This window comes from Lissotriton vulgaris, chromosome 7 (genome assembly GCF_964263255.1).
Source record: "Lissotriton vulgaris chromosome 7, aLisVul1.2, whole genome shotgun sequence".
Lineage (NCBI taxonomy): Eukaryota > Metazoa > Chordata > Amphibia > Caudata > Salamandridae > Lissotriton > Lissotriton vulgaris.
Genome location: NC_141695.1, coordinates 229,245,977 through 229,318,065, shown reverse-complemented (window position 1 = coordinate 229,318,065; position 72,089 = coordinate 229,245,977).

Here is a 72,089-nt window from a genome sequence, read left to right as displayed (position 1 = left end):
AATGCATGTGTTAGCGACTGATACAGACATTCACACAGTTTAGGTTGTCAGATAGTGTGTAAGCGGTTGCACGGTTTGGTTAGCAGCTAAATGAGGATCTATTTAGGCTATTGATTCCTTGTCTGAGTATGTGCATGGGTGCCTCAGTGTCTGTGTGGGTATGACTGTGCATAAATATGGCGAAAAACCTATGACACTATGAGTAAAGCCAAGTATAAAAATGAATTAGCAATTTACAAAAACATGATTCATGAGGAAAAAAAAAGATATTTTGAGCAACAAATCGAAAAGTCGAAAAATTCAAGTCGACAGCTATTTGAAGTAGTCAAGACATTGTCAGGAAGAGCGCCTGACCTGAGTCCCCCCCAAACACAGGAATTTTGCAACAATCTGGCAAGTTTCTTTTACTCAAAAGTTAACGACATCTACTCCGAATTCTCGGTGATTGCTCCTAACACCATGCAACTAAAACAACCAAAAAAAATCCCGGATTGTTCATTTGCTAAATTCAGGGACGTAACGAAGGAAGAGATAACGGATATAATGAGACAGGTAAAAACCGGCTCTTCCTTAGATCCTTGCCCCCCAAAAATTTTTACTCCAGTTACAGACCTGATAAGTGAAGTTATCACTCCAATATGTAACGCTATGTTCCATGCAGGCATCTTCCCAGATAAGCTAAAAAATACTTTACTGAAACCCCTCCTTAAAAAAATTGGATTAGAGAAAACAACTCTCAAAAACTATAGACCCATCGCTAGCTTGCCTTTTTTGGCCAAAGTTGTGGAAAGAGCCATGAACAGCCAATTGGCTGAGTATATAGAACAGAATAATCTCCTGGACGAGTCCCAGTTCGGATTTCGTAAACTCCATGGAACCGAGACCGCTCTTATAAAAGCTGCCGATGATATAAGAACCATCAGGGACCAGGGAGGAACAGCGATCCTGATCCTACTGGATCTCTCGGCAGCCTTCGACACGGTCAATCATACAGTTCTGATTGACCGTGTCGAGGAGATGGGCATTTGCTCACTGGCCAAAGAGCTTTTAGCCTCTTTCCTCTCGAATAGGACGCAGGCAGTGACTTTGGGCGTATTTCAATCCACCGAACTCGCCCTCCCATGCGGCGTTCCGCAAGGCTCATCCCTAAGTCCGACACTTTTTAACATCTATGTGTCGGACTTAGCTAGGGTAATTAAGAACTACCGGATGAGCCTTACATCTTACGCCGACGACACCCAATTGGTGATCGCGATCAAGAACGACGGCGAAGAAGTATCTGCCAGCTTCCAGGAAGGTATGATAGCCATTAAGGATTGGATGGCCGAGAACTGTTTGCGCCTCAATTCCGATAAAACGGAGGTTATGATCTTCGGAAAATTATCCCCACACTGGTCTAATAAGTGGTGGCCAACCTCGCTTGGAGCCCCCCCAGAACCGGTACATAAACTCAGAAATCTGGGAGTTGTCTTTGACGACAACCTCAGTTTCATTAACCATGCCAACCAGGTAGCCTCCTCTGCTTTTTACAAGCTTAAGATCATCAGGAAAATATTGCCATTTTTACCCGAGAGTACAAGGAAAACAGTGGTGACTTCTTTAGTACTCTCGTCCCTCGACTATTGTAATGGACTCTTTGTAAATGCGCAGGCAAAGGTGGTAGCCAAACTGCAGCTCATTCAAAATGCTGCGGCAAGGCTGCTAGCACGCATCCCCAGATTCCAGTCGACCAAACAGGCAATAAGAAACTTGCATTGGTTAACTGTGAGGAATCGCATCAGATTCAAGACCTTGTGTCTCACGTATAAAGCCCTCAAAGGTCAAGGCCCAGCGTTTCTTAAACAGAAACTATGTCACTATCTCCCGAAAAGAGCGCTTCGATCGGAACAGAGACTTCTCCAGTATTAGGGGTGTCTTTCATAGATTCACATGCCTGAATCATTCCCCGTCGTCGGAGTGGGAGTCCCACGGACTCCCACTCCGACGACGGGGAATGATTCAGGCATGTGAATCTATGAAAGACACCAATACTGGAGAACCACAGATTACAGGTAAGTAACTATTGTTCTTCTCCAGTATTAGGGGTGTCTTTCATAGATTCACATGCCTGAATCATTCCCCGTCGTCGGAGTGGGAGTCCGTGGGACTCCCACTCCGACGACGGGGAATGATTCAGGCATGTGAATCTATGAAAGACACCAATACTGGAGAACCACAGATTACAGGTAAGTAACTATTGTTCTTCTTCTGGTGGTGCCTCGCACCAGGACTGTTAAATGGGGCGATCGATGCTTCATAAACTCCGCAGCTAAACTCTGGAACACGCTTCCAATGGAACTAAAATTGGCACCTTCACTGATCCAATTCAGAAAACTTGTAAAAACATGGTTATTTGACCAATAACTGTCCAATATCTCTCTTTATAAGATAGACTGCTTGATTAACTGAGATTGCCAGCTTAAGTCGCAGCGCCGAGACACCCACGGGTATTTGTTGCGCTTTAGAAATGTTTAAAATAAATAATAAATAAATAAATATGTGAATGGATAATTCACTGCGTATATGTGTTCAAGTCTGTGTCTGTGAAGGGCTGTATGTCTGGGTGAGTTTGTGTATGGGTTACTTAGTGAGAGAATGGATGCCTCAGAGGTACATGTGTTAGTAACTGCATATGTGAAAGGCGGTATATGTGTTGGACTGTATAAATGACTATATGTGAGAGTGAGTGATTGTGAGACTGCCTGTATGGATCAGTGTGTGCTTGGATTAGTTATTGTATTAGAGTGAAAGTATATGTTAGTATATGTTTAAATAAGTGAGGTGGTATGTGTATAACTGTACAGGTGAGAAATAAAAGTGTGATTCATTCTTTCCATTACTGCCTAGGTGTGTGAATAACTCTATGAATGAGAGGCAGTGTCTGAGTGTCTGTATAGATATGTGACTGGATATGATAATGCTATATTGATGGCTGACTGTATGTATAAGTGACTGTATGGGTGAAGGAATTGATGTGGGTATAGACCTAGGAATTAGTCAGTGGATATGTACTAATTGGTATTGGTGTGTTCATGGTTTTGAAAAATATAGTCTGTTTTTTAGAGTGGGCGTATCAAGTGTTCTCTTCCAGGGGATCCTCATCAATAGTCATAAGCACTGAATATTCCCGCCCATGTGCGGGACCCCGGAAACAATATAAAAATATATATGTATAAAACACATATATCTCGCTCCACATATATGTATGTACATATATCATTTTTCTCACATCAATGCAGCCCCAAAACTGAGGCTAAACAATGCAAACACATATACATGAACTGCAATTAGTAAGGAATCAAAAAACACATTAGGTCAAAAAACCCTTGAACTTTGTGTTTTAATGAGTCAAACCACTCATAAATCCTGAAAATTGCTTATAAATAGACATTGTTAGCCCTCAGGCTGCATTGCAAAACAATATCATAGAAAATTAAACCATTTTCACAATAACTGGCACTGTGCCTTTAAGGCAGCCCTGACCCCAGGCTTCCCATCATGCCTCAGGGGTGACAGTTAGGTCAGTTGTTCTTTCCGGCTCCTTCAGTCAGGACCCTGGTGAAACAGCTCCCTTTCTTTTTGACTTTCTGTCAAGAAAATACTTAGCTTTTACTAGATTTTTTGGCTTCACTCGACGTCTTTTAGACATAGAGTGCTGTTTGAACACTTTTTGTGCTTAAAAAAGGTATTTTTCCTGTAAAAAATGCCTTCTCTCTTCAACAACTGTCCTTCATGTGGAAGGAAAAAGGCAAAGACTGACTCTCATTCAGTCTGTATCCTGTGTCTACCAGACTCTCATTCCTCTAAAACCTGTGAACACTGCCAGGTTTTATCTTCCAGGACTCTGAAGGATCGAGAGAGGATTAGAGCTTATGGACCTTCTGAGAGAGGAAGATCTCCCAAGAAGCAGAAAAGTCGGAGGACGCGGTCGACGTCGAGAGGAGCCCCGACTGGTTCGCATTCGACGTCGGGATCGGCGTTGGAGAAGCAGTCGACGGCGACGAAGAAGATGTCTTCAGCGTCTACATCGAAGGTACCTCCGCTTCAGTCAGCGTCGAGGGACAGGTCGCCGTCGCAGCGGAAGAGCTCGACGGCGAGCCGTATGACGTCGAAACAGCATCGTCATGCTGTGACGTCGAGGCATTCTTCGTCGACGTCGGTCCATCGACGTTCGGCGTCGAGCCATCCTCCGTCGACGACTAGCCATGGTCGTTCGACGTCGAGGGAGCCTCTGTCGACACATCATCGGTCGACGTCGATGCAACCGACGTCGACGCCTGGAAGAGAGCGTTCGACGTCGGAGCGGCATTCGGAGTCGAGGCACGCCCAGTCGCCGTCAAATCAACGACGATCGGCGTCGAAACAGCCTCCATCGACGTCGAGCAGACAGCCTTCAACGTCGAAGGACAGCCATCGCCACCCGAGGTCGACGGGGAAATCACGGTCGACGTCGAGGGAGCGGCTTCCTGCTCGGCGCTCGGCGTCGATACAACCACCGCCGAGGGATCAGCAAAGATCTAGGGAGAGAAGTTCTTCGCAAACAAAGAACGTTACTCCTACAAAATCAAAGGAGGTGGTTCGAGACAAGGAAAGTGACTCATGCCATGTACAGACTCAGGCCCTGGAGCCACAGTTGGGTTCTCCAGGTTCAGCATCGGCTGCGGAGGTGGGAAAATCTCCAGTGCAGGATCCCCCCACCAAGAGACGGAGACTTGCAGAAGAAAGATCTCGCTCAAGATCTCCTTCTGGATCTCTGGTGAGCCTTTCCTCATCATCCTCATCATCTCGGAGATCCTCGAATGGATGGAGCGGCGCATCTAACAGGGGGAGGTCCGAATCACCTGCAAGATCGCAACAGGATCGAACGGAACGACCTCTACGGTCGCGTACACCTGAGAGGGATACCGTCCACAAATCTCCTTCGGTTCATCTTTCCCCAAGGTGGAATAGACCTCTTCACCACTGGGCAAAGGACAAGGAGACAGCAGAGCGCCTAAAACGATATCGAGACCAACCTCTTCCCCGCAGAGAAAGGTCTCGTTCTAGACACTCAAGCAGGAGGCATTCTCGTCACAGAGAAAGATCTCGTTCCAAGACGCGTTCTAGCAGAAGAACTAGGTCCAGGAGGGCAAGTAGTTCTTCAAGTTCGTCGAGAACACGATCGCACAGGGATTACTCCCCGACTCTTACAAACAGTCCACGCTCAAGAGTGTCTCCAACTGAGGATATTTTCTCATTCCAAGATATCTTGGGCAGGGGAGCCCTGAAACTGGGAGTGCCGATGACAGCTCCACAAGTCAAGACGACTGTCATATTCGAAACCCTGCAACACAGATCAGCACCCAAACCGTTGTTGCCCCTGGTTCCGGGTATAATGGATCATGCGAATGAAGTCTTCCTCACTCCGGCAACGGTGAAGTCCGTTCCAGCGAGGATTCTCAAAAAGTATCGTCCTCCGGAAGAGGATCCTCTGTTCCTCAAAGCTGATCCCCCGCCAGATTCAGTGATCATTACGGCGGCAAGGAAATCCAATGCGGTGGCTTCCTCATCCACGGTTCCTCCGAATAAGGACAGCAAGGTGCAGGACTCATGGGGGAGAAGGGTGTGTAACACCTCAGCCTCCTTCCTCAAGGTTTCTAACGCGGAGGCCCTGCTCGGCAGGTATGACAGGTCTCTGTGGGACTCTCTTCAGAAATTTACCGCAAAGCTCCCTGAAGAAGACAGAAAGGACTTTGAGGAGGTTCTGATGGAGGGCAGTCAAGTCTCCAACCAGATTATAGGTTCAGCAGCAGATGGGGCAACTCTGGCGGCACATGGCTATGTGCATGGAGTAACAGCAAGAAGAACATCTTGGTTACGCCTCACAGCATTAAAACCGGAGGCTCAAGCAAGAATCCTGAACATTCCTTTTTCGGGCACATCTCTCTTTGGAGCGAGTGCGGATGAAGAAATGCAGCGGATAAAGACCGAGTTAGACACCCTCAAAGCGGTGGGACTCGAGAAGAAAAAGGAATTTAAGAAGAAATTCCGTTCGAACACCAAGGGTTATTCGAAGCAGAGGGTTCAAACCCCTCAATGGCAGAAAGGCCAGAACCAACAAGGCCAACAAAAGACACAGTACAAAGGCAAGGGCAATTCCAAGGGAAATGGAAACCAGCGCCAAGGCAACAACTTCAATAAAGTGCAGCAGAAGCAATGAGTTTTCACTTCCCCCAGCGCCGTTACCCACTCCAGTGGGGGGAAGCATTGCGCATCACAGAAAAGAGTGGCAGTCCATCACCAAAGATCAATGGGTGTTGTCTACGCTGCAGAATGGATACTGTCTTCGTTTCCATCGTCTACCTCCTCACGTCTCCCCGATGTCAACATCAAGTCACCAGCTACAAAGGTTAAAAGCAGAAGTAGCTACACTCCTCGAGAAAGAAGCCATCGAGAGAGTTCCGGTGTCACAGAGGGGGAAAGGAGTGTACTCGAGGTATTTTCTGGTCAGAAAAAAGGGCCAGAAGGAAGAATACAGGCCCATTCTGGATTTGAGAACACTCAATCTGCATGTACGAAAGGAAAAGTTTCGCATGTTGGCGCTTCATCAGATATATCCACATCTCAGGCAGGGGGATTGGATGTGTTCGATGGACCTTCAAGATGCGTACTTCCATATTCCAATACGGCAAGATCACAGAAGATTCCTTCGGTTCCGGGTGGGGACCTCTCACTACCAGTTCAAAGTCCTCCCGTTTGGGTTGAAGTCGGCTCCCAGAGTGTTCACCAAGTGTGTCGCAGTGGTAGCGGCAGCTCTACGCCGCAGGGGAGTCTTCGTATACCCATACTTAGACGATTGGCTGTTGAAAGGTCCAACCCCAGACAATGTAAGGAATCAATTCAAGACATGCATAGAACTTTGTCAACGTCTAGGCCTGCATGTCAATTTCAACAAGTCTGTCTCACAACCAACTCAAAGGATCCACTTCCTAGGAGCTCTGCTAGACTCCGAAGTAGGAAAAGTGTTTCCTTCGGAGGAGAGACAGTTTTCGATAGCTCTCAAGTGCCAGCAAGTTCTTCTCCACAGGACCCAGAAGGTGCGGAAGATAGCCTCGCTCTTGGGGTCGATGGCTTCCTGCATCTTCCTAGTACCGAACGCCAGACTTCGGATGCGTCCTCTTCAGCAGGATCTGCAGGACAAATGGGACCAACACTCGATGGGACGATCGGATCACTTTGTCGGAGGTAGCTCAATCTTCCCTCCAGTGGTGGACAAAGAGACAGAACATGCAGGTGGGAGTTCTCTTCCATCAACCTCCTCCAACACAAACGATCATCACAGATGCATCATTACAAGGATGGGGAGCGCACGTGGGACCCCTACAAGTGCAGGGTCTATGGTCTCCCAAGGAAAGCTCTTATCATATCAACTTGCTGGAGTTGAGAGCGGTTCACCTGGCTCTCAAAGCGTTCCTTCCCTCGCTTCAAGAGAAAATAATTCTAGTACAGACGGACAACACCACCACGATGTACTATTTAAACAAGCAGGGAGGGACACGCTCAAGGACTCTGTCTCTGGAAGCTCAGCGCATCTGGCATTGGCTTCTAGCTCGCAAGTTGTCTGTTCAGGCAGTCCACCTCCCAGGAGAGCAGAACGTGAGGGCGGACGCTCTAAGTCGGCACTTCGAAGACAGAGAAGACTGGGTTCTCAACGACGAAGTGCTAGACGACATTTTCCAGTCTTGGGGTCGTCCTTCAATAGATCTCTTCACAGACGACGAAAACACCAAATGCCCAAGCTTCGCCTCCAGGTTCTATCGACCAGGAACGAGAGGGAATGCTCTGTTAATGGACTGGTCGGGGCAGTTTGTGTACGCCTTCCCACCCCTTCCGCTGATCCCGAAGGTGGTGAGCAAGCTGAACCACTCGTGCACAACGATGATCCTGATTGCACCCGACTGGCCGAGACAATGGTGGTACACAGACCTACTTCACCTATCAGTGTCTCCTCGCAAGAGGCTTCCATGCAGGCAGGACCTGTTGTCGAAGATGAACGGGAGGATTCACCATCCCAACCTTCCGTCACTGAACTTGGCAGCTTGGCTCCTGAGGTCATACAGTACGGACACCTAGGGCTGCCACAGGACTGCATGGCCATTCTGAAAGAAGCACAACGCCCTTCCACTAGACATTCGTATGCATGCAAGTGGAAGAGATTCTATATGTGGTGCATGCAGAATGGTCACAATCCGATAAAAAGTCAGGAAGAAGCAGTTCTCCCATACTTGTTGTACCTGACTAAAGCAGGTTTGAAGTTTAACTCCATTAAGGTGCATTTAGCCGCTATTACAGCTTATAGGCGATCACCTTCACAAACTTCTTTTTTTCAGCTTCCTGCAGTAAAAGATTTCCTGCAGGGTCTAAAGAAAGTGTACCCTCCTGTTCGGCCTCCTGCTCCGCCTTGGGAGCTGAACCTAGTCCTATCAAAATTGATGGGTTCACCTTTTGAGCCTATTCATAAAGCTTCTTTACAGCATATTTCCTGGAAAGCGGCTTTTTTGATAGCGATTACGTCAGCCCGTAGGGTGAGCGAAATTCAGGCCCTATGTACTAAAGAACCGTATACGGTTTTTCATCTGAACAGAGTGGTGCTTAGAACGCATCCTTCTTTCCTGTCTAAAGTGGTGTCTGATTTTCATGTCAATCAGTCTATCTCTTTACCCACTTTCTTTCCTAATCCCTCTACTCCAGCTGAGAGGGCGTTACACTCTCTGGACCTGAAAAGGGTTTTAAAGTTCTATCTGGACAGGTCCAAGTCTATTCGACAGTCTGATCAATTGTTTGTTAACTACGGTTCGATCAGGACTGGTCATGCAGCTTCGAAACGTTCTATCTCCAGGTGGATCGTTTCGTGTATCAAGCTTGCTTACCAATTAGCACGGAAGACTTTAGGGGGTTCCCCTAAGGCGCATTCTACTAGAGGTAGAGCAGCCACGGCGGCTTACCTGCAGGATGTGCCCATGTCTGAGATTTGTAAAGCGGCGACCTGGAGGTCTGTCCATACATTTACCAGACATTACTGTCTAGATTCTGACACGAGAGCAGATACCCAGGTGGGCCAGGCCTCCCTGAGGAATCTGTTTAACAGCTAGAGTTTCCTTTGGCTGTTATGATTGGTTGGGTCATGTACTTCTCATTTACCTGCAGGTGGTTGATGGGCTTGCTATTCTATTCAGTGCTTATGACTATTGATGAGGATCCCCTGGAAGAGAAGGATAAGTTACTTACCTGTAATCCTAGTTCTCTTCCAGGGGTATCCTCATCAAAGTCATAAGCAACCCACCCGCCTCCCCAGGTAAATGAGATTTGGTACTGTTTTGTTTTCAATCTTGTGGTGAGCCCTGTCTTCAGGGTTATGCAAAGAACAACTGACCTAACTGTCACCCCTGAGGCATGATGGGAAGCCTGGGGTCAGGGCTGCCTTAAAGGCACAGTGCCAGTTATTGTGAAAATGGTTTCATTTTCTATGATATTGTTTTGCAATGCAGCCTGAGGGCTAACAATGTCTATTTATAAGCAATTTTCAGGATTTATGAGTGGTTTGACTCATTAAAACACAAAGTTCAAGGGTTTTTTGACCTAATGTGTTTTTTGATTCCTTACTAATTGCAGTTCATGTATATGTGTTTGCATTGTTAAGCCTCAGTTTTGGGGCTGCATTGATGTGAGAAAAATGATATATGTACATACATATATGTGGAGCGAGATATATGTGTTTTATACATATATATTTTTATATTGTTTCCGGGGTCCCGCACATGGGCGGGAATATTCAGTGCTTATGACTTTGATGAGGATACCCCTGGAAGGGAACTAGGATTACAGGTAAGTAACTTATCCTTATATTAAGGTCTGATGTGGTGCATCAGATTGTCACGTGGATGATGTAACCAGTGATGTCATTTGAGATGTCATCAGTGATGTCACTGACCATGTCATGAATGATCTAATATGTGACATCACCAGCAGTGCATTGCAGGGGCGCAAGTTATAGTTAGCTCAACTACCCAAACAGCGGAATTTCTATCGTTTTGTATGAGTGAAATGTCAAACTTACTATAACGTCCCTGAAACCTATGGTTTATTCTGTGAATGTCTAACGTTTTTTTAAATGCTAATTCCTAACTATAACATCTGTAAAACCTATGTTTTTTTCTGTGAATTTCAAAGGTTTTTTAAATACTATATTCTAATTATAGTGTCATTAACATTATTTTTGTCTATGTTTTTTAATTTTCATCCCATTCTCAACCTTGTGAAAACTGCAAATCCCACCACTCTTCCATCGATACCTTCCTCCAACAAAATCGCTACAAACGAGAGCCACAACTAATGCTAATGATATGCAAAATAGGCATTCCCGTGCAAAAAAAAACATGAAAACACCCTTCCCCTTATTTTCAACAACCAGCCAAATCTGTAATGCGATCCAAAAAGCAGACGATAAGCCGACTTACCAGTAACAAATTAACATCAACCTTTAACTGGTGGAAGATGGTCGACTATCTACTGCGTGAATTAAACCCAACTCACAGCAGCATCTAAAGACCAACACGTGATAGAGCTACTGATCATGCAGCTCCGACACCCAACAAGGACACAACACCCAGCGCCACCACCACCACCACCCGAACCTTACCCCGACCCCCCCGCTACTACCACAGAGGCATCGCAAAACAGGACAATGGACCTTCCAAAAATACCATGGCTCCTAAGCCACACAATAGCTGAATGTTGGGAGATGTGGCAACCGACTATATATGAAGAAGGCAAGTCACCCATCAATAATAATGCACACAATGCCAAGTGTAACGCTGATGTGCTGCACAGATCTCACTATGCAAACCACAAACCTCTCCATGTGGAGATATACTATTGATACTTGTACTGTAGTGCACAGTGGACGCAACCATGTTACCTCAGGCAGTGGGGAAGATCTCGGTCATGTAGCTGGGTTGTCCCCCCCTAGAAGCGGAAGCGGAGTGGGCTGGTCCAACGTACGACACTCCAGCATAGGAGTATGAATAAATAGGCCATGCCCTGGGCGTGGTTCACTTTTGGGAAGACCAACAGGTCTGCAGAGCAGCGGCACTCACCCTGGCATGTGGCTGCCGCCATGGCTGTGGGCCTCCTCCTCACAAGCCCCTGCGAACCTAGCGGCACAGCAACGCAGACTTATGTCTGTACCGACTACTGCCTTCGATCTACACTGCAGACAGCAGGGTTAACAACTTGAATTCAGCCTTGATTTATTAATCGCACAGAGAATTTTACTCTATGTCCGCGGATTTTGTCAAGAAGAAGTGACAAAAAGCATTCCTCAATGTCTATGCTAAGTACTGCCTTTGATCTACACTGAAGACAGCAAGGCTCACAATTCAGGTACAGTGGCGATTGCAGATGACGCAGTCCAGTACGCAAGACACGTTGCTCCCATTGCGGCCCGCCTGGACCACGTATCATTGCAGGGTGCTCAAACGTTGAGTGCTCCAGGTGCCACTAACTGTGTAGCTCAACTCAACGCCATGTGGCTTTGCGCCCATCCTGACCGCTGCCTCCGCCCTACACTGATGTTACACGGTCCACAATTCAAGATTCGTAGCGACGCAAATTGTGTAACAGACTGTAATGGGTTAGGAAGACCAAATGCTCCCAATCTGTGCAGCTCAAGTCAACGTCACCTACCCGTGAGCCTTTGCTGACCGCTGCCTCTGGTCTACACTGTGGAAGACCAGCGACACGTGGTGCCAACTAACCTTGTTCAACGCAAGCCGATCCCACATGTGTACTTGGTTCCTGAGTCCTGAATGACAGCGCCCCCAACTTCGTGGCAGCGACCACAACACCAGACTCCCTTTAATCAGTGAAGGATATTTGCATATGGAAGGCCAGCGACACGTGGTGCCACTGAACCTGTGCTACGCAGGCCGGTGGGGCCACCAACGTATGCACATGGCTATGGGCCCTTGGTCACCGCTACCTCTGACCTACACTGTGGAAGACCGGCGACAAATGGTGCCAATAACGGTCTTCAACACAAGCCAATCCCACATGTGTAACTATGTCCTGAGTCCTGAATAGCAGTGACTCCAACTCTGTGAGACAACTACAGCAGCAGACTCCCTTCAATCAGTGAGGTATATTGACACATGCAACGGCGTCAACACGTGATACCACTAACCTTATTCAACACAAGCCGATCCCACATGCGTAACTGTATCCTGAGTCCTGAATCACACTGACTCCAAGTCCATGGCAGCGACCACAGCACCACACTCCTTTCGATCAGCGAGGTATATTTCGATATGCAAGTCCGGGGACACGTAGTCCCACTAACCCTCACTAACACAAGTCGATCCCACATGTGTAACTGTGTCCTGAGTTTGAATTACAGCAACCCCAACTTCGTGGCAGCGACCACAGCACCTCACTACCTTCAATTAGCGAGGGGTATTTACAGATTTAAGTCTGCCGACAAGTGGTGCCACTGAACCAGCGTTACAGAAGCCCGTGGGGCCACCAATGTATGCACATGTCTCTGGGCCCTTCCTTTTCGCTACCTCTGGCCTACACTACAGTCAGCAGGCCTCACAATTCAGATACAGTCCCAATTCCACATGAAACAGTCCAGTAGGCAAGACAGTGCAGCCCATCCACATCAACTATCATCACAGGCTCATACAGTCTCAGTGTTTCTGGTACCACTAACCCTATTTAACACAAACCAATCCCACATGTGTAACTGTGTCCTGAGTCCTGAACGGCAGTGGCCCCAACTTCGTGGCAGCGACCACAGCACCAGACTCCCTTTAGTCTTATTTGTTGTTCTTTTCTCTAAATAATTTTTTTATATGTAAATCTATACATGACTAAGATTCTTCTTTCTCCATCCGCACAGGGACACTTCTTGGCCCAAGAAGTTTTTTGGGGGTATCTTGGTAATGTGGGGAGAGGGTATGTTACCTGCTAATGTGGGGCGAGGGAGCAACAAAGGGGTATCACTCACAGAAATAACTCTGACATGTTTTCACAAATGCTTCGGACAGATGCCAGCTGACGTACTGAATCACAAAATGTTTTTTCAATACTTATATAGACAGAGTTATGAACAGTTCGGACCCAGGCTCACAATGGGACAGCTGCGGCCCGTCCGCTCGACTCCCAGACGCAGTACTACGATCCGTCCACGTCATTGTGTCTATCCATGCCCGTCGTACGCCACGCCACTCCGATTACGTTCTGACGTTGGCCCCACATAGCTACCTGTCGCAGGCGTACTCGCTGTTGCTTTGCAGATCAGTGGTCTAGTTCTTAACATCTCAGGCCACTCCCTGAGGGCAGGTTTGCACTCACACCACACCCATCCGGCACATGCCGAACAGGCCATGTGACCATGCAAATATAATAGATCGACAACGTCACATCCTTTATTGCTGGTGCTGACTGGCTGGCGAACGCTCCACGGGTCTTAACCATAAAAAGTCCATGGTTAGTCGCATCCTCAGCTGTATGGCGTCAGCGGCCTACCATTCACTTGGCGCATACTTCATATGCATAGGGTTAGTGCAACCCCAAACTCATGTGGCCATCAGGAGCCTACCACCACGTGGCACGAACTTGAGTTCCAAAGGCTTAGCGGCACAAAACCCAAAGGTCGTCTCTGCCATTGATGACTCCGGACTCAGCGACATGTGTGATATCTGCCGGGCCGCGGAGAAGCTGTAGTGGTCTCCACCATTCAGGACTCAGCGAGATCTAGGAGATCTGCGAAGAAGCTGATGTGGTCTCCGCCATTCAGGACTCAGTGACATCTGTAGGATCCGCACAGAATCTGATGTGGTCCCCGCCTTTCATGACTCAGGACTCAGCAACACATCTGAGATCGGCGGAGTATCTGATGTGGTCTCCGCCATTCAGGATTCAGGACTCAGCAACACATCTGAGATCGGCGGGGTTTTGACAGGTATGTGGAGTCCGCCCACTGCTGCACACTCTGCTGGCACTAGGTAATTATTTGCTCATGGATGCGCAGAGGCGACAGACTCTCTATCTTTCTCTCTTGCTCTCTCTCACTTCCTTCGCTTCTCTCTCTCTCTCTCTCTCTCTCTCATACTCTCTTCATTCATTTCCTTCTATCTCTCTCTCCCTTCTCCCTTTCTCACTCCCTTTCTTTCCTTCCCTCTCTTTTTCTTTCTGGCTTGTTTTTCCTTCTGTTTCTCTCTCTCAGTCCTTTGCTATGCGCATTACACACATCCTTATTTTGTGGTTTATTTTCCAGGCTCTGTCTTTTCTATTATCTTTGTTAAATTTTTTTGATGGTTAAATTTTTTATAGATATATATTAATAAAAAAATGTTTTAAATTGTTTATGGTTTATAAAAAAATAAAGTTTGACAAAAAAAATTATTAACCTTTTCGGTTGTTTTCCTAACTGCTTTGTGACTCTTTCTTGTTCTTATTACTGTTATTCGCTGGTATCAACCAGGGTGTTAAATTTTGGAGCACTTTTCACAGGAATACTGGTGATCTCTGCAGTTTACACCAACTTATGAATACTGTGTTAGATTTATCTCAACTTTAGTTGCAATAAAGTGCTGATAATGAAATGCAGAATAGCCATCCTGTGCAAAAAGACATGAGGTGCACCTTTGCGATTTATTCAAAATACTAAAGTCCTGTATTGAATTGCACATAGGTAGTGCGTCCACTTACAGTGGACACACAAAATAAATGAAGAAATCTCATTGTATTTATATTGATTAGGAATAGTACGTCAGGTGCTGCATCTTGACGGGATACACTGCCCAGTCCGTATATTGTTCTGCACACAAATAAATTACATCACAACTTTCACAACTGCAATGCGAAATTAATTCCGGCGATAACCCACGTTACCACCAGGAATTTTACACCTGCTTTCTGCTGGTGTTAAGCAGGATGCCTACCTACAGCATGAAACAAAACACAGCCAAGAGCCACACCAGAACACCCACAGGTGCCATAGAGTCAATGATCAAGAAACAGGAATACCCATGAGGGCCACAAGACTCATTGCAACAACACCAGGACCACCAATGCCCCCAAACCCTCATCTGAGCAAGTGTGTCCATGTGGTCATTGTGTTAGCATGATAGGCACAGGCCTTGCAACATCACAGTGTGCTCTCTTCAGCAGACGTTACCATGTCACCTCAGCGTTAGCAGTGACCCTGGATATGTAGCTATGCATGCATCCTCCTTCAAGCACAACACACGTGTGCTGGTCCGGCGTACACAGTGCAGGGGTGTGCCTATCCGGCAAGGGAAACGAGGTGTCTCGGACATGTCTGTGTGCTGATAGTGCGGTAGGTGTGTCTCTGTGTTCTGGTGTGGCCTGCCACAAGGACTGCAGCAGACTATGTTGTAAAGTGGGATACACCACCACCAAACGGCACTCTCATGGTGTAGTTCGAATGCTGCAGGACATGCCGAAATAGACATTACATTGCTGTGTCGTGCGAGTGCACGAAATACAACAAGTCAAGTCAGATGGTCTTTATTTGGATATAAAAACATCCATGAAAGTACAGGTTATCACAACAATAAAACATAAGTTTGAAATCACATAAAAACACCAAGAAAGAAAACGGGTTTGGAAATTGCAATAAAACAAATGTGCAAAGAGAATGCAATACTAACGATTTATCTAGCATTAGATAGCAAAAATCTGACACTAGTACTGTGCGATAAATAACATCAGACTTTACAATATAATCAGACACTGTATATAGTCATCGGTGCCAAAGTATCAATGTGCAAATATGCGTTGTGTAAACTTTAGAACCATGTGCAAAAAACCGCAAAGTGATGTGCAGATAATTCACTTTTATCTAAGGCATATTCATAGAGACTCATGAGAGTATCGCAGATTGGAGGAAAGAGCTGGCTCTGAGGATTATTTCATCGTAGCCTAACAGCTGTATTACCTGGAGTGCCAAATTATAGTCAACAATACCATGGGTTTTAAAATAAGGGATTAGATACTGTTTGGTATATTTAACATAGAATCCACAGAAAAACAGAAAGTGTAGCAGTGTTTGTTTACATCCGGTGCCACACGGGCAAGAGAGGTTCTCCAAATTTTTGTTGAAACCCAACGGGAAACAGAGTGAGTATCTAATACTCCCATCCCTAAGTCGGAAAAGCAAACTCCTGTTCCATCTTCCCAGGTTTTTTCTAAGATATACCTGTGGCATATTGTTAATCCTACCAGGTGGCACCAAGAGAGGGGTATATCTAATGATTGCCGATTTCTGGAGCTCCGTCATTTCTCTTTCTTTCTGGTACAAGTTATACAATGCCCCTCTCACGGAATTGTGTGTTATACCTTCAATGGTTAGAGGGGAGAAGAATGTATGCTCCAACTCCACACTTGCTAGACTTTTCTTTACTGCCTCAAGCCAAGGTATGCAATTAGCCCTGTCATACTTTAGGCAGTCTGTAATTATTTCTTGTGTTAGGGAGGCTGCGGGATTCCGCCATATCTTTAACCAAAATAGTGCCGGCCTTCACCTAATAATATCCTCCACATAAAAAAGGTTCAATTCCTTATGACATATATAGGTGGGTGCCAAAATAAACGCCCCTAATACCTTCCTACAGAATCTATTTTCTTCAATTTGTATACTACTGCAGTTTGTGTACCCCAACATCTCTGTACCATAAGTTGCCATTGGTAGGCATTGGGTTCTATAGATCTGTAGTAATGGTATTACGATCTCAGCACGTTTCGGCTGTCGAAGGCTGACTATAGAATTTATGGCCTTACAGAGTTTATTTTTCCCATGGGCTACATGAGGCTGCCACGATCCTGAGTCTGCGTAAATCAGGCCAAGGTAGGGAAAAGTGCTAGTGCATTTTAAAAGTTCTTTCCCTGACACAATTTGATGGATACAATACTTTTTAGGCCCACAAGACATTATATATGATTTATTAAAATTAGTGCACAAATCAAGATCAGCCATAAAAGAAACAAAACCCGTTATTAAAGTGCGGAGTGCTTTTGGCGTGCGGCCCATAAGGACGCATCATCCGCATATAAAAGTGCGGGAAGTAATTTGCCATTAATGCTAGGAACGTCGCTAGTTAATTTAGACAGGGAGTTGCTCAATTCATTTATTTACAAGATTAAAAGTAGGGGAGCTAAGACACAGCCTTGTCTAACGCCCATACCAATTAAAATATCCCCAGAGACCTCGCCTTCATTATTTATCCTGACCTGCGCTTTCAAGTTTCTGTGCAGATGAGCCAAAAAGTGTACAAGTGCTTTGTCCAACCCATAGTTTAAAAGAATCTCCCATAATCGTGAACGGTTAACAAAATCAAAGGCCGAACTCAAATCCATAAAACCCAGATACAGCGGGACCTTTTTGGCGATGGTGTATTTGCCCAGATTGAGATTTAAGTTCAGACACTGTTCCACAGTTCCCACATTACTCCTGAATCCCAGCTGACAAGAGTGTAAAATCTGGTTGTCCTCTGCCCAAACCCTGATCTTATTAAAAATCACTCTTCCTAAAATCTTCAGAGTATTATCAATTAAAGATATAGGGCGATAGCAACTAGGATTAAGTCTATCACCCTTCTTAAAGATAGGAACGATGATACTGTTTGACCAGGTTTGTGGAATGGTGGTATGGGACAGATTATTAAAAACATTACATAATAATGGGGACCAGAAATCTGGCCCTGATTTAATTTGATCAATAGATAATCCATCAGGGCCAGGTGCTTTATTACCCGCACTCTGATTTATGGCATCTTCCACTTCAGTTATGGAGATATTAACCGCCATAGATGAGTAAGTGATGTCAGCGGTCTTTTGTGGTGCTGCATATATGCTTGAGAAGTGATCTTCCCATGTTTTACCAGCTATATTACAATTATTTGGGGTGATATTTGAGCCCAAAGACCTCATGGATTTGACCTCACCCCAAAACCCGGTGACATCTTTGAGTGCGGCAGAGCGAGCAAGGAAATCCCACCGCTCCTTTAGTAACTCCTCTGCGTGTGTTTTTGTTGCGTGCTTGTAACGTGTTCTCAAGATTCTAACCAGGGACAAGTTCTGCTACAAAGGCTTCCCGAAGTTCACGATTTGCTCGTGAACAGGTGCCATTATACCAACTAGGATTTTTGTTTGAGTGACTAACAGGTTTGGAAATCTCTTTTTTGATACACTCACATAACCCTGAAAAGGCCCACATGATCTCTGGGCCTGGGCATTCACTAGACAAGCACGTTTCCACAAGTAAGGGATACATATTTATGATACGTGCTAAGAGGGCCTTATTATCAATGCCCTTCCAGATTACTCTGAGTTTGTCTGTTGATGCAACCAGGTTCCTTTGCCCAATTTCCTTCCGCTTTTCCAGTTTTTTAGAAAATTTAATTACAGTCAGGATTGGGTTTTGGTCACTGTGGACAGTGCTTAGGACATCGGCCTTTGCTAGACAGTTCACAAGGGAGGAAGATATAAAAATGTAATTGATTGTGGAGGAACAGCCACGCCCTCTAGAAGTAGGGAGTGGACCTTTGGCCGTCAAACAGCCAACTTTCTCCATAACATTGACTAAGTCCCGAGTGGCTAAGTGGTTGAGTAATTCTTCCCCTCTTTTACAGGGTAATACAGGACCAGATGTAGCCACTGTGTTTACATTTCCCTTATGCAAATGCGCATTGAAATCGCCTCCCAGGCAGATTCCATCCAGTTTACCATATGTATGACCATCCACAATTTTATCAATAAAATCAAACAATTTTATAAAATTCTTATTCGGTTGTGAAATAAAATCATTATTATAAAAGTTTATTAAACATAACTTCAACCTATTGGAATAGATTACAGCCTGGAACGTGCTATCATTAGTATCCAGGGGTTTATTTTTACAGCCTGCTGTGATCTTTACCTATGTAGATAGACCCCCACTAGGTCTACCCGCTGCAGGACTCGGTACAGTGCTATTATGGCAAACAAAGCCCTCATAAAGCAGACCACTTGTGCACCATGTTTCCTGAAACATTAGAATGTCAAAATTGCTAATCCAGTCAGTCCAATCAACCAATTCCAATTTTGCCTTTAGACCAGCAATGTTCCAGCTGAGTATATTCAAGCTACGATCAGCGGTAACAAGATCATTAGTGTTAGAACCGGTTGGCAATACTTCCTCCGTGCAAGCCTTGGAAGGGGTATTAATGGGTCTAGGTTTAGTCATGCCCCGGAGATCCTTTTCAATATACTGAGGTTTTTCTACAGTATCCAGGAGACCTTTTAATGGTCAGCCCTGACTCTCCAGATCAGATAAGGCACTGAACCGGTTATATAATGGGTATGTTGGTGTGGCTAAGTTGAGTAGTCTGTGGGTTGGTCTATACAAAAATCCCAGGGGTAACGAGGTTATGGCCGTTGAGGGGCTAAAATTGGTGTTGTTACTTCTTAATATGTATTTCTCAAGGGATGGGTGCCTAAAATTCAGGACTATACAGTCTCCATGGATGTTCTTAACCGAGGGGCCAACCCATCCCACCCATCGTACCATTAGGATGTCGTTGGAGATCTCCATCCCCACCTCTTTATACCTAGACAGCCAATCAATACACTTACTTCTCAGCTGAACCCAGGACTCACTTTGCTCCTCTTTCAAGGGGGGTACTCCTGCCAGAATTAAAACATATGGGCAGGCTTCGGGGGGCAAATGAAGGATGGGCTCAGACAGTTTTTTTGATCGTGTAACAACAGTTGGCCTATTATCTATGTCACGATTAGCTGGTTTTGCATTAGCCGGTGGGGATCTTCCAGATGGAGCTCCCACCGGCAGACTCAGGGGACCAGAAGGCCTGTTTCCCACAGGCAGCACAGTCTGCGACGATGTGCCCATAGCAGAACCCGATGAAACCTAAGGAATAGGCTGGTTGGTTCCTATGTCACTTTTTCCGCTTACGTTCTTAGTGCCCAGTGTGCTGCAGTTGTCCCTTCCCCCAACAATGTCCCTATTGGCTGCCTCCATGTCTTTCAGAAACCTGTCTCCCCTTATCTGATCAATGATGATAGCACCTTTCCTTTTGGCATCTTCTTTTTTTACCAGGTTTTCTAACCTATCAAGACGTTTAAAAATAAGATTAAACTGTTTATCCATTAGACTTTTCAATTGTTTAAAAGTTGAATCCACTATAGTATCAATTAGATTCTCGTTTATCTTATTGTTTATACCATTTTCAACAGTTGACTCAGTCTGTGTACAAATGGAGTTTGGCCCTGCTCCTATTGTAATTGGGTCTATGATGCTGTTGTCTAGTTGTACAGTCTCACTGTCTGGTGCCCCACTTGATGCAGTTTTTTCTCGGGACCACATACTCTGTGGAGTTGGTTGGCCTTTATTACGAGGGGGTTGTTTCCTCTTGTTGACAGACGATTTTAAAGGGCCTCTCTTCCTTTTCTCCCCAGCAGTCTTGGCATTGGGCATAAGTGAGATTTTTTTGATGAAAGGGGATCTTCGTGGCTCTTAGCTTTCCTAAATCTGATAGAACGCCTTTCTCAAAGAGATCTATTGCCTCGCATTGTACATTGGGGAGAATGGTCGATTTGGGCTTAAACTTACTCCCTGGATTGACATCAGTCTCAATCCCCCACTCATTCCAATCAGGGTTATCACTAGTATCCTGGGTGTCTTTAAGCATAATGTACATAGCTATATCCTCAACATTGAAGTTACTTACATTGTCCAGTGCTTTATCCATAGTGTCTTTTCATGGTTTGGTGTTGAACCATCTCTTTAATTTCAACTTTCTTGAAAAGAAAAACAAATCGATTCTAGTACGTGCAAAGTTCATGTTACTGGTTGGGCAAAAGGACAAGCCTAGAGAAAGAACATCTAGCTCTTCTCTAGACAGTTGGCGCTGAGAAAGATTGACTGCAGTCATACTGTTTTCTGTTGCTTGCTGCCCCGTGTTTCCACTCCCATAGGGGCGCTCTCTTCGTTTCTTCCTCCTTGTTTTTGCCTTCCGGTTCCTCTTGTTTTTCCTCTGTTTCCTCGTCCTTTGCCCCGTTGGGCTCCCTGGTCTTGGCTTTCTGTCCTTGTTTGGTTTATCATTTGGAACTGTAGCAAAAAATTCTTCTTAATTCTCTGTGGATCCGGTGTTAATTCCTGATTAAGTGCAGATGTTGAGACATCGGATAAATTATCATCAGATATATCGCTTTCACTAATTTCCACCACAGGCATAGAAGATGTTACTTTGGTTTTAGCTCCTTCTTGATTTTTATCAAAGAAGTGATCATATTTCTTGTGAAATGTCAGTGTGCGTCCCGACTGGTAGTCTTTAAAGTCTCTTAAGAATTTTCTTGGTTACTAGTTGGCTGAGCTCTTCAGTTATTTTTTCTATTTCCAACAATAGTTTGGCTCTGTCCTTGACAGCATATTTAACCAAGATGCGCATCATGGTTAATGAGCATGACAACGAATTGTTGGACCATTCCTCTAGCATTTCAAAGTCAGGATCTTCATAGGTCGGGATAGTAAATATCCGCAGGCCTCTCGGGACTCTTTTGACGTCGATATATCTTTGGAAGGACTCTGCCTCCCACCATTTGTTTAATTCTTTCTTGTACAGTTTCTCAAGATTATTGAACAGGGCTTGGGTTTTAATTTCTTCAGTTATGCACGTAGTGTTATTTGCAGTCACTTTGCCAGTTGTATCTTGGGCAAAAAATAGTTTGTCAGCAGTCTGTTTTCTACGAGACTCTAAAGCATTTGCCAACATGTTTTTCGTTGAAAAAGTTTTCGTTGCACAAGAAATGCTAGAATATGAGCGCGCCCGCTCGAGGTAAATGCCAGCTCCCTGCCCCTTACTTAGTGCGTTCTTTACCTGACCGTCGCGAGGTGTGCTAGCCCCAAACACAGCCATGGACCGGTAGTCAACCGCAGTGTACGGGCTTGATAGAATACACGGCAGTGCAACGGTCACCTCAAACGGCTGATCAAGTTCACGCTGGACGTTACGTCTCTTTCGGTTTTTTACGATGCCTTCTGGTTCCTGTAGTATTGTGTGTATTCTCAAGGGAGTACGTGAAGTTACACAAATAAAAGCAAATGTTACCCATGTGGGTTGATGCCAAAGTCTCTCAATGTTGCCTGCTCCGCTTTACACATGTTGCCTTTGAAATTCTGCCGCCCGCAATGCCGACATCATCTGGCGCCAACACGGGCCGCTCACGAGCGGTGTGCCTGCTTCCGCTGCCGGACTTAGCCGCCAAATATTCCAACGTAAGGTAGCCCCCAAAGGAAGGATGTCAACCGGCAGGTTGGTAATTGCTTCAATTGTTTACTGGCAGCATCTTGCACACAAGCAACATGAAAAATGCAGGCATCCATATTCCAACTTAAGCCAAAGCCAGACGCGTTTCGGGAACAGCGTTCCATTCTTCAATGGCTGTTGCTTCGTTAATAACATAATAAATGCACGGTACTATTTATCTGTTCAAAGTTCCTGCCTTAGTGGGCGTGGCAATTCGCATTGCCTTCTGGTTCCTGTAGTATCTTGTGTATTCTCAAGTGAGTTTGTTAAGTAAAACAAATAAAAGCAAATGTTACCCATGTAGGTTGATGCCAAAGTCTCTCAATGTTGCCTGCTCCGCTTTACACATGTTGCCTTGGAAATTCTGCCGCCCGTAATGCTGACACCATCTGGCGCCAACACGGGCCTGCTCACGAGCGGTGTGCCTCCTTCGGCGGCCGGACTTAGCCGCCAAATATTCCAACGTAAGGTAGCTCCCAAAGGAATGATGTCAACCGGCAGGTAGGTAATTGCTTTAATTGTTTACTCGCAGCAGCAACATGAAAAATGCAGGCATCCATATTCCAACTTAACCCCTTCCATGCTGATGACGAACCCCAGCCGTCATGCACTACGGTGCTCGTGTGCTGATGACGGCTGGGGTTCGTCACGGCCCGCCCCTGTTCGTGTTGTTTACAGCACACCAGGGGAATCGCGGCCGCATGGTAGGGGTTAAGCCAAAGCCAGACGCGTTTCGGGAACAGCGTTCCCTTCTTCAATGGCTGTTGCTTCGTTAATAACATAAAAATGCACGGTACTATTTATCTGTTCAAAGTTCCTGCCTTAGTTGGCGTGGCAATTTGCATTGCCTCCTGGTTCCTGGAGTATCGTGTGTATTCTCAAGTGAGTTTGTTAAGTAAAACAAATAAAAGCAAATGTTACCAATGTGGATTGATGCCAAAGTTGATTGCCGAAAATCCATAGAAATCCTCAAAAACCTCCCTTCAGACCCATCATGTCGACCAGGGAGAGTATCCATGAGAATGTCCGGAAGTTCATTGACAGACACTTGCAACCATTCGTGATCACCACCCAGTCTTGCATCAGACACACCTCCGACTTCTTGAATAAACTCAAAACCGACGAACTCTGGCTATGTACAGTGGACGTGAAGTCCTTATATACATTGATTCCTCACAACCTCGGAATAGAAGCCATTGAGCAAACCTTACTCAATTCTTCAATGGATTCAGACCTTCAGATTTTCCGTATGGAACTATTAATGTTTACATTATACCACAGCTATTTCAAGTGAAAGGAAAAATGGCACCTGGCAAATGGCAATTGGTACATCCATGGGCAATTGCGCAGCTCCTGTGTACGCGAATCTGTTCATGAAACGCTATGAAGAACAACACATATTGAATCAACCTATTTGGCAAGAACATGGTAAAATCTTCCTCAGATTTATAGATGACATTTTCATCCTATGGGCAGGCACAGCGAACACTCTGGAAGACTTTCTACAACACATTAACACCATTGATAAACGTATCCAATTTACGTGGGAACCCAACCAACGGCTAATCCATTTCCTGGATGTTGAAATCCAACTTAACGACGGCAAACTTTCAACCAACCTTTTCCGCAAAAGTACTGATCGCAATAGCATTCTGCATTACAATAGCTTCCACAAACCGGGTCTTAAAAACTCCTCAGAGTTGAACGAATAGTCTCTTCTCCCATGCAGTATGACCAACAAATTGACGCGATGCTGACAAGATTCAGAGACCGTGGTTATCCTGAAGAGATCCTGAGAAACGCCAAAACAAGATGTGAATCCCTCAGTAGACAAGATCTGTTAACAGTAAAAACGAAGGATCCCAACAAACGGATAGTAGTGGTTTCCAAATACTCCATCTTAAGCCACAGGTTTCCCAACATGATCATCAAACACTGGCCTCTACTGAGCAGCGAACCAGACTTCATGGTACTATTTGACAGTAAACCTTTTTTTGCAAACACTCGAGGAAGCAACCTCAAAGATCTACTCTCCAAACCATCAGAACATAAGTCTTCCATTCAACACACCGGATTGTTACCATGCTACAACTGTAGCTATTGTCACAACATCATTAAAGGCAATTATTTTAACCATCCCATGAAAGGTACTAAAATCAAATTAAGATTGAACGCCACATACAATACCTTCAAAGTAATTTATATGTTGAAGTGTCCCTGTGGGTCATGCTATGTGGGACACACGGAAAAGAAAATCCACACTCTTATATTGGAACATAAAAGCAATATCCGAACCAAAAATTTGAGATCAACAGTCGCCACCTATTTCTTGGAAAAGAGATACAATGTTGCTCAATTGAAATTCAAGATGATCAAACCCAACGATGGTACACAAAACAAAAATAGACTACTGCAAAGAGAGAACTACTGGATCCGGTATTTATGCACGATGCAGCCGCACGGGCTGAACGACAGGATTGAATACCTGTGTTACCTCACCTGTGTTAACTCTAATATTTATAGTACTGAACACTACTGCATATGACACTTGTATTATTATGCACCTTTGTTGTTGAATCTGATCATTGTTACCCTTATCTCAGGCAACTCCTTCAGTTATTTACCATTTTCTCACCCATTTTTCTGCATTTATCTTTCTTCTATTACCATTTTTGATACGTATTCTTTACATGTTCACACTTTTGAGTGTTTCTTACTCATCGCATTTTTTGGCCCCGAGCACCAACTTCTCCTACTTCCGACACATTTTTTACCCTATCCAAGATGGCATCCAGGCAATGATCGACCGATATTGAAGCATTCATCAGTTCAATTTGTCAACATAAGATGTGAATGACTTATGCGTACAAGAAATTGACGTCTAGCGTCATAAAATTGTAAGTCTACAGGTGTCTACAATTGATCACAAAAATGACCATAATGTCCGTGACACCTGCTAAGTTTAAACAAGTAGAAGTTCTATGGAAGAAAACTTCAGAATAAAGTTACAGTTTTTTAGTCACTTAGCTTTAGAAAAGAAGTTTCTCGAGTTGAAGTATATAGCTATTGCAATATAAAATATTAGCTGCTGTTCAATATTGAAGGACAAAGATATGAGCCTCCTGTATGTCAACCTCTAGCGCAATCACCTGTCCGTCGGTACGTCACACCCCTACTGAGCCGAGGGTAAGGTAACTAGACGGACAGGGAGGCCCGCGTAAACACAGGCCTAGCGGACCCAAGAGGAAACATTAATTAAGCAATGACAGCCTTCAGCGTGTGTCTGCCGTCATGCTGGGCTCCCGTCGTTCGATACAAGCGGACCAGCGAGAGAGAGACACATGATTAGTACGTCACTCACGGAAAAACCTTAGGCGTCTTCAGGAACCTCAAAATGCCTAAAAGGTAGGCTCGCTATCTCACTGAGAAAAGAAGGCATAACAAAGTGGGGGCAACTCATAGAAGGAAATGCTCTAATTGGATGGAACCAACTCACAACCACGACTAAAGGCTCAGTATGAAAATTCAAGTATTACCAGCTAGTGAGCTGGGTCAAGACCCTTGGGAAAGACAAGACAGAAAGTAGAGATATTGAGAAGAAAATACAAGGAAATTAGGTACTAAAGAAGGAGGTATCAAGTTGGTACTGGGCATTTATATTGGCCGGCAAGGAGCAGTTTACCTACCTGGCGTGATTGGGGGGAAGGAGCTGCCGATGCTGGATGTACAAGATACATGACAAGTATCTATGTCTACATGTTGGTATATTGTCAAATCTGCCTCTTTAAGAAAAAAACATTTGTTCACTATACATAGAACCTACTGGTCGCCCTAAGAGGTTGTCCAAACTAAACAAACAGAAGGCGAACATTTGCTCTAAATCTGGAGAAGAGACAGCTGATGACATAAACATGTTTCGGCAGTGCCCCAGCTCCAGAAATCTTTAAATGAAGTTGGTAAGGTCCTTAAAGAATTGCTGGGCCAACAAATATTGGTAAGCATAGATCTTGTTATATTTTGGTTTCAATCTCACATCAAAGTTTCCCCCAAATTAAGTAAACTACAAGAGAACCTCCCTTTTGTCTTAATCTTACTAGCTGGATGTGAAGTATGTATTAAGTGGATATTACACTATCCACCAACCCAGTGGGAATGGTTAGCATTGGTCCAGAGGGTTAATAAGTTAGATCGAAGTGGGAGGCAAAGAAGAGATTTGGATTCTGGGACATCTGGGAGCAGAAACAAATTGCACACAGCAGGCAGGTTAAAGGGTCTGTGGATGTCCAATGATTATGCAATAGCAACAACTTGCAAGCAAGATGCTTGTGTGGGTAGATACAAAAGGCTATCTCCCCCATGAAAGGAATGGAATGGGAAAAAGGGGGTCCGGTCGGATGGCAAAAAATCTCCTGTACTCTTTCGTGTTCATAGTAGTCTGATCTAAGACAGAATAGTTACAACCAGGACCTCCCAAAACCTCCAACTGTAATTTATTGCACAATGAGGACTAAAGAATTTTTTTTTTTAACTGCATCAGGGCCCCTTGAGCCACCACCATGCTGAGGTATGCTCTCATATTTCTGTTTTCAACCCCCTTCGGCAGCCCCAGTATTTCGATGTTGTACTGCCGGCTACGGCCCTCCCCATCTTCCACTCTGCGCTTCAAGTTCCAGCACTTGTCAGTAGGTCCTGCCACTTGCTGAGTCATGCCCTTCTGCGCTGGGGTTAACACTTCAGGACCTGATTTCACTACCTTCACCCTTTCATTCAACTTCTGGTGTTCTGCACAAAGGAGCCCCAGGCCCACCGACACTGTGCTAAAGTCTTCGTGCACCGTTGCCTTGGTGTCCGAAATGACCTCTAGGATCTTGGATAGTTGCTGTTGGATGGGATCCGCCTTTGATTGTGCCTACAGGCTGCCTGTGCTTGCTCTTGTGGATCTTCATCCTGTTCTGGGGCAGCCACTGTTTGTTTCTCCCTAGTTTTGCCATTGTTGTGGATTAAGGAAAGCACAACCTGTGGAAATCCATGGGGGCCCTTTAGTAGCACCGTCCAGGTGTATGAAGTTAGGTCTTTGTTTGAACTCTGCCGGTGCTTGGCTTCAGTGTGAGCTTCCTGGGGGGCAGGCACCTGCCAGGAACCAATAAGGGGTAAACAGGCCCTGCAATGTTCTCAGGCCCAGGAGTCTGCAGCACCAGTGAGTGCACCCCTATAACCAAAGCTTGGTGATTAGCAAAGCAGAGTCATCTCTGGCTTCCACATGCAGCAAGGTTTCTCAGGTCCAGTCCATTCTTCCATGCCTACACCCCTTCTTCTCCTTTTGCTGCCTCTTCTGCCCTAGGGGTGGGGCCTCTCAAGGTGCAACCTGCTAGGCTGCAGCTACCAATCGGGATGCCCCGGGGGTCAGCCCCCGATGGAGCCACTCAGTGAGCCTTTGGTTCAGCCTGCATCCTGGGGGCTTCCCACTCCCACAGCGCCCACGGCCTCCCTCACAGTGCAGCCCCATAGGGGCGATGATATATGTGGGTTCAGAAACTTCTCACTGTTTCTCAGGGCTGTTGCTGGGCCCCGACTTGTGATGGGAGCTGCCCTTTTCCCTGTTGTGGTAGTTCTTCGCTAACCAGAGTCTGGTCAAGGCCCGTGCCACAAGCCCAGCTATCTCACAAGCCTCATACAGGTCTTGCCGTGGCAGCTCCTCTGTGGAGCACGTTCTCCTGCCAATCCTGGCCCTTCACCACTCCCGTCCCGGCCTGCTGCTGGGATGGCTCGCTGATCTGATGGGGTTCCACCACTGCGGTGCAGCACTCCAAAGACCCTGCCACTCAGGGTCACCCCCCAGGGACTCAGCTCCCACACAATTCAAGCAAGCCGGGCTGAAGACGGCTGGAACGCCAGAAACCGGTCCTCGGAAGCTTGTTTCCGGTCCAGGGAAGACATGGCTTGGCAGTTCGGGCTGGACTGTTCCCATGAGGCACAGGGTCAGACTGATTTGCGGATAGCCATGTCTGAACTGGGGTGGCAGAGTGGGCTAAAGAACGGTGATGGATTAAACCCAGATCTGTTAACTGGGTGTGAGTGTTTGATTGATTCAGATGCTCCGTCCATCACCACCCCCTTTTGTACCGCTTTTGGCCACCATAAGTGTGGCAGGGTATGCTCAGACGTGAGTCCCTTGCTCACTTTGCCACTGGATTCAAGCAAGCCGGGCTGAAGACGGCTGGAATGCCAGAAACTGGTCCTCTGAAGCTTGTTTCCGGTCCAGGGAAGACATGGCTTGGCAGTTCGGGCTGGACTGTTCCCATGAGTCACAGGGTCAGGCTGATTTGCAGATAGCCATGTCTGAACTGGGGTGGCAGAGTGGGCTAAAGAACGGTGATGGATTAAACCCAGATCTGTTGACTGGGTGTGAGTGTTTGATTGATTCAGATGCTCCTTCCATCACCACCCCCTTTTCTACCTACCCGGAATAAACGTCTCTACCCCTCCAACAATAATACTTTATCTATTTTAGAATTAAAGAAGCTACTAAAAATCTCCAACCGAGGTTGGAAAGGGTTTTTAAGTAATGTTAGATCCCTGCCAAAACATGCTGTTGAGGTATGGGAACTACTTACTCCGAGAACCTGGATTTAGGATTCTTGACGGAAACATGGCTCATGCCGAACTCCACCCCCACCATCACAATGGCATTGCCAGAAGGCTACAGGAGCCAAAGATTGGATAGACAGCCCAAGGTGGGGGGTGGGATAGCCATAGTCCATAAAGACAGTATTGAGGTTTCCATACTTGGGCAACGGTGTAATGATAACATTGAAATTGTAGTCTTTTGTTTAAACCTTCTCTCACAAATTAGCTGGAAGAGTGCCTTAGTTTACCGGCCTCCAGTTCCCCCTACAGACTTCTCTCTTCAGCTCACAGGTAGCCCCCCACGTAATCTATACCAAGAACTTCTTATTGCTGGGAGATTTCAATGTACACAGTGAGTCTACCGCTTTATATGACTCGTCAATGCTTCTAGCAGACCTTGCTTTTTTAGCCTTAGTTAAGATCAATGATGGACCAACACACACAGTTGGTCACACACTAGATAATATTTTTACGAACTCACCCAGTATTTCATGTGAATCCCCCCGGCCTCTGACTTGGTCTGAGAACGCATTTATTAAGTTCTATATCCAGCGCCCCAGGATGTACAGTGCACCCCAACCTGCTTCTCACTGTGTTCGTAGACAATGGCATAAAATCTTCCTGGGTCGCTTTCAAGCTGCTTTTTCTGCACCTTGGAATGTAGAACCTAATAACATAGAGGACGGTTTAGGCCTTTATAACTCCGCTGTTAAATTAGCCATTTATCAGCTTGCGCCTCTGAAATCACTCACCAGTTCAGCTAGGCACCCTCAGGCAGCTTGGTTTTCTCCCGAGCTCCGTGCCGAAAATCGACAGTGTAAAAATCTGGAGAGACGTTGTTGCCGAACCCATGATGAGATTGACAAAGACAGATTTAAGACAGCTCTCTCCCATTATCATAAAAATATAAAGGCTGCACGGAAATCTTTTATAACTTTACAGTTGGCCCTGGCAAGGAACACCCCAAAAAGCCCTATTCCTGATCCTCGAGTCTTTTACCAACCCCAAGGCATGTGACATTGTAGAGGCCCCTTACCAAGTCCTCTGCGATGACATTGCTTAGCACGTTACACAGAAAATTGAGCTTATTTATGATAAGATTACTTCTGCAGGGAGCCAGCAGCAGGGTGCTACATTGTATAACCCACCCACATCTGCAAAGACACAGTTGTTGGAGAGCTTCCCCACTCTGACCTGTGAAGATGTGGAACCATTACTATGGACAGTGAAATCTGTCTCTCCCCTTGACATTATCCCGGCCAAAATGTCTTTGAGAGAGGGTTATCTTCCCGTGGAATGAAAGACGGCACAGGTCATCCCTATCTGTAAGAATACCAAGGTCCCTATGGAAGACCTTTCCAATCTCCGACCCATCTCTTTACTACCTCTCCTTAGCAAGTGACTGGAAAAGTATATCAATAAACATCTGTCCGACCATGTCGAATCCACTGGTAGGCTGGATTCCTCTCAATTTGGTTTTAGTCCCAAATATAGCACAGAGTCTGCCCTGGTGGGTGTCACGGATAATATCAAGATGACCTTGGATAGCGGCCAATCCACGCTTCTTGTGCTGTTGGACCTCTCTGATGCATTCAACACGGTCTCTCACCAGATCCTTCTCAGGAGATTGGAGGAAATTAGACTCAGAGGACCAGCCCTTCAGTGGATGACAAGCTTCCTCTCCTCCCGCTCTCAGACTATTAACCTAGGTCCATTCCAGATCAAAGACTATGGAGCTCACCAAGGGAGTACCTCAGGGCTCATATCTGAGCCCTACCTTGTTCAACCTATATGTTGCTCCCCTGGCCAACCTCCTTAGGACTTGTGACTTCACTCCCATGCCATACGCTGACGACACTCAGCTTCTCTTCTCATTTAATAAATCCACTCTCTCTGTTCAGTCTACCTTCTCTTCTATAATGATAGCCATCGCCAATTAAATGAGAAGTAATTTTCTTCAATTCAATGTAGGGAAGATCGAGATTATGCTCTTCAAAGAGGCACCTCTGTTGTGCATACCAGATTGGTGGCCGGCGGACCTTGGTATTCCTCCTGCTCCCAAAACCCTTGTTAAGAATCTGGGCATACGCTAGATCAGGCACTGACCATGAAGGAGCATGCAGCTTATACCACTGGCTTCTGCTTCCATGTGCTGGGTCTGTTACAGTGAATTTTTCCTTTTCTCCCAGAATCTACACGTAAAACCCTTATTCAGACAATGGTATTAGGCCGCTTAGACTACTACAACGCTCTCCTGGTCTCAGCTAAATGAGTCCGCGCTATGCAAACTGCAGGTGCTTCAGAACACCAGGGCTTGCCTTGTCTTGAACGCTCTTCCCCAGAACTGCCTTCCTTCCTCTCCTCCAACAGCTTCATTGGTTCCTGGTGCGAAAGCGGATTACGTTTAAAACCTGTTGCTCCATTCACAAGGCCTTGCATTACAACGGCCCCTTCTATCTCGCTGAGAAATATAATCACTATGTCCATTCCAGGACTCTGCGCTCTGGAACCAAATCCCTTCTCCTGGTCCCCCGGGTCAGGAAAGCAAGGTTGGGCTGGGTTGGGCTCCCCTTTATTGGAACAAGCTCCCTATCCATCTGAGACAATGTTCTGAATATCGCCAATTTAGAAAGCTTCTCAAGAGCGTTCTGTTCTAAAACTGTTCAGCCAGTCTTCCCGTAGCATGGCCATAGGGCAGAGATACCCCTTTGGGGGTGATTCAGGCACTCTACAAAACCTATAAATAAATAAACTGAAGACTCGGACTCCTCCAGCAAGGTAAGCCTTGACTTGCCCTTGGTGATGCCGAAAACCGCAGATTAGATAATTTAGCTAAGCCTTATGCCTAGAACTATCATAACTCTGGGAACTATGCAAGGGCCAATACTGCCTTGAACCATGGGGACATTGACAGGGCTGGAGGACCATTGAGGCCGGCGCATGAGGCACTGCACTGCAAAATGCCACACCATGCAACACTATCTCGCACACCTCAGTGCGCCAATTTGTGGGGCCACGATCCCCCATAGGCTGTTGTCGTGGTGGCTTGGACCTTTTACTGAACTTGAAAGATGCATTTATGGTTTGGGCAGATGGCTGTTGCCAGTATGCTGTGGGACTGGGGAGTTGTTCACTGTTTGGGTTTTTTGGGTTTAATTTGTTCTGTTTGTAAGTCAAGTGGAGGCATGCTATTTCACTTCTCCGGGGCTGGGGCGGGATGGGGATCACGAGAGGGGGGGGCCTGAATCACTTAGAATATCCACATCACAGCACAAGCTGAAATCCCTGACCTTGAACAATAGGGGGATGGGGGCAATGTCCAAATAACATAGCATTCACAACTATCTGAAAAGACGGGGTGTGCTGATAGCCCTCTTGCAAGACACACACCTCCTCCAAAGGAAAGTAGATAGACAGCGCATGTGATGGAGAGGGTAGATACTTGCCACCACATTCTCAGCGTATGCCTGTGGGTTGTTGATGTGGGTCAGTCCAGGGGTCGCTTTTGAAGCAACACGTACCATAATGGACAGAGAGGGCAGGTATGTCCTACTAGCCGGATGACTCGTGACGGGAAATTACATTGGGCAGCCTTTACGCACCGAATCATGATCAGCTGGCCTACATGGTCCGTCTATCGGCCCACTTAGCTGACATCAAGGTGGGGCAGGTGATCCTGGTTGTAGACTTTAAACACTTCACTGCGGGGCTGTTTCCCTTGCTGTGCTGGGGGGCGCACACAGCGCCCCGGTGCTCATGACGAGCTCAGCTCGTCGTGAGTCACGACGCTTCAGTGCTCATGACGAGCTGAGCTCGTCATGGCCACACCCGTTCCCATGGAACGCTCAGCACAGCAGGGGAATCAGCCCAGTGTGCGAGCGTTCCATTTAACGGCGTGGTCATGACGAGCTGAGCTCGTGATGAACACCGGAGCGCCGTGGCTCATGACGAGCTGAGCTCGTCATGAGCACAGGAGGGGTTAACTGTGTGGCCAATGTGGTGCTTGACCGCTTCCACCCCCCCTGTCGGGGCGCAGGCCCATCGAACAGCAGCAGGGCTGCGAGTATGGATGGCTCATTGGAAACTGCAGAACATCTGGAGGCTTCAACATATAGGGAGCAGGGAATACTCCTTGTACTCCCCCATACACCAACTCTGCAAGACTGGATGCCTTCTGGTGTTCCCGGGGGATTAGCGGCGCCATCAAGTACAAGGAACACTTAGGTCAGACATTCTCATACCATAGTACCCTATTACTGTCATACGAACCCTACATGCATAGGCCTCTGATTCCCACGTGGAGGCTTAACCCCCTGTCATTGGAAGACCACCATTTAGCGAATCCTTGTAAGCACTGGTGGGTATGTACTTTGCGGACAATGCACATACAACCTCACTGGGACTAATGGAATGGAAGGCATTCAAGGTGGTGATGAGGGGACACTGTATGAGGCAAACAATCGGCATACAAAGGGAACTACACTGGGAGCTCCAGACAATTGAGGCAGTGCTGCGCACACTTGCCACCACGCAGGGAACAGGGGCACAAGCACATTCATGCCTGCTTGCCGCATGCAAACAGTACAATGAGGCCCTAGAGAGACTTCACTCATAGGACTACAGGACATATATGGACAGAGTGCAGGGAGAAGAGGAAACCTATGTGGTGCTCTACTCTCTGGTCACCCTGAAAATACCGGGCCACCAAATTAAAGGTTTTACAAATTGCTACTTGAGGCTTCCTTGACCCCATTGTCACGCTGAGGGGCAGATGGGAGATGCTCCTAGATATAAATGACACTTACAGAGTGGAGTAGGGTGTTAGAGACTCCCAAGAAAATCTCACGTAATACTCGACAAAAATATACTCAATTTAACTTCCAACACATTTCTTACATGACTGCTCACCGTCTCATTGTTGCCTATGTGGGGGAGCCGAGAGGCTGCCCAAGATATGGCCATTGGGATTCAGACTTCCTGCACATGACCTGGATTTGTGAAAAACTGCACGTCTTCTGGCAGGCAGTGCTGTCCAAGATCAACACTGTGCTGGGCGTGCTCTAGAATTAACAGCAAAGGTGTGGCAGCTTGGACTGTGTCCTCACCCACCCAAAAGCAAATTGGGAAATCAATATATGGACCTGGCCTGGGCGCTAGCCAGGAGACGAATAGCAGTGACATGGAAACAGACTATGGGGCCACAGATTAACATCTGGACCGAAGAAGTGACTAAATGACTGGTTCCGAGGGTAGAGCACTGCATAGAGAAGAATTAAAGGCCTGGGCCAACATCCGATTGCAGATCTCTGGAAGGATGCCTTATTTATTACGGAAGCATCCGAGCCACCCTAATAGTACCGACGAGGATAGTGAAACTTCCATTAACTAACTCATTGGGCCAACAGAGACGGACTGGGATAGACTTCCAATGGGCTGGTAAGCATAAGTGACCCCCCTCAAATACCCCCCTCTTCCGGATCTCCCCCTCCCTTGAGTCCCCCCTTCCCCAGGAGATACATTATGGAACTACACGATCATACTAGGCACATCTATTAGTTGGGCCTGCCTGGATACACTATACACTGCCCACTACCCACCAACACCCACTACCCCCTTTTGATACCCTCAACCTGTGCTAAGTTAGTTTTCATGGTTTACGTACTGTCGGTTCTCAGTACATCACAATTTTTATATACGATCATTAAATGGCAGTATAACACTTCCCACCCGGTTGCAATGACCCTGGAAGGGGAAGACACATCACTTCATATGGGGGCACATCACCAAGGGCCTATATTCTGTTATAACTATGAATGTCACCAAACTTAGGGGTCAATTATGATGGCGGACGGATCGCCACCGCCATGCAGGCGGTGGCGATCCATCCGCCATCCTTGCCCGTCTGCCACCTATTTCCCCCTGCCATATTACAATGGCGGGGAGACCGTGGCGGACGGGAAGACCGTCCGCCGCTTTTCCGCCGCGGTCGCCTTGCGACCGCGGCGGAAAAGCTCTAATATGGTGGCGGTATCTATCAGACACAGCCAGCCATATTAGCATGTGCTGGGGGCTATGCTTTTCCGTGTCGGCTATGCCGCCACGAAAAGGCATACAATCCTTTCATTCGGGGCCCGTTGCGGGCCCCCAGGCTGAAGGGGGTGGTGGGGGTGCACATGGGGGGTGCCTACAGTACCCCCTGCAGTTGCATGCACAATGCGGCAGGCACCGCGTTGTGCCTGCCGCTTTGTGCATGTAAATGCACAGCATGCACTTTTAACTTAGGGCCTCATTTATGAAAAGTGTTGCATCGTTGTGGTAAAACAGCGATGCAACACTTTTCAGTGCGCCCTCCTTGGGACACAATGGATGCCCTGTATTTACTGTATGGCGCTCCATATCGCAAGGATTGACAGATATGTCAGGAATCCTGATGTATCTGTCAGGGCAAAAATGGCACATTGTTGGAGTGTGTCCGGAAACAGACACAACTCCAGCAATGGGTATTTTCACATGGGTCAAGCTCCAGGTGAAAAGGCCTGTGTCACCCCTTATGCCTCCTTCAATCAGACATAAGGATTCGACACAGTGAGGCGGTAGAAGTGTTCCAGGGAAATCTCATAGATTTCACTGTTACACTTCTATAAGCCTTTTCTGTGCTGGAACGCCCACCCTGCATACATTATACCTCTTGCAGGGATAATGTAGCGCAGGGGTTTACAAAGTGACGCATCTGCTTAGATGCGTCACTTTGTAAGTATAGCACAGTGTGCCGCATTTTTTGTTACGCTACTGCAGTGCCACAAAAGTGATGCAACTGCGGTATAAGGGCTTCATAAATAAGGCTCTAGATGCATACGTGTTCTGGTGTGCTTTTTTGGCACACACCACACTACATAAAATAATAAAATCTATTACAAATAAAACATGAAATAAACATTTGAGTTAAATGAGGTCTTTACAATTCGCCTGGAATTACCTGAACGTTTCAAGTGTTGAGTGTAAGATGGCGTCTCTCTTTTTGCTTGTAACTGTTCCTAAATAGTAGTGGTCTCCAAAAATGGGTTTGCACACAGGAATGTCTGTAGGCTTCTGAGACTCTGACAAGGCACGATAGTTCTTTACCTACTTTCCAGGAGACAAAAAATATGGTGTTTTTAAAATGTAATTGTTAAAATATGTTTTTTAAAGGCAAAGCAGAATATCATCGCAATCTTTATATATCGAAATATAATTTAGGAATATTAAAGAGGATGTTAAGCCTCAGTAATGACAAAGATGTCATGGTCTCTTACAGGCCACTCCTGAACTCATGCCCTTCCTGAAAGGTTTAGCAGGTTCATTTGCAGTGTTTTACATTTACTATCCCTAATTTTTTTTTTTAAATATATTTTTATTGCAGATATTCATTCACAGATATACATCGGTCAACAACTGTACAATCGTCGTTGGTAGCGACGAGTCTATGGTATTCTAGTTACACAGCCATTTAGCCCACAACCCAAAGGTCGGGCGGCAAGTATCAATCCTGTATTGTGCATGTGTACTGTGCATGGCTAGCCACGACCGGCTATTAAAACGGCTTGTATCTGCTTTTCTTTTACAACCTGTACCCCAACCAACCCAACTTAACTGCCCCTGAGGTCTATCAGCAAGCCATCAATCTCGGGACTTATAAAAGTTTTTATGAAGCTTGAAAGCCCCCCCCCCCGCTTTCCACACCGCCATCGGTGCATTGTGGTAGAACAGACAGTATAAAGCAGGAGTCTCGCAGTCAGCAGTTGGGGAATCATACAGTGTACCTGTCGTGCTACGGGGATATAATCAGATCATTGCCTTTGACGTCTAAGTCACTTTGTGTGTCGTTGTCGCGTAAAGCCTGCACCAAAGCCTCCCATGCATGCGCAGATTCCAGTGCCCTGTCATTCTGCTGTCGCCGCGCTAGCTGGTATCTCAAGGTACTTTCTCCCTCAGCCCATTTAAGGAACTCGCTGCGCCATCTAGCACCTGTTTGACCCACTCGTGCCTTCCAGTGTCACGTAATTTCCCGTTTTGCTAGGAGTAATCCCATATCTATAAATTTGCTGGTGATTTTCGTTTTAGGGGTATGCGGAAACCAATGTAGGATCCCCACCGCCATGTCGTACTGCAGTGTTCGTTCTGTCACCTCATTAAGAGTATCCCCTACCATTCTCCAGAAAGAGGTCAGACCAGGGCAAGTCCATAGCATATGGCCCAGTTGCCCGACATCTTGGGCGGGGCGCGGTATCTGAAGCAAAATATTTTTTTATCTTTCCTGGGGTCAGATACGCCCGGTGTAGGATGTAGAAGTGGACCAATTGGAACCGCGCATTGTGCGTGCTCTTCCAAGCCCGGCGCATCAGCTGAGCCCATGTGGATTCCGGAATTTCCCTCTCTATGTCCGCTTCCCATTTGGCCCTGAGCGCCTCTAGTGGAAGTAGTCCCTCATTAATCATCCTGGAATATAGACATGTCACTGCCTTGACCGTTCCTTCTGCCATCATGACATATTGGCATGCCATTGTCGTCTGAGGTTCCTCAAGTCCCCCCTTCCAGTGTACCTGTATTGCCCTCGTGATCGCCGCATGTAGTAAAAAATCGCCTCTGGGTATGTCGAAACGGTCCGAAATTGCCTGGAAGGGCAGCAACGCCCCGTCCTCGTATAGATCGCCTAATATTTGTATCCCTGCCTCCTCCCAATTCTGCAATTGCGACCAATCCCCACCATGTGGTAATGCTTTGAGTATTCCCAGCGGTATTTCAGGGGCATAGGTGAGGTTTACTCCTGCTCTACGCTGTGCGCGGTTCCAACACAACCTAATTGTACGTTCTTCTTGTGTGAGGTCACGCAGGGCTAGTCTCTGCTGCATTGCAATGTAGGAGAGTACGTGTCTGGGTATTCCCAGTCCACACTCTTCCTCAGGTCCCCGGAATTCCTGTGCTATTTCCTGAGTATAGACCTGTAATTGGGCTGCTAAGTAGTACACTTCGAAGTCAGGTACAGCCAGCCCCCTCCCCCCCCCCCTCCACCTTAGGTCTCATCAAAGTCGTGAGCGCCACTCTGCGACGGCCAGATCCCAAGAGGAAAGACAGGAACAGTGACTTCAAGTTCCAGAATACAGCGGGAGGGATCCAAATTGAAAGCGTCCTAAAATAGTACAGGAGCCTGGGGAGCTCTAGCATCTTAAGTAGCACAATTTATTCCCGCCACCGACAGTGGGAGGGTGGCCCAAAAGGACATGCTGACCTTCAGCGCTCTGATACTACGGGATATATTACCTTCCAGTACATCAGCTGGGTTGTGATAAATGTAGACCCCCAAATACTTCAAGCAATTGGGTTCCCATCTAATTTCCTCTGGGTGTGGTGGGTTGGGGTTCCCCCTTACGGACTGGGAATAGGCATGTTTTGGACCAGTTTACCCTGAGGCCTGATATTTCACCGAAGGTAGTCAATACGGCATCTGCACCAGCCAAGGCCCCATCAGCATCCTCAAGGAAGACAGGTCGTCGGCGTAAAGGGAAATACATTTTTGCCCCGTAAGGGTCCTCAGCCCTATATAGTGGGCCCCTGTGCGGATTGACAGTGCAAGGGGCTCCACCGCCAACGCAAAAAGCAATGGCGACAGCGAGCAGCCCTGTCTCATTCCTCTCTCCACCGGATAATGTGGGGAGATTAGCGCGCCCGGCTTCACTCTTGCCATCGCTGAAGCATATAGCAATGCAGTCCACTGCAGATAGCCCTCTCCTATCCCGTAACAACTGAGCGCCTTACGAAGGTACTCCCATTCCAGACTATCAAACGCCTTTTCCAGGTCAATCGATAATATCATGGGGTGAGGGGCCTCCTTGTGGCCCTCCTCCAGCAGTCAAACTAGTCGGAGTATATTCATGGTGGTATTACGTTTGGGTATGAACCCCGCTTGATCTTTATGAACTACAGTGCCCATGTGTTCCAGTAGTCTGGACGCCAGGATGCTACTTGAGATTTTATAATCTACCGTGAGCATCAATAACGGCCTGTACTACGCCGGGTCAACGCTCTCCTTGTCCAGTTTAAGCAGGAGGATCACCAGCGCCTTGCGCATCGTGCCAGGGAGATACCCCAGTCGTTTCGCCTCTTTATACACTATCAGTAGCCATGGAGCCAACAAGTCTATATAAGCGGCGTAGAATTCAACGGGTAGTCCGTCTAGTCCTGAAGTTTTGTTGCGTGCCGTACGTTTTATGGCACTACGGATTTCCCCTATTTCTATGTCTTTACCCAAGTCCTGCGCCTGTTCGGGTTCTAGTTTCGGGATGGGCAGCTCTCCTAAAAAATCATCTATGGGAGCGGTATACGCTATCAGCCTGCTCTGGTAGAGAGTTTCATAATAGCATGTGAAACTGTGGAGAATTTCTGGTTGGGTATAGACCACCACCCCCTCAGTGTTGCGCATGGAGACTGTGGGGGAGCTGCGCCTCGTGGGGTTGGCCATCCAAGTCAGCAACGCTCCCGACTTGTCTCCCTCCACGAGAGACCTGGTTATGTAAGCCTCATGGTCGAAACTGAGCAGTCTTTCCACTTCGACCGCCACCGCTTCTTTCGCCGCAGCGGTCTGCTGTTGCAGCTCCGGCGACCGGGTCGCAAGAGCTCCAGTTCTCGGAGTTTACGATCCGCTTTGTCAAGGTCGTCTAGAAGTACCCTGCGCATCCCCACCTTTTTAGCTATACAATAGCCTCTCACTACTACCTTAAAGGCATCCCATTCTGTTGCCCACTCCACAGTCGGGCCTTTATTCTCAGTGAAATAATTAGTGATCCTTTCCCCCCAGTTCCCTTCGGAATATTGGGTCTTCTAACATTTCAGGGCGCAATCTCCAAGTTCGAACACAGGAGGCGCCCGGGAACCACCTGAGGTCGGCCAGTAGAGGGTTGTGGTCGGAGATCGTCCTCGCCAAATATTCGGCTCTTTTGACGGCAGGTGTCATCTCCGCGGAGCACAAGATCACATCCAGCCTCACGTGTAATTCGTGCATGCCCGAGAAATGAGAGTAATCCCGGGTGTACGGGTGTTGGGCTCGCCAGATGTCTGTCAATCCCCATTTTGTTTGCCATTCCAGTCTACCCTTGACTACTCGGCATTTTGGGGAATCTGCTAGTGGGGGATGCGACCTATCAAGGTTAAAGTCACCTCCCATCAGTAGCGGTCCCACTAGTGGGCCAGGGAACCCGACAGTGTCGCGAAGAAGGCTAATTGGTCCACATTAGGTGCGTAAATGCTGCAGATATTTATGTCCTTACCTCCCAGTTTACCCACTATGGCCACAAACCACCCTTCCGGATCTATCGTGTGTTTTGTCACCTGGAGAGGGACTCCAGCTCTTATCCAAATCAGCGCGCCTCTAGCATTAGCGGAGTATGTAGTATTGTATAGTTGTCCCCTCCATCTGCGCTGCAATGCCAACCCCTCTGTTTTCGTGAGGTGTGTTTCCTGTAATAGCGCTATTTGCACTGCTCTGCACACTAAGTAAGCATGTACCTTGTGTCGCCTCGTCATAGTATGAAGCCTGCGTACATTCCAGGTAATACAGTTTAAATTAGATAGTTCAACCATTGTCCCACAATGCTCTGCTCCTTCTCCTCCGCCCAAGCTCTATTTGGGCCAGACACAGTAGTTGCCCTGCACTGATGGCGTACCCACCCCCCAACAAAATAACATCCCCAATTCCCTCCTCCTCCCCCACACCCCCCAGAACAAGACCCAAAGACCGTGATCTAGTTCCCATCCAAACTGTCCCCAAAGAAAATTAGAAGATCCTGACGATAGCCACCGCAGGCTTGTCTTAAGGGCAATGTGGGGGTTGAGCACCGGCAGGAAGCCGCCTTCTGCCCAAGCTTCCTATGTGCGATCGAGCCCCAGTAGCGCAGGGCCAATTTAGGGCTTACCCCTCAACCCATCTATCGGTAGGCCATCAATCTCCTCCCCGTTAAACACCACCCTCACTCCCATTGTTAATTTTTGTGTGGAATCAGCTCACCCGTAGTCATCCTTGCCCATCCAGCAGACCTACCGCCGTCTCTGGGGTGATCGTTGGCAGGGGTACACTGTCAATCTCAGAGTCCTCTGTGTCCGTGCGGTCTTCCCCTCCGCCAGGCTCCGTGTCCTCCATTATGGGCGTCCCCTGCGAGCCCGACATACTGGACACCCCCTCTAAAACCCCTCGCCGTTCCACTGTTGTCTCCAGAACTGAAGGCTGCCCAAGCCTACTTCGGCCATTTCGGATCCTCCTAGACCTCCGCCGCAGTCTCTCCTCTGGTACTGTTGGAAAAAGTGATCCAGGGCCGTCCTTGCCGGCCTATACAGTTCCAACCAGCTACACGCTTCGTCAGGTGTGTCAAAAAATGTGGTCGTACCGTCCAGTATCATTCGGAGCCTCGCTGCGAACAGTAAGGAGTACTGTATACTCTCGCTTTATCGCTAGGAAAGAGGCTCTCTTGCGCTGAGTTTCATAGGTATAATCCAGGAAGATGTTGACCCTACTGTTCTCCACCTGGAAGGGACCGTTCAGCCGGGCATTGTTAAGAAGTAAGTCTCTGTCCCGGTAGTGTAACAACCGCGCAAACACTGGGCGCGGGGGGCGGCCCTGCTGCCGCGTCCTGGATGGAACTCGATGCGCCCGTTCCAGGGTATAAAATGAGGATAATCCCTCGGGCGCCACCACCGTCCAGAGCCACCCTTCCAGGTAACAAATCATGTCCCCCCAATTTTTTTACGGCAGCCCCGCTATTCGGATGTTGTTCCGTCTATTGCGCCCTTCAGCGTCCTCTGCCCTCTTCTCTAGTGCGTCAATCTGGCCCAAGACATCTTTCATGGCAGCAGAGAGTGATTTTTGTGTCGGTTCCAGAGTGCCAATCTAGCTCTCCACCTCCTTAACTCTGTCCGAGAGCTTACCGTGGCCGGCCCTGAGTAGTCCTAGGCTCGTCGCGGCATGTGCTATATCCTGTTGGAGCCCCGACCTTGTGTCCGTTATCGCCGTCAGGATCTTGTCTAGTTGGTGTTGAAGGTGCGGGTCCCGCAGCGTCTCTGGGTCCAACTGGTCGCCTTTGTCCGGCATCTCCGCGTCTGATGTAGCCTGCGCGTTGCCCTTGGCTCCCTTTGGTTTCCCCATGGTGTCCGTGGTGGCCAATACTGATCCGGGCGAGCAGAGGACCAGCCGGGAAACAGCTACCAAGCCTTGGCAAGCCCCACTTTAGTTTGTTAGGCGTCACACTTCAATAAGCCCCCCGACCCCTCCCTTCACGACCCGTCTACAGCCCTGAAGAGTCAAGGGTCATCACCCTTTTTGACGAAACACGTGTCGGCTGGTCTCATGTTCTAATAATAGATTCACAAATAAAACGACACAAAAGAACACGATTGTACGATTTCATCCTTACTACGTGTTTGTGATCAATCATATCACTCATACTTTGTTGTGTGCATCGGACTTTGCTTATATTGACCACAAGGGAGGAATTCCTCCACCTTTGTTTTCAGAGTTTAGGGTTTTCTCTGATCCAGCTGCACCAACCACAATCAAACATTTATTTTGACCCAACCACTACCTGTTGTGCGCCAACTCAATTCTGAATACTCACAAACCCCTCGCAGGACTTCACACTTCAAAAAGTACCCTCCTTGGCCTCTCTCCGACCGGGTCCCAGTAAAGGGGCGCGGGGGGAGGGGCCCCAAGGGTCAGGCCGACCTCCCTCTTCATTCTGTTTGGCCTCCAGCCCTCCGTTGAGGACCCAGAAGTCTGGCAGTGCGTCCACAGTGGCCACAGCGCACCTCCCGGGTAACACCTTCAGTGGGGGTCGTCAGCAAGTGCCCATATGTTGTTTTGGGCAAGGTTCGCACCTGGGACCCCAGCGCCACCTCGGCCACTCGGGCGCCGCAGTGATTGTCCCCCTGCGGGACCACAAGAAGAGTCCTCCGGCCTTCGGCCGCCCCGCAGTGCCCGGAGGGGCAGTACAACTCGTCCAGGTCTCGGCTCGGCAGAGGCCGAGCTCTACAGGGGTCCGATGGGGCTCCCGTCGGCCCCCTCCAACTCCCTCGTCAACGCAACACCCAGCGCCCCAGGGGCCAGGCCGGGCGGTACCTCCGATGGATGCCGTGCGGCTGGCGTGCTCCGGAGCCGCCGTGCGGGAAATCAGCGAAAGCTGTTGGCCGCCCAGGTAGCCGGTGTTTCTTTCGCCCCGATATGGGGGGGGGGTGAGGGGGGAATCCACTCAAATTCCCGGCGTCCCAAGTCCGCAGGCCGCTTCCGATCAACTAACTCGGAGCGGGCACCATTTTGGTCTCTAGCGCCCGGCTTACAGGATTAAAGGCGCCTCGATCGCGGAGCCGAAAGCTCAGGCGACCTCCACCATCGGCGCTCTAGCCACGCCCCCCTACATTTACTATCCCTAATTTGATAAATGTGTCTCAAGACCCCTCAAACCCACTCATAAACTCCAGCACTCTAGCCAAATTGCAAAACACTGTTAACAGTGACGTTGCTATATTAGTAATGGACAGGAATGTGCATAGATTTTCGGTGTGCAATGACAAATATACTATTGCTGCTGAAGCGTTCAAAAGCCACCAATAAAATGAGCATTGCAGAGCTAATAGGTCTGTGTGTAATGTGCCAGCGTATAAAGCATAACTGCATTAAAGCCAGACAAATAAAAAAGAAGGCATATTGTAGAACAAAGGCTCCCTCGCCATACGATATTTATTTTAAATAGAAGCAGAAAAACACAGTAACTTATCAAAGCCAAGGGAGCCTTTGTTCTAGTTCATCAGTCTTTTCTATAAAGAAAGGAACAACTATTATGAAGGTTCTCGTGACTTCCAACCAAAAGAAACAAAAAGAGGACCCTATTTAAGGCAATAAAGCCTTTAGCAGAACCCACCTTTTGTTTAAAGGATCACACTTGGAGAGAAGGGCTGAGAGGGATAAACAAAAGTGAATGGTGGGCAGGGGATCAAGACGCACACATGGAATGGATGGATGTGTGTGAGATAAAAGAGCGAGACATACAGGAGAGAGTCCGTTTGAGAAGCCAGAGATGACTACAGATGTAAAGTAGCCTCTTAGGCAATTAAATGCAAGCACTAGAGTGGAGTCCACAGCTTTGTGTGAGAAACTGAAACTCTACAGGGCTGAGATAAGATGTGATTGACAATGAGTGAATCCAATTGCTGAATAAGGTTGGTCGATGTGAGTCCATGGTTGAAAGGGACCCGCACCTATCCCACTATAGATATATTGTTAGGGATATATGATGTTACAACGCGGACTTTTACTCCGCATAGTTACAACGCGGTTTTTACAACGCGGATACTGTAACAACGCATGTATTTACAACGCATTTTTTTACAACGCAGGTACCTTTACAACGCATACCATTACAACGTAAGTATAGGTAAGTATATGTTAATATTAATAATATAATAGTAACGTAATTTTAAAAATATATATGTTAAAATTAATAATATAATAGTAACTTAATTTAAAAAATATAATTTAATGTAATTTTAAATAATTTAATTTCCGTTTATTATTGTAAATTTAAATTAATATTACTTTATTTTTACCATGTACCTCTGTACCCCAGAAACTGAAAACTGACCCTAAACCCCAAAAATAAATTAAAGTAATTTTATGAAATATAATTTAAATTAATTATTGAAAATTAAAAAAAATATAACATTATTTTTACCCTGTACCCCTGTACCCCAAAAACTCAAAACTGACCCTCAACCCCAAAAAAAATGCAATGTAATTTAATTTAATTAATTTAGTATTAAATAATTTAATTTAAAATTAAATTTAATTTATTTTTACCCTGTACCCCAAAAACTGAAAACTGACCCTGAACCCTAAAAATACCCCTTTACCCAAAAACTGAAAACTGACCCTGAACCCTAAAAATACCCCTTTACCCAAAAACTGAAAACTGACCCTGAACCCTAAAAATACCCCTTTACCCAAAAACTAAAAACTGACCCTGAACCCAAAAAATACCCCTTTACCAAAAAACTGAAAACTGACCCTGAACCCTAAAAATACCCCTTTACCCAAAAACTGAAAACTGACCCTGAACCCTAAAAATACCCCTTTACCCAAAAACTGAAAACTGACCCTGAACCCTAAAAATACCCCTTTACCCAAAAACTGAAAACTGACCCTGAACCCTAAAAATACCCCTTTACCCAAAAACTGAAAACTGACCCTGAACCCTAAAAATACCCCTTTACCCAAAAACTGAAAACTGACCCTGAACCCTAAAAATACCCCTTTACCCAAAAACTGAAAACTGACCCTGAACCCTAAAAATACCCCTTTACCCAAAAACTAAAAACTGACCCTGAACCCTAAAAATACCCCTTTACCCAAAAACTGAAAACTGACCCTGAACCCTAAAAATACCCCTTTACCCAAAAACCCTAAACTGACCCTAACCCCTAAAAATACCCCTTTACCCCAAACATATAACATTTAAAAAATAACTATATACTTACCAATACTTACGTTGTAATGGTATGCGTTGTAAAGGTACCTGCATTGTAAAAAAATGCGTTGTAAAAACATGAGTTGTAACAGTATCCGCGTTGTAATGGATGCGTTGTAACAGGTGCACACCTATTGTTAGCAATAGGTTGTTTCACAGCTGCACTGTCAAACCTATGACCTAACAAAAACTGCTTTTTATCCCTTTTCTTGTGAATTTGTGATAATCAGAGGTGATGCCAAAATGTTAATAACTTTCTCATGAGGAGGGTATTGGAACTAAGAGTGCCTAGCGGGGGCACAAATCTGGTTTTACTTAAGGGTATCAAAATGCTGCGGGGAAAGATCTAAAGAAAACTTGTCATTCTTTGGGCACCCCGCTGCATTTTATTCCGTTTCTACATCACATGGTTTTCTTGTGTATCTGCTCTAAATTGGTGCATGTTCTGTATTTACATGTTCTCCTTATTTTACCGTATTTTTCAGTTGTTTCCTTTATACTTTTGTCACTGTTTCTTTCTGCCTTCCTTCATTTTTTATTTATTTGTTTCTGTTTTACTTGCTTTTGGACTGCAATTCTTAGCCACCGCTTATAAGTTATAATGCATATCACTTATCCTTTTGGCTCCACCCACTTTCTATTAGCTCATATATGTTTTTAACGAGTCATATAACCATTGAATGTGAAGAATACCTTAACCTTTGTTACGTGACGTACTGGTGGAGCTATGCCATATTTACAAAGCGGCGTTAAGCAGTGGAAAGAGCCTGTTGGACAGGAAAGGGAAGTTACAGTCTCTAGGGAACTTCCTTCTAGTTGAAAAAAAGTAATACATAAAAATGCTTCTTGCACTAAAAAAAAAACCTGAACGGTGTTGAATATCATTTAAAAAACACCTTTTAGATTAAATTTAGCTGCTTCTTGAGTAGAAAATCTGCTGAAGATGCAGCCACGGGCACTCACCAGTTTCATGAAAATGGCAGTGGAATGCTCAACAGCGACCGGAAGCCGCACTAGCAGGCAGAGAATCTTGCATGCACTTGCTAGCGGGCGGCAAATCTCATGGAAAGGGGCGACCACTCGGTCCCCCCGAACGTATGATCGGGTGCCCTGATCCTCCCGGGAAACCATTTTGGGCGGGGGGCGTGTCTCGGCTGGTATGCCCGAAGCGGCGTAGCCGGGGTGCGCCTTTTCCTGCCCAAGAGGGGTTGTCCTAGACACCTACACCGATGACCACACCCAGAGGCGTACCTGGGGCGGGTACACGCCCTCCCGAAGAAGAATAAAGAGAGCGGGAATCCGAAGAAGCGTCCTCTTGTTCCTGTGCTTGGAAGGCTGCACCCACTCGTTGCTCGTGAGCCCTCGACGGAACAAGGAGCCATTTTTGAGAACTTGTAATTCTTGTGTTTCTCTTTCAGTGACTGTACAGCGAAGGATCCAGGACCCTGTCGATCGACCCGGAGGAGATAATCGAAACCATGTCTGGCAAGAAGGCAGGAAAGGGTTCCGAGACAGACCTGGTGCTTCGCATGTTGGTGAACAGAATGACGAGAATAGAACGGAGCATCGGGCAGGTCCCAGCGCTTGGTCGGGATATGGCGGGCATCAAGAAGCAACTGGCCGCAATGAACAAGCCTGGTAACCCAAAGAAGGTAATAGGCCCGGCATTGCCGGGAGTCGTCCCTGAGGGTAGAGGGAAACGGGTCAAGAGGAGGGCGGCGGCAGGGGAGGATCCGGTCCCTGAGGTGCCCCCGGTCAGCCCTGCCACACCAGCTGATGACCCAGTACCAACCCCAGACGCGGGTCAACCGATTCCGGTTGTGATTACGCCCGCTAACGAGGAGGATATGCCTCCTGAATTGGCCACCCAGTTGGCTGCATGGCTCAATAAGAAGGCAGGAGGTGCTACGGCGCCAGGAGACACGGCCGAAGAGGCCAAATTACTAATCCAGCAGTTGCGGCAGTCGCGAGATGCCGCAAAGGCGAATCTCCCTCTTGTCTCCCCACAGGCGACACCAGAAGGACCGGCAGCAGGTCTCGAGAAAACGGCGGGAACAACGACCTCACCAGGTAAGCTCGCCTTGCCAGTGGCAGGGGAGGGCTCATTACCCTCAAGGCGGGAGAGGGTGGTTCAACATATACCGTTAGCCACAAAAGAGTGGATCTGGGCAGACAAATATGTCAATATGTTTTCATTGTTAACTGACCATCGCAAGATGGAATATGCTGAAACACAGAAAGATTTGTGGCACCCGAGCGTCTGGCACGCCAAGATGGCAGAGTTCAGGGTTGAAGAGACGATAACAAATTGGGCTAAGGCTTTTGCAATGTTTACTGCGTTATTGGGGAACGTAAGCCCGAGGTATTGCCCGAGCTGTCTTGTTATCAGGCACGTAAAATGGATTTTTATGAAACGTATGAGGGGGGTGAATGGAAAGGTTACGACATGAAGTTCCGTAAAGCAAAAGAGTATGATTCCTCTCTGACATGGGATTGCCTCGACTCCATTTCTTGGCATAAACAGCTCCTGCCTGGGGCGGCAAGAACTTCCTCGGCAGGTGGGAATGGGTCGGGGGTTTCCCAACCAGAAGCCCGCGGTGCCCTTTCGAGCAGGCACCGGCGACGATCACCAGCCGAAATCCGGCGGGAATGGTGGAAAGCGGGGGGTCTGTTGGGGCTTCAATAGAGGCAATTGCAACAGACCGCAAGGTACATGTAGGTTCAAGCACGTGTGTGCGGGTTGTGGGAATCCCTCTCACACGGAGAGTTCATGCAGATCAAAAAATAGCGGGGCGGGAGGTAAAGGAGGGTCCAAGCAGGACTGAGGTGGATTGTTGGGTACAATTGCCTACTCCCGTTGATCTCATGGCTATGACTCCTTGGTTAAACAAATACCCGGATTATGTCTCCGCTGGGGTGTTGAGGAAGGGATTCTTATATGCCTTCCACATCCCGGCGGGGGATTTTCATGGGGAACCTTTTTGCAAAAACCAGCTTTCAGCACAACAGAATCCTGGTGTTGTGGAAAGAAAAATCGATAAAGAGGTGAGACTAGGCCGTGTGGCTGGGCCTTTTCGGCTCCCGCCAGTGGCGAATTTCATCTGTTCCCCGTTAGGGGTGGTCCCCAAAAAGGACCCGGGGGAATTTAGGCTGATCCATAATCTGTCTGCTCCAAGGGGCTTCTCAGTAAACGATGCTATTGACCCAGAAGTCTGTTCGGTGCGGTGCGCATCGTTCGATGATGCCTTCGCCATGTTAAATCGCCTGGGCCCCGGAGCGCTGATGGCGAAATCGGATATTGAATCAGCATTCCGGTTGCTCCCGGTACACCCTCAGGATCAGCGTTTTCTAGGTTTTGCATTCCAAGGACGTTATTACATGGATAAATGCATGCCGATGGGTTGCTCCATTTCTTGTGCCTATTTTGAAAAATTCAGCTGTTTCTTAGAGTGGGTATTCACTGAGGCCACGGGGCATAGGCATGTTATGCATTACCTAGATGATTTCCTGTTCTTGGGAGCAGCCGGCGACATGCAATGTGCGCAGGCGCTACACGACTTTTGCATCCTTATGAGGGAGTTTGGAGTGCCATTGGCACCCGGTAAGACGGTAGGACCATCTACTTCACTCGAGTTTCTGGGAATTGAGCTCGATTCTGTGGAGGGATGTTTCCGTTTGCCAGTGGGAAAGGTATCTAAATTTAGGGCTTCCCTGGAAGTTTGCCTTGGTAAGGCGAAAGTGACCCTGCACCAGTTACAGCAAGCAGTGGGTCAGCTTAACTTTGCCTTGAGAGTGATACCAATGGCCCGCCCCTTCTCACGCTCTATTGCACAAGCTATGGTTGGTCTCAAAGAAGGACACCACCGCACGGGACTGTCTGCAGAGGTTCGCCAGGACATGCGCATTTTGGTTGGCATTCTTGGCGGACTTCAACGGTTGAGTGGTGTGGAACAAGCCGCCAGCGTCCTCGGACGAGCTGGGTTTGTGGATCGACTCGGCGGGAAGCGTGGGATTTGGCGCCATCTTTGGTAATCGATGGTCGGCGCAAACATGGCCGACATGGTGGCACACCAGCGGTCTCACAGGTAACATAGGGTTCCTCGAGCTATTCCCTATTTTTGTTGCTCTAATGGCATGGCCGAACGAGTTCCGAGACCGCTCGGTGGTATTTTGGTCTGATAATATGACTGTTGTCGAATGCATCAACCAACAGGCAGCACACTGCAAATGGATCTTGAGATTGTTGAAGGAAATTGTGCTGCTCTGCATGAGTCTGAATGTACAGTTCAGGGCGAAACATGTGCCGGGTGTACTGAATCATGCGGCTGATGCACTCTCTCGTTCACATATGCAGGCGTTCAGGGTTTATCTACCTACAGCGGACCTAGTGGCTACACCATTCCCCGAAGCACTCTGGCTAATCGGTGCCCCGGATTACAAGACCTCATGGCAGCAAGCTTAGCCCCCAGGACGAGGAAAGCATATGAAGGAGCATTTTGTTCCTATTGTGCATTTTTGGGTCCGACAGGGAGTCAGAACTGGGGTCAGGAGGATTCCTTCTTTGGGTTCCTGGTAGCACTGCACAGAGAGGGCCAATAGACACAGGGCGGCCACCTCATTCATGGCGCAGGTCCATGGCATCAAAGACCCAACAGGTTCCTTTTTGGCGAAAAAAGCCCTTTTCGGCTGGCAGCGCCTCGAGGGTCGCAAGCAAGATGTGAGGCGCCCGATTGGCTTAGAAAAGTTGTCCCTGCTCATGGCAAAACTAGGCACGACATGCTCCTCCCAATTCGAGGCGGTGCTGTTCCGGGCAGCTTTCGCATTAGCGTTCCATGGGGCTATGCGGGTAAGCGAACTGGTCGCAAGAAATAAGAAAGATGTGGAGGGTGGCTTGTGCAGCGATCACATCCTAATTAGGGGTGATTCGATGATAGTCACGATAACTAAGTCCAAAACTGACCAGGGAGCGATGGGAAACAGTGTTGTTGTCCAGCGCATGCGAGGGTCCCCCACGTGCCCGATAATGTGTATAGAGGAATACTTGGCACTGAGGGCGGATACATGGGGGGGGGGTCTGCTGAGGCACATCGATGCCACCCCACTGACGAGGTTCCAGTTCCAGAGGATGCTAGCACTGACAATCGCTGCGGCGGGCATGGACCCGTGCAATTTCGGGACCCACTCCTTTAGGATAGGGGCTGCTACTGAGGCTACAGCCAGGGGTCAGAGTTCAGAAGAAGTGAAACAGTTAGGACGAATTGTTTTAAAAGGTATGTGCGATTGCACATGTTGTGAAGTCAAGTTACATGCACTCACGCTTCTTGTCTTCTGTTTGATTTACAGTTTCGCCAGCATGTCATGCGGGGCGGAATTTGCAGTCGACCCAGTACCAGGGGACCAGCGGTCATGGATCACCGTCTGAGGAGAGAGTGGTTTGGGTCGTGGGCCACTCATACGTGAGGCGGGCTGGGGACGTATTCAAAGCAGGTGACGCGACTTGCGCAGCTGGGGAATACGGGTACAGAGTGGCCTTCCATGGAAGGGGTGGGCTCTGTGTTGACCAATTTGAATCGTTTATTGAGGGTCTCCTAGGGCGGCAGAGGTCACCGCCATCTGTAGTTATAGTACACCTGGGGGGCAACGACTTGGTGACTCTGGGTAGACGAGTATTACTCGAGCAAGTGTTGTCGGCCGTTAGCTGGTTGGCAAAAAGAATGCCTGGTCCCACATGCTTCCCAGAAAGGTGTGGCGGGGGGGCCTTTCAGTTTCAGCACTGAACCATTCGGTGAAGAAGGTTACCAACAAAATTGGTAGATTGTTTCGCTCGGCGCAGTTGCATAGCATTCCTCATGGGTGTATTCGGGGTGATCACATGTATCTGAATGATGGGGTTCACCTGTCCCGGGAGGGGAATGTTTTGCTCATAGGAGACTTCATAGCATGGCTAAGGGGTTTGAAGAAACATGACCTTTAGGAGGAGTTTGGGGGGGCCGGATAGCCGGTCAACTATCCGGCCTGTGGCGGTAAGGTCATGATCGGTGAGCAGTAATTTCAAGGTCCCTAGAGGAGGGCGCCACCCACTATGGATGGGAGCGCCCGGGGGGAGGTGGCCATTGGCCCCTCCCACTGGGAGGCGGCACCCACTAAGGATGGGTCGCCTAAGGGGAGACGGCCATAGGCCCCTCCCAGGGGATGAGGCGGCTATATGCCCCTCCTACAAATTTCCCGGGGCCCGGATATCCGCGACGGCGGATGTGATAGAGAGTGTGGGGGAGGGGGGGGAGTCCACGCTGTCCTTCCTACAGATACCTCACACGGGTGCTCGGACGACCTTTAAGATGGCGTCGAGCAGAAAGAGGGGCCCTCAACAAGACAAGGTAAATTACAGTTGGCCATGAGGGTACAGTCCTCTGCGCGGCCGTCACTCACACCGTGAGGGCAAGAGTTTTTGGTAGTAGGGATCTGACACCGGTTAAGACCTTGCAGTTGGCCCTTAATGCTAGGATGTACAATTTTAATTTAGAAAGTATGCATTTGCAGGATGTTAGACTCAGCTAGGATACCTTTGTATTGGAGATTTGTTAAGGTTAGCCAAATAACATGTCTTCATCGAAATGTAATAAATGAAAATTGTACATGATTATGAAACTTTTATTTAATGTTTTAATTTTGTTTCATATTTAAATAAATACGGCCGGGAGGGTGACTCCCTCCCGCCTTCCAAAAGTTCAGAACTGCGTCGGTCTTCCCATCCTTGGGGATTGTGTTGGGAGGGGGTGACGGGCATCCCGGGCATATGGAAAGGGGCGACCACTCGGTCCCCCCGAACGTATGATCGGGTGCCCTGATCCTCCCGGGAAACCATTTTGGGCGGGGGGCGTGTCTCGGCTGGTATGCCCGAAGCGGTGTAGCTGGGGCGCGCCTTTTCCCGCCCAAGAGGGGTTGTCCTAGACACCTACACCGATGACCAAACCCAGAGGCGTACCTGGGGCGGGTACACGCCCTCCCGAAGAAGAATAAAGAGAGCGGGAATCCGAAGAAGCGTCCTCTTGTTCCTGTGCTTGGAAGGCTGCACCCACTCGTTGCTCGTGAGCCCTCGACGGAACAAGGAGCCATTTTTGACCCACCCACCAGCCCCTTATGGCAATGTTGGTTTTGCAATAAAGTTTGCTCTGATAAAATCTTTTTTCCTCCGTATAGCAGGAGAATGAATATCTAGATTGACAATGTGACTTTTATCTGTCTGTTTTTTCTTGTAGGAGTCAGTTGATACAATTAAGTAGGCTGATATTTTCTTCCTTAGTAGGTGAACAAATGTCGTATTTATTTTTTGGTCGGGCGGTAAGGTCATGATCGGTGAGCAGTAATTTCAAGGTCCCTAGAGGGGGGCGCCACCCATATTGGATGGGAGCGCCCGGGGGGAGGTGGCCATTGGCCCCTCCCACTGGGAGGCGGCACCCACTAAGGATGGGTCGCCTAAGGGGAGACGGCCATAGGCCCCTCCCAGGGGAGGAGGCGGCTATATGCCCCTCCTACGAATTTCCCGGGGCCCAGATATCCGCGACGGCGGATGTGATAGAGAGTGTGGGGGTGGGGGGGGAGTCCACGCTGTCCTTCCTACAGATACCTCACACGGGTGCTCGGACGACCTTTAAGATGGCGTCGAGCGGAAAGAGGGGCCCCCAACAAGACAAGGGAAATTACAGTTGGCCATGAGGGTAAAGTCCTCTGCGCGGCCGTCACTCACACCGTGAGGGTGAGAGTTTTTGGTAGTAGGGATCTGACACCGGTTAAGACCTTGCCGTTGGCCCTTAATGCTAGGATGTACAATTTTAATTTAGAAAGTATGCATTTGCAGGATGTTAGACTCGGCTAGGATACCTTTGTATTAGAGATTTGTTAAGGTTAGCCAAATAACATGTCTTCATCGAAATGTAATAAATGAAAATTGTACATGATTATGAAACTTTTATTTAATGTTTTAATTTTGTTTCATATTTAAATAAATACGGCCGGGAGGGTGACTCCCTCCCGCCTTCCAAAAGTTCAGAACTGCGTCCGTCTTCCCATCCTTGGGGATTGTGTTGGGAGGGGGTGACGGGCATCCGGGGCATATGCACACAAGCATGTGCCAAAGCAAGCCTAGGGCACGCCAATGGAATAATTATTCCGTCACTCACTGGATGGCAGAATTTAGTGGGAACTCTACATTACACGTGTAGCGCCAAGTTCCAGAATTCTGCAAACTCCGAGATCAGAACTATGGGGCATATTATCAAGAAAGGGCAATACATTATTGTCGCTTTTATCGGCAGGAAACTGCGATAATGGGCTTGATAATATGCCCTTGTGAATTCCCATAGAAGCCCAGGTTCTGGTGTTAACCTGAATTCCCATAGAAGCCCAGGTTCTGGTGTTAACCTGAATTCCCATAGAAGCCCAGGTTCTGGTGTTAACCTGGGCTTCTATGGGAATTCACAAGGGCATATTATCAAGCCCATTATCGTCAATATGCCCTTGTGAGTTTCCATAGAAGCCCAGGTTCTGGTGTTAACCTGGGCTTTTATGGGAATTCACAAGGGCATATTATCAAGCCCATTATCGCCGCTTCAGCAGCAGTTTCCTGCCGATAAAAGTGGCGATAATGTATCGCCCTTTCTTGATAATATGGCCCCTTATGTCCACCTAGGCATATGTTGTACTACAAAAATACCTGATGCATAAACATATTCAAAAGAATGAGTAGACAAGCACATTTTTGGACGTAGAAACATTATGAACCCTTTTACAAAAAAAAATATTTCGAAGCACAATAGTGGAATAGCCACAGCACATGCAGTTTTTGGCTTTTTTTTGTGCACTATATTTGGAACTTTACATGTTGTATAACTGCACCAGGAAGCCGCATTTGTTTCTTATTACAAAAATGTCCACAAAGATAAGTAAACCTTGTTCTAATGAACAACGGAGTCTGAGGCCCCCACATTGTCAGCAGCGCGTTTACCATGGTTATCATTATTTTGACAGAAATTAGAAGTTCCATTCATCGCATGAAGCATCTTAATTTCAAACTACTCATGGATTCAACATTTCAAAATAATCTCGATGTCTGAAGTGTATGGTCTTCATCCTATGCCTATATGTACTACATAGGCAATATTCCATGGAGGCCGAAGGTTTACAGTCACAATGTGGGACTTTCTACTTTCTAACACTCGGACTCTGAGGGCTGTTCAGGGAGGGAAGAAAGACTGCGCATATCCACTAATACACAATACTGTTGATGGCATCCCCTGGTTCTTTAACCCCTCCCCTGCTCTGTCATCAGCCGCGGTCGCGCTGTGCTGATGACGGAGCGGTTCCGTCATGGCCCGGTCGGAACGCCTGCGCGGCGCGGATTCTGCGCCTGCGCTGAACGTTCTATTGAGCGGGCGGGGCCGTGACGGAACCGCTCCGTCATGAGCACAGCGCAACCGCGGCTGGTGACGGAGCGGTTCCATCACCAGCATGCGCCCGCCACGCGGCCGCCCCACCCCCTTAGCACTGCGGCGGAATAGCCGCCTCAGTGAAGGGGTTAAAAAGCTGCTTGGTGTGATGCACAACCGAACAGAGGTCAATGTGCACTGTCCAGCATAGTATCTGTACTCAAACAAGTTCAAGTTCAAGAATTTTTATAGCGCACTACTCACCCAGAGGGTCTCAAGGCGCTTGGGGAGGGGGTTCATTAATCCTTCCTGTACAAATGCCTATTTCTAGACAAACATAGAAAGATCCCACACACTGTATGTGTGCTGTGGACATAGCATATTTGCAATGCATGTGTTTTTTGAGCAATGGAAACGTGTTTTCCTTTTTAGCACCTGTTTCAAGGAGAAGTACATTTTTAAGCTAACTATTGCAGTAGATTGTGCTTTGCTTAAAAAATTATGGGTGTGTGCACTGTAACACCCTAGCAATATTCTCTTGGCACAAAGTAACAGAAAGCTGGGAAATATTCTATTTGCACTGAGAAAAAGGGAATACCCTGAAGGGACTATGCGTGGCTTTGTGCTGGTGCAGTGCCTAAGTAAATCTAGACCGTTGTTTCTTTCTGTTTATCCACCTAACATAATGAAACTGTAGATCATCTAGATCATTTTCCTCTGGCTTTCCTATTCCCCTATATTTCTTTCCCTTGCGTTTTTCTTTCAGATCCTTCAAAAACAGGTGACGAGCAAACTCTGGGTTAAACCCCTTAAATAAATGAATACATAAGCAGTGTGTTCTGTCATTAATTGGGTTAACCTGGCCCTAGTCTGTTATTCCTACACTCACATCCAGTCGTCATTATATCAACAAGTGAACCTATGTATATGAAATAGGGCTACTTAGTAGCAAACAGAAAACACAACTATTTGATTGTGCCATAAGACAATGGGAAAACCTGGCAGCAAAGTTCACAAAAACACTGTAATGTTGCAGCGTTGACTGTGCCACATTGTTTCATTTTGGTCCAGTAGATCAAAATAAGAGAGTGAGAAGAACTTGGTAAGGCCACCTCAGCTTCCCAGTCTGTAATGCCATGCTTCAAAATAGAGGAGACCCCTAAGTCATCATTCTATTATCTATCTCTTCCTCGCTGTTAAAGACACTCTAATTCTTTCTAAAAAGCGCTCTCACCCATTAGAATTGCTAGAGGCATGCCTCACCATAGAGTCCTCGTCCAGATACTTCCTGTTTCTGGGCAGGCTTGACTCTGGACCCAAAGGACTTTTTGTTATTTGTTTAGGGATCCAAACAATGATTAAAATTGCCTATGATACCCTGATACTAATTTATTAGAAGGGCTCCTTGATAAGGTTAAAAACAGGTGGAGACGCTATTTGAGAGCATTAGTATCTCCACTGTCTGCAGGTCAACATGTTTCAGCTAATACACCTTCCCTTTTATGGTCAATTAGCTTTCTTCAGCACCAAAACTGAAACATATAACCTGTTTAATTCTGACTTACTTATCTCACTATTTGTCAATGTGTGTTCATGCCAATTACTCAAACAAGCATGCCATACATGCAAACCTTCTGGTCAGAATCCTTGATGTTGTATGAGTGAGGAAGATCTTTGTGTCACCCATTCATCAAAGATCAACATGAGTGCTTCACCTACTCGGATCTTCCAAACCTTGCTTCAGCAGATGATACATTTTAGCCTGAATAGTGAGATAACAAGAATTCAGAATTAAACATATTGAGGAATACAGTTTCGGCCCTGAAGAAAGAAATCTGACCCTGAGGCACAAAGACAAATAACTCCTTTGGGTCCAAATTGAAGATTGTCGGGATACAGGGAATATCTGGACGAGGATGAGGACTCGATGATGAAGCACATTATTAGTTCTTACCAGTGAGGAAGAGAGCTTTAAAAGAATGAGGACCTGGGGTCTCCTCTATTTTGGTGTATGTTGTTTATTTTGATATCAAAATATATGCAAGGAACTGTAAAAACGTATTTAACACTGCTTCAGGAAGGTGGACATACGACCTGCCCATGTTTATCAAAATGTTTATCTGTGACCACTGATTTGCATAGCCCATAAATTAGTTCAACTTGATGACTTTTAACAAAATAGATGATCACTGCTTGCATTGGCCTTTTGACCTTCCAGAGAGAGACGGTCCATACTACCTGACATTTGCTCATCATGGGTGTATTACATACATTTGGCACGTGACACCTACGGAAAACTAATTTACCACATGTTGTTGGTTGTGTAATATGCAATTAGGCAAGCAAACTTTGCCCCATTCCATATCATACAATATGCTTTGTACCAATGTAATATGTAAACATGTATTTCTAAACACATCTAACATGTCTGAATATAAATAATTGTCCCTATGTTATAGGGATTTTAACAAATACACTTTAATTAAACAAACCTTTAAAAATAGAGTAAATTGAGTTTGCACTACCTTTGCAATTTGTTATAAAAATATCAACAAACTGTGCCAGACAAAGTCATCTTTAAATAAAATGTATTTTCTCCACCTATTACATAACCAAAGTAGAAATAATGTGAAGTTTTGTCTGCCCCAATGCAAATACCGCATGCTCCCTTTCCTATTTCAACAGCAAACATGGGGCAAATGGTTTCTTCTTTTATAAACAGAAGACAAAGAGGACTTTATAGAGGGCTTGTTGCAATCTGTTAGAAATTAATCTACAAGCGGAGATATCTAGGGCTCTAAATGCTCGCGTGCACTCACCTGAAAGGAACCACAGCCAAAGAAATGCTGGCTCATCCACTCACAAGTCTTTTAAGCTCTGCATTCTTGCATCTCCAGCCAATGTCTACAGGACAGCATGCCCTCAGCAGTAAATAATCTCACACAACTCTGTTAATTATTTTTTTAAAAGTTACAATGCACAGTCGTACAGGTCTGCACCTATCTGAAAATTACGAAGATTGTGTGCCTACTGTGAAGATAGAGACACCTATTCTTCAACGTGCACCTGGTGTGTAGTGCAGCATAAAGCTGCTTGTAAACAACTGTTTTTCTAGTGCAATTGCAGGAATATAAACTAACAACACCGTTTAGCTCAAAAGGCAGGACTATATAGATTTATAGAAACTGACTAGGTTGGTTGACACTTTGCTGAGCAGACATGTTGCCACAAAATATAATGTTTCTCAAAGAAAATCCACAATGAATGTTAAAATGGACTGGCGTGATGAAATAAAATGTCCATATATTAATATGCTGATTCATTATATTTATTTTTTATTTTATTTATTGAATTTTAAAATTACAAAAACAGTAAAGAAAACGAATGAGAAGCAGTACAATACAGTGGAGCAGTACAGGTGAAAACATAGTACATTTAGTGCTGGCATAGCTGGTAAAAAGCAGCAACACATATAGGTGGTACACCTATATGTGACCCGAGACCTGTAAGTTACAGGTCTCGGGGAAACCCCCGTGGCAATAGAGTGTTAATCTGGGAGGGCAGCACTAAATCCGCCTCAGGTCTAAAGTATGGAATCTGTCTTTCTTCACAATACCAGTGCCACGCAAACTCTCCTGTGCCACCAAGTAATAAATCTGCAGATTCGGTACGCCAAATCCTCCCCTCTTATATGGAAGTATTAAGGTGTCCCAGCCAATGCTTGCCTGTTTCCCACCCCACACCAATCGTGTTAGCAATGTGTGTAGGTTAGTAAAAAAGCTATTATATAGTGGTACAGGAGTGTTTAGGAAGAGCCATTTAAGGATGGTGATCCTCCCAGCCATTGAAAAGGGCAGTTGCAACCATATTGCGTTCCAATTTCTCGACAACTAGGCCATAATTCAACTGTAAAATACGATCCCTGTCCCTATGACGGTGGACACCCAAGTACTTCACAGAGTAATTGCACCAATACGCTGATTCATTATTTAATTCATTATTAATTAGATCAAGGGGCAATTAGTGAGTAAGTCGCAATATGATGTAGTGCGTGTGTGTGTGCGTGTTTGTGTGTGTGTGTGTCAGTGGTTCCATGCAGGACAGTTGAAGGAATGGACTATAGATACGTGGAGGCAGTAATGTTGGGCTGAGCTGTACCTACTTCTATTTCTGTTGCTCCTTCCTACCTGTTGAGAAATAAATATTCTTAACTTGTGCAACAATGGTTGGATCTTATTTGTTATGGAATTTTTTTACCATAACTCGTACCATAATTATGTTCTGCTTAAGACCTCTTTTTTTACTTCACTCATGACATGTAACATGACATCATTGAAGACATAGGATGACAGCTCCAAAATCACAATGATGACATTGCTGATGACATCACTGATGACATCATCCATAATGCACATTTTTTGTTATGTTATTTTTGTAATACATTTTTGCTGTTAGGGTTTGTTTTTGTAATGATATGAATGATAAATTATTGATAAATACTTTTTATGTAAAAGCAGAACAACCTTTTTTGTGATACATCATTTTCGAGCTTGTGTTTTTCTAACAGACTAATTTAAAGAAGATGAATACATTTTAATAGGTTAAGAATACTTTTGGCCATATTAAAGGTGGATTTTATAATCTTTTCAAGCATATGTTATGGTGTTATAAAAAAAGCTGCTATAACTTTTCTCTAACCTTTGTTATTTTCTGTGAATTTCAATGTTTTTATCACATTCCTCGTGGGACTGTATTTTGGGCCTCAGCCTCTGTTTACAGCAAACTGGTCCACTGATTTTGCATATGACCAGTAAAGAGTGGCTGTTGTGAACAGTGTAACCATAGATCATTTCGCATTTAGGCATGTGAAGTAGGGGTTGGGTGCAGAGCATAACCTATGACAAAGAGCTCTATCATAGCTGCTCTGGGGCAGCCCAGCCAGAACCTGTTACTAAGTAGCTGTTGTCGTCCATACCCCGAAATAGCCGTTCTGCTACATGTTGTTAACTTTTTGAAAAAGTGTTCCTTTTTAAAATTTTTATTTTATATTTAATTGGTTCACGGCATAAATACATCGTCATAAATAAAGATGAATCAAGTACATATGGAGATTGGCTTACTTCATCCAAAACAAAACCATAAGATCGTTTATATACAGAACATCCATACTGATAAATATAATCACATTTAAATTAAATGGCATACTCAGTCTTCATAATAATCTGAAAAAGCCCCCCAAATTTTCAGTCCGATTTTTTTCTTTTTCCTAGACCCAGAAACAGAAAAAAGACCCCACTCCAATTTATATAAATTATACATTCGTGCTCGCCATTGCTGAAATAGCGGTGGATTTTTCTGGAGCCACTCTGTAGCAATACATTTTCGTGCAACAGTCATTGTAAAAAAAATGAAATAACAGAAGCAATATAATCTATCAGCAGGATTATCATTAGGAATCTTCCCCAGCACCAGCATCGAAGGAGTGATCATCAGGCGAAAATTAAGTACTAAAGACAAGAATTTTTCAATATCTTCTATAAACCCCGCCAATCTGGGACAAGAAAAAAAAAATGTAAACTATCTGCATGATCGGCTTTACACCGAAAGCATTTTCCATCAAAACCCTCTCCCCATTTTGACATTCGTTCAGGTGTATAATATAAATCAAATAAAGTTTTGAAAATTGTGCTTTTAGATTAGCCGACATTAAAACTTCTTTGGAGAACAAGATGAGATCTTCCACATCTACCTCAATATCCCCTAGGGTATTGACCCATTTTACCCTTATTTTCTCAAGGTCATCTGGTTTTTCCTCCACAAGAATTCTATACAAAATACCAATTTTCACCTGGCGACCAATCCCCTCGATAACTTGGTGCTTTTTCAAACTTCATTTTTGTCAGATGAGAAAATCCCTGATTTGTAAAAATTTAAAAAAAATAGCTTCTGGGTAAATCAAACTGATCACTTAATTCAACAAATGATTTACACTTGCCAACCACCAGGTACATATCCCCCAACCATATCACCCCTTTTTTTTGCCATTTTAAGGCCATTCCGTCCGAAAATGTAGTAGGCAATAACCTTGATGTGGTGAAGGGACTGTAGTAGGACAACTTCCCAATTCCAATTGTTCGAGTCAGCCATCTCCAAGTCTTATAAGATCCTATTAATACCTTGAATCGGGTTCGCTTATAATAACTACCATCAATTTCAATAAAAAAGCTTTGTCTCACATATGACCCCAGCAAAATCTCAAATATTGATGGGTGATTGTACATAAGTTCCGTTGATTCCCCTGTAATCAATACTCTCATTCTTAATAAAAAACAAACTGTGTAGTAAAGAAAAATATCTGGTACCCCTAACCCTCCCCTTTCAAATGGTAGCATCAGAAATTTCATGGCCTGTCTTCGTTTCCCGGGGCTCCAAATGAATTTTCCACATAAAGATTGTAAAGCTTGTAACTTTTTTTTGGGATATTCCAAGGGTATTGACCTAAACAAATATAACACTTTGGGTAAAACATTCATCTTTATAACGTTAGTCCGTCCAATAATAGTCAAATATATTTGTTCCCATCTCTCAAGAGACATCTTAATTTTATCATATACAATATTCCACTTCAAATCAATCAGTTCTGTCATATTGGTTTTGATCAATATACCAAGGTAAGTAACCTCCCCAACCACTCTCTCATCTTCCCAAGTTAAGGCTTCCGAACATAAAATCTGGGTCTTCGATTCATTAAGTTTATAGCTAGTTATGATTCCAAATTCTTTCGCAAGCCTCTCAATCTCTAAAATAGCAGTGTCTGGCCTATCTGTGACCACCGCGATATCATCCGCGTAAGCGAACACAGAAAAACAAAAGCCAGATACTATGAAGGGAGGGACAAATGGATTTTGATTTAATTGTTCTACAAACGGATTAATATACAAAGTAAATAATAACGGAGAGCAAGGACAGCCTTGGCGAGTCCCTCTAGTGATATTTAAAGAGTCAGAGAGCGCTCCTAAAGCCGAAATTTTAGCAGTTGGTTTAACGTATAAGGATTTGATTCCCTTAATATATTTCTGGCCAAAGCCCATTTTTTGCCATTAATCTCCACAAATAATCCCAGCACACACGATCAAACGCTTTTTCTGCGTCTAACAGAAAGAGCGCTAACTTCTGTTTATTTACTGCCGCAATATCAAACAGCGTAATTACTTTGTTTATGTGGTCCACTGTTCCTCTTTTTGGGATAAAACCGTGTTGTTGTCGAGAAACTAAAGATGATACAACTTTGGATAATCGGTTGGCCAGAATCTTTGAATAGATCTTATTATCCACGTTCAGTAAAGATATTGGACGGTAGGATCCGACTTTATCCACAGGTTTGCCTTTTTTGCAAAACACTGCAATAGTTGCGCCAGACCACGTACTAGGTGGATTTCCCTGCTGTGCTTCCAGTATTACATGAAGCATTTCATCCTTTAAAATGTTAAAAAAGATTTTATATACTTCCGCAGGTATTCTATCTGGGCCAGCGGCCTTACCAACTGCCAGACTCTTCACTGCTATTTCTAGCTCTACCATTGTTATTGGTAGATCCACTTCATCTGCCATTAGGGGATCTAAAACTTTCAACCCTGTCTCCAATCTAGCGCTCCACTGCGTATTTGTATCTGAGCTTTCATCCTTCTAATAAAGTTCAGCGTAGAAACTTTGGAATATTTTAAGAATGTGTTCCGGCTCTGAGTGCGATATGCCCTGAGCGTCTTTCATTGAATTGATATTCCGAGCTGTCTGCTTCATTCGTAGTCTTACCACCAGTCTTTTACCTATTTTTTCCCAAAATTCATAACTTAGCATTTTGGATGTTAGAAATCTCCTTGTGATTTCAGTGTCCCAAAAGCCAAGAATGTTAGCTCTAGCCTTTGCCACCTCATTTTCAACCTCCCAAAGTTCTTTTCTACCCTGGACAACTTCCCTAGTTAACAAAATCTCTACATTAGCCAACAATTCATATAGTTTATCAAGTTCTCTTTTAAATTTTTTACGTTGCAAAGATGAGAAACTAATGCACTCTCCCCGGAACCCCGCTTTAAAAGTATCCCACACAATACCAATATTAGCCGTACCATGATTATTAATAAAAAAAGATTGTTATGTTATGTTATGTTATTTATTTATTTCTATAGCGCACGGCTACTCAAAAAGAGTGTCCCGGCGCTTTAATGGAGAAAGAGACAATACTGCAACATAAAAAACATAACACCAGATAAAAAACTAACAGAAGAATGGGCCAGAGATTCACGGAAGACCGGCTACTGAGTGAACAGCCAAGTTTTAAGGCCTTTCCTAAAAGCCAGTAGGCTGGTGGCTCCCCGCAGGGCCAGTGGTAAAGAGTTCCACAGCTGAGAAGCCAGCAGTCCAAAAGAGCGGCCTCCGAGGCGCGCTTTCTTTACCCGGGGGACAACAGCAAGGTGCCGGGCTTCCGACCTCAGAGACCTGGTTGGATGGTAAAAGACCAGTCTCTTTTGGAGGTACTTGGCTCCCTCCTTGTGAAGAGCTTTGTAGGCCAAGGTCAGCGCCTTAAAGGCGATCCTCTTGCGGATAGGAAGCCAGTGTAAAGTTGCCAGCAAGCCAGAGGCCCTGGAGCGCCTGCTAAGGCCAAAGATTGCCCTTGCAGCGGCATTCTGTACCACTTGAAGCCGCTGCAACAAGTACTCTGGGAGGCCCAGGTAGAGAACGTTGGAATAATCCAACCTGGACCCAATCAGAGCCTGGACAGTCAGCGTCCTGTGTTCCACGGATAACAGAGGAAGAAACCTCCGCAGCATCCTGAGGATGCCAAAGCAAATGCCCGACACCCCCAGGATCTGGGATTTCAAGGTAAGCCTGTTATCCATCTTCACCCCCAGATTCTTAGCAACCTGAGAGGAGCAGGACGGAGGGAACATATCCCGTGGCCACCAGGTCTGCCAATCTGGTTCTGTGTCGCACCCAAAGAAAAGTACTTCGGACTTGTCGGAATTGCACTTAAGGCTGTTTAGATGGAACCAGTGAAAAACAGCCCCAAGGCAATCCCGAATACTCTCCCCATCAAAGTCGCCTCCTCTCTTACAAGAGAAGAGGAGCTGGGTGTCGTCCGCATAGGATACGATCTGGGCACCATGCGACTCCACCAACGCCGCCAATGGGGTCATAATGATGTTAAAGAGGGTCGGGCTCAAAATAGAGCCCTGAGGGACCCCAACTCCCAGAGGCGGCATCACGGCGGAATCCGGCGGGGCCCAGATCGACTGCCGGCGGCCGGCTAGGAAAGAGGAAAACCAGTCGAACACCGTCCCCCGTAGGCCTATCTCGAAAAGTCTAGCGAGAAGACCATCATGGGGAACGGTGTCGAACGCCGCCGACAGATCTAGCATCACCAGCATGACTTTGCCCCCAGAGTCCAGAACCCCTTTAATGGTTTCCGAGACCTCCAGGAGCGCAGTCTCAGTACTGAGATGGGGACGAAAGCCCGATTGGGTGGCGTGCAGGATCTCATTAGATTCAAGAAAGTTGGAGAGCACGCCTTGGACGTGCTTTTCCAGAATCTTCGTGAGGGCCGGCAGCAGAGAGATGGGCCTATAGTTAACCGGGGCCTTCGGATCTAGACCAGATTTTTTGAGCAATGGAATCACCATCGCCTGCTTCCAGGCCTGCGGGACCACACCGAGCCTCAGCGAAAGATTTAATAGCGGATTAGCCAACGGGTTGATCACCTCCGCAACTTTCGCCAGAAATTTAGCAGGGCATGGGTCGAGGGGAGAACCCGATTTTAAATTGCCCATAAGAGCCAGGGAGTCCGGAGCAGAGATAGAGGGAAACACACTCAACGTCGCCCCTGGCCCGGCCTGTGGCAGTGTGGTGGTGTCAGGTTCAGTCTGGCCCGCAGACACTGGTGCCAGGAATGACTCCTGAATGCGTTGGATCTTGCTCGTGAAGAAGTCAGCAAGGTCCGTGGCCCAGGTACCAGATGGTTTTTGGTCCGAGGTGTTAGACCAAGGTGAGGTGAATTCTCTCACAATGGAGAAAATCTCCTTGCAAGAGTTGGAAGCCGCATCAATTCTCCTGGCTAGATAAGCTTTTTTTTCCAAACGGATGTCCCGGTGATAAGCCTTAACCACCGTTTGGTATGTCAACTTGGCAACAGTGTCATATTGTGCCCGCCAGGCTCTTTTGGCTACCTTGCACTGCTGCCGCGTAGCCGACAGTGCAGCGGTAAACCAAGGCGCAGAGACCCGTTTCGGTGTCGGGCGGGATGTTACTTCCGGGGCAAGATCGTTAAGCCTATCCAGTAGCCAGTCTTGCATGGTCTGCAGATCCCTGTCTAGATCACCTGAGAGAAGGCAGGGATGGGCCTCAGCTGCCTGGGCCAGCATCTCCGGGGTAACACGATGGAAAGCCCTGTGGACACGACCCTGTTGATGTGCCGGGATAGGCACAGATTTAACTATGCCCTTGATCACAAATTTTGCGAGGAAGTGGTCAGACCATAAGACAGGAGTGATCTCTATACCCTCGAGAGGGACAGACGAAAAGACCTGGTCAAGGGTATGCCCCTTCTCATGCGTAGGCTCCTGAAAGTAGGGGATGAGCCCCAGCGGGGTCAGCGCCTCCGAGAGTTTGGCGGCCGCCGGGCCGGATGAATCATCCATCCGGAAATTGAAATCGCCAGCCACGATGAAATGTTCGGCTTTCAGGGCCAGCTCCACCAGCACCATATCCAGATCTTCAAAGAAGGTGCCGGGAGAGCCAGGTGGTCTGTATACAAGCAGTCCCTTAAAGGATTGGTGGGGCGACAGAGTGATAGAGAAGGCTAGGGTTTCCGAGCCACGGATGTCAGTAGCTGGCAGGATCTCACAAGGAGTTCCTTTCCGGACCACTAGCGCTACTCCACCTCCCCTTCCGTTGGCTCTATCCTTTCTAAAGATGTTGTAATCGGGCGGGATTGCCAGGGCGACGTCAGGGTTAGAAGAGTCGCCCCACCATGTCTCAGTAAGCATGAGGCATAGTGGTTTATCTACATCGAGAAGCTCATAGATGTCCTGCGCATGTTTGCAAGCTGACCTGGTGTTCAATAGCATGCACCCGAAGCCCATACTAGAGCTGTTGGTGCTCGGCCGTAAGAAGAGCGAGCGGGTCGGGCGCCAGCCACAACCCGGGCAACGGGATTTCCCATGGTAACGGCCAGGGAATACAGTACGACAGCCATAGCCATGAGGAAAGAATGAGCGAAGTTTGCTAGGGGAATAGCGCAAAACGAGGGTCCCAGGGGGACACATCCCAGATGGAAGAATCCCACCCGCCGCTCCGCCGCCTCCGGGACGCTGACGGGCGCAGACGGGCAGGACTCTGGCTTGACTCCGGCGAGAGTCCGGCGCTCCCGCTGCGCGTCACCGCTGCGCGTCACCGCTGCGCGCAGGAGGCGAGCTTTAAGTAGGGCCCACCTGTGTTGCAAATGAGCGCTAGAGCGCTCCCACAAGTGGCACACTCGCTCCACACCACCCCCAAGATGGCGCCCGGCGCCAAACACGAAGGCTAAGAAGAAAATGACATAGCTCCGCGAAAAGCGCGGTGGGGGGCCCAATTTAGGGTGCAAGTGAGAGGGCACAAAAAGAACGTTCTAATAACAAAGTAAATGCAATTTAAAAGACAAAATGCAAAAAGCGATATTTTTAAAAGTTACAGCAGCGCTGAGAATGAAAATTTCAGCAGAATAGCGCGCGTGCGTGCTACTCCCTTTCTCCAGATTGAATCCATCTTTTCATATGTGTATTAAATTCTTCATTCAATCCCAATTTCCGATCATAAGAGAAAGTAGGTGGTGCTAACCTCTTCGCTTGCCTCTGTATTTCAACCGTTATGGGAGAATGATCGGAGGTAATTCTGGGGTAAATTCTGATTTTAACTCCTTCCAACAAATTTTCTAAGGGCAAAAAAATAATCTAGTCTAACTAATTTTTTGTGGGCACACGAAGCTTTCCCCATACATCGATTAAGCCTTGATCTTGTAGTAAATTAGCAAGAGCTTTATACACTCTCGGTTTGCGGCCTTTATAATTTCCATACCCATCCTGTAATGCATTATTCAACAAATTTATATTCATATCCCCACAAATCACTATCGGCTGTGGAAAATTAACTAACTCCAAGTTAATTTCAATCATCGGGGCTGGGTCATCCAAGTTTGCACCATAAACAGTAGCCAAAGTTAACTGCCTGCCCCCACTCTTGCACTCTACAATAGCCCAACGCCCATTTTTATCCACAGCCTTTAGACCAACAATTGTAGTATTATCTTTAATTAATATAGCTACACCCCTTATCATACTGGTCTGTCTGGAGGCAACAACTAATGTAAAAATCTTTTAGCACCTGCCTTTTTGGCCACGGGATGTGAGTTTCCTGTACACATATGATATCAGGTTGTATATATTTCAGTTCTGCAGCTATTTTCTGTCTTTTCATCGGATTATTCAGCCCAGATACATTCATTGAACAAATTCTTAACCCTTTTCCCGCCATTTTAGTTCTAAATATCCAACCATAACTATCCCATTCTGTCTACCACCCTTTCTCCCAAGAACACCAAAAAAAGCAACTAAAATAAATACTGCAGAACCCTTCTTTTCATTTGAACTTTTAACCAAATTTTTTTCATGTATTTTGCCATGAACTCTTTTTTCCCCCTTTTTTGCACCCCCGTTTTGATTATCGCCTTTCTATGACTGCGATACAGGCGATGGCGGAGCTACTGACCCGCACTCGGACGACGCACGCGGGCCGCAGGGCGTCTTTCTGGCAGCACCTGACCCGGCTTTGGATTCAGCACACCTGAAACGCGCGCCGCCTGCGAGTGAAGCAAGGCGGATTAGAGAGTGGAGGCAAGCCGGGCAGTCAACGGTCGGCGTCGGTTGCGGAGATGGGGCCAAAGGGCAGGAGAGCCCAGGTGCAAGGGGCTGCCACGGAGAATCCAAATGGAGCTGAGACAGCTTTGCCACCAAGAACACCAACATCGGTTTTAGCCACAACTTCTATACCCCCTCCCACCGTGAGTAACAATGCAGAATTTGTAGCGGTATCAGACAGGGAGGGGGAGGCTGTCGGTATGCATATGAAAATACCAGAGATGTTTTCAGCAAACAAATCTTAGGAAGCAGGGATGTTAAAGATTCAAAAAGTGGTCAAGGGGTCAGGAGCAGAGGGTGTACAGAAGACGCTGTCTGTTCAAGTAATTTCAGCTTTAACCCCTGCCTCCACCCCCGGCTTAGGACAAGCTGTGAACAGAAAAGAGCACCACCATCTCAGAGGATATAACATTGGCTTTACCTTTATCTATATCTAATAGCTGTACTCAGTCTGATGACAGTGCTCCGACTACTTCCATTATGCAGAGGGGAGACGAAGTGGCTACCCCAATAGAGACTAGGTTGGATTTATTAAACAATGATGATTCAGCAATACCTATTGTGGGAGAGACTGATTCGGCGGATTTATTTTCCATGTCAGAACATTCCATGTCCTCCTCCGAGGATTTAGCAGAACATTATGCCACTCGTATGAGCATGAAGGATACCAGAAGAGACTTTAAATGCCGAGGCTGTGGAGACTGATTTGGATCCAGAAATGGAGGATATTTCCCTGGGGTTGACCTATCAAACCATGATGCAGCATAGGGAGGAGACGCGTGAGGAAGTTTGAGGGTACAGAATTCCTGCAAAAAGCTGCAGAATTCTGTGAGGAGGCTGGTAAATTCACACTCAGAATTTCTGACCAGGGCTATGGAGGCAGAAGCACGTATTTCTTCGTTAGAAGATGAGGTGGCTCAACAACGAAAGAATATAGAAACTCATATGGCTACTAAGGAAGATGTCAATTGGAAGATTGTAGACATTGAGAATAGATCCTGAAGAAACAACTTGAGATTTTTGCAGATTGTGGAGGGGAAAGAAGGGTCTGACACTCGAGGCTTTATAGTGTCACTTTTGAAAGAAGCATTGCCAGAAGTTGACAAAATGGGACTGGGATCGGGAGGTGGAAAGGGCCCATGGATTCCCTTTCAGAGCTAACTCACGGGATCAGAAACCTAGAGCTATAATAGTGGCTTTTAATAGCTTCCAGGCTCGCAAGGAATTATTTATGAAAGCGCGTCCTGATAAAAAATGCAAGGCTCTTGGTTGTGAATTTTTTGTAAGACCAGATCTCTGCAAACAATCTGTTGAGACACGATGGCAGTTAAGACAGCTCATATCTAAATTTCAAGAAAAAGGTGCGCAGGCATATTTAATGTTTCCAGCTAAGCTTAAAGTCATTCATAAGGATCGCACTAGATTCTTTATGACTGATATCGCAGCCAAATAATTTTTAATGACATTGTAATTGCAGAGAGATATTGAATAAGAATTGTTGTATGCTTAATTATGATTTATAAGTTTGCTCAGGAGTTTTATTCAGAATAGGGGGATTATGTATGGTAAGAATAAGGGTAAAACTCTGTGGGGGGATGGTAGGGGGTTTTCAGGGCAAACTCGCATCACAGGACCATAAGTCCTAAAGCCTCTAATAAGGGAGGAGGGCAGGGTGGGAAAGGGTGGGTGAGTCTGAAGAGGGAGGTTGGGTGGGGAAAGGGTTCACAGGGGGGGTGCAAAAAAGGGGGAAAAAGAGTTGAAAAAGCGTTCCTTATGATAGTTTTTCAGGAGTTGATTCAATGCTGAGGAGAATACATTTTTGCTACCCTCCTCCTAACAAATTACCTTTGTGGCAAGTGAGTCATAGTAATAGTCATAGTAAGTGCGGGCTGACAGGGGCCAAGCAGTGGCCTTGATCCTATTGGACCTGTCTGCCGCATTCGATACTGTCAACCACGTGATTCTGCTGGAGAGGTTGAGAGAGGCTGGGGTTGACGGCACTGCCCTGCTCTGGTTCCACTCGTACCTCACAGATAGGAAACAAGCTGTATCCCTCCCTCCTTTCCAATCTGCCTTCTCCCCAGTCCCTCACGGTGTACCCCAGGGTTCTTCTATCAGTCCGATTCTTTTTAATGTTTACTTAAATCCATTGGTTACTTTAATCAAAACCCATAAAATGAAAACAGTAAACTACGCGGATGACACCCAGCTCATCCTTTCATGGGAGGGGGAAAACTCCATCCCCATGGAAGCTTTCCACGATTGCCTCAGAGACACTGCTGGCTGGTTACACCGCAATTCCCTCCAATTCAACTCCTCTAAAACCGAGGTTTTGTTTTGTCCCGGAAGCCGAATCCCTCGCCTTTTGCCTGTGGAATTCTGGCCCCGGAAAACCCAGATAAACCTCAGCCGGTCAACAGTGTCCGCAATCTGGGTGTCATGCTAAACAACAACCTTAGCATGGAAACACAGGTAATCAAAACAGTCGCTACCTGCTTGGCCCTTATGCGCTCATTGCGTAAAATCCTGCCACTACTACCCGCCCAGGCCCGAGCATTGATAGTCAGGTGTACTATTCTTTTTTTTTTTTTTTTTTTTGTTTTTGAAAAACCTTTATTGACCAACAAAGTACACCGCTATTCAGCCATACATCCCGGAGGCCAGGCAGCATTGAAGTGGCATATAAGTCATGTACAAAACAGCACATAGGATTAATCAGGTTTAATTTTATAATAGAGAACTACTAAATAAACTTTGAGGAGTAGGGCCCCAAGAGGCCACTAAAGAACTAGGTGCCGAAGCACCAATAGGAAGGAACAGAGAAAGAAAGAGAGATATGGCCGAGGACTGCACAGACCTAACGTAAGGGCACCTTGGGGGGGGGGGGGGTCAGGGGCCACACATCCAGATCAGCACAAGATGTAACACGATGAGCTGGGGGGGGGGTAAACAGTACAGGATGTCTCAGCCAGAAGTACGGGAAGGGTAGTTCTCTAAGGGGAGGGTGAGGCGTCCACCTCAGGCTCAAGCGGGGGTTCACACAAGTCACCCCGATAAGAGTTCCAGGCTCCCCACACGGCCCTCCACATTTTCGGCTTGCCCCTGGTAACATACACCGTCTTCTCTCTCACCATACACCAGTCCATACTTTCCATCCAACGACTGAGGGACGGGGGAGCAGGCGCGCCCCACTTCTGGGCAATGTCCCTCTTGGCCACCATATTCCCCAAAGTCACCCACCGGGTTTGGGCCACACTATAGTCATTCGGGCACCACACGTTGAGGAGGCAACGTCGCGCCTCAGCTGGCAGGGCCACGCCCGTCACCTCCTCCATCACCTCATGCACACGCATCCAGTACCGGGCCACACCGGGACACTCCCAGATAATGTGTAGGAAGGTGGCGAGTGAACCGCAACCCCGCCGACACAGGCCATCCGTAGAAAGCCCCATGTGGATGAGCCTGGGGCCGGTAACATACACCCTGTGGAGAATTTTCAGCTGGACCAAGCGGAACCGTGCCGATATTGCCACCTCCCTGGGGGACGAAGCCGCCGACTGCCATTCCTCATCATCCATCTCTATACCATCATTCACCCAGTGCGTCCGCAATCGCTCAAGCAAATCCACCCTCACGTTGATCAGCTTCTTATAAGTCAGGGAAATGGCGCCGTCTGGCATGTGGCCGTCCAGCACCCGATCCTCCAGGGGCGAAGACTCGGGGATGGCTTCACCGTTTGCGACGTGAGGGGAGAGGGCATGGCTTAGCTGGGCGTGCCGGAAAAATTCCGTCGGCGCCAGCTGGTACTCCTGTTGCAGCGAAGCAAATGTTTTAATGCCGCCCCGCACTACCATGTCACCAACTTTAGATATACCGATGGTGTCCCACCGATCAAAGCCTTTGGTCTTCCACAGCTTCCCCAGCACGTCGGAATCGTACAGGGGAGTGGCTAGTGTGACCCTATCCTTCCAACCGAGAGTGTCTGTCACCGTACGCCACACGTGCACCATGTTATTGGCGGGGCCCGTCAACCGACGATCCAGTGATTTGGAGTAAAGAGCCCTATAGTAGTTGCCATCGCCCACTAACCATCGGTCCATAGCATAGCCCGGACTAACCGCTGGACCATAGAAGCCGTGGTTGACCGCC